The following is a 72,089-nucleotide window of genomic DNA, read 5'->3' on the forward strand; positions in this document are numbered from 1 at the left end:
ATGTTAAAGGGCTGTGTGGATGCAAACGCATGGTTTTTGTGTTGTTCAAGTTCTGTATTTAGGCATCTATAAATAAGATCAGTATCACAAAATTGATCTGTTCAGCCGGCTTTAGAACTTAAGGTCATGCCCTCACGGGCTCTACCTTATGTGCTTGCAATAGACTACAGTAATAGAAGTAAATATTGGAAACTGTAAAAACTACAGTGTCAGAAAGTGTATTGCTTCAGCTTAAGGAATTATATCCCGCCTGGATTTCACAGGTTTTACCTTCTTCCCGGCCCATTGCAGACCTTCAGAATGAGTACAGACTTGAGAAACTGCGGTGTAAACAAAACTGTGATTTTTCGAGTGTTTCTCAAAAATAGGTTTCTTATCAACTGCAACATGATTGGACCTTACAGCACCGGACCATACGGCACTGGACATGCGGGGCCAAACGGCCAAACGTGGCATCAAGAGGTCTTCGGGGTGACGAACCAGTGTCCAGAGAGATAAGCTAACCATTATGCAAGTCAGTCCACTATCGTCAACTTAAAAGATGACTGACATCAAATCAACGTTTGTCTTGGACCACAGTAAGACAGTGAACGGTAAGAGGGAATGTAGTTCTGCTTTTGGCCTTTGCTGATCTTCGTGATATAATAATAAAATTATGTACTATGCTCTTGGGGCCATAGTGTGGAATACAAGTTCAAATCCATAACATTATTGTGATGTTTTCTTCCCTTCTTTCGTGTCTGTTAAGTTTGAAACGAGAAATAAACCATGAGAAAAAAAAACTGACACACGAAGAAAAGAGGAAACGCACGCTTTAGACGGGATTAACATTTGATGTCAAAATATATCTTTCATCGCTAACTAACACACGAAAAATCATGAATAAATACAAGTGAGATTTTGATCAAAATCTACACAATCTGGCCAACGTTTTTTCCTTTAGTACTGGTAAACGGAAAAAAAGCAATCGATATTTTTTTTTCACCATAGAAACTGAAATTTATTGCATGTATCTCTTTTTCAGTCCGACTGACACCTCAAAATGATGATGTTCTGTCTCATGTGCGCCCTGATGCCTCTGGCTCTGGCCGGAGAGAAACGTTTTCTTCTTGACAGTAAGCTGGACATTTTCTTCCTTTTTACATTTAGTCAAGTTTTGACCAAATGTTTTAACGTAGAGGGGGGAATCGAGACGAGGGTCGAGGTGTATGTGTGTGTGTCTGTGTGTGTGTGTAGAGCGATTCAGAGAAAACTACTGGACCGATCTTCATGAAACTTGACATGAGAGATCCTGAGTATGGTATCTCCGGACATTTTTTCATTTTTTTGATAAATAGCTTTCATGACGTCATATCCGGCTTTTCGTGAAAGTTGAGACGGCACTGTCACGCTCTCATTTTTCAACAAAATTTGGTTACAATTTTGGTCAAGTAATCTTCGACAAAGCCCGGACTTTGGTATTGCATTTTAGCTTGGAGGCTTAACAATTAATTAATGAGTTTGCTCATTAAAGTTGTCATTAAAATCGATTTTTCGCAAACAGATTTAAAATTGATTGCATCGTATTCTTCATAATATTCTGAATGTAAAAATATATACATATGTCATGTTTACTCTTAAAATGTGATCACAATTATTAACGAAAATAGATTAGTTAGTCTTACGATAAAAATTTAAGAAATCGATCCAAAAATGATTTCATCTTATTCTTTATCATTTCCTAATTCCAAAAACATATAGATATGATAGGTTGTATTCAAAACAAGCTCCGAAAGTTAACAAGAATACAGAAAAGCGCGCTTTCCTGCTTAGCACAATACGCTACCGCGCTATTCTGCACGTGGAAGGAGCGCTAAGAGTAGACATTTTTCTAGAATAGCGCTATAAAAGTTTGCATTATTATTATTATTATTGTTTCCTTCTCGCGGGGATTGACAAAGCTGTACTGTCTTGGTGAAAAACTACAGTGCGTTCAGTTTCCTTCTGTGGGTTCGACAGCTTGACTAAATGTAGTAATTTCGCCTTACGCGACTTGTTTTCTTTGCCGGCCGTCAGTTTGTATACTTGTTGCATTATGAAATGTATCTTGCCGACCGTCACTGTGTCCACTTGTTGCTTTATGAAATGTATCTTGCCGACCGTCACTGTGTCCACTTGTTGCTTTATGAAATGTATCTTGCCGACCGTCACTTTGTCCACTTGTTGCTTTATGAAATGTATCTTGCCGGCCGTCAGTGTGTCCACTTGTTGCTCTATGAAATGTATCTTGCCGGCCGTCAGTTTGTCCACTTGTTGCTATATGAAATGTATCTTGCCGGCCGTCAGTGTGTCTACGTGTTGCTTTATGAAATGTATCTTGCCGGCCGTCACTTTGTCCACTTGTTGCTTTATGAAATGTATCTTGTCGGCCGTCAGTTTGTGTACTTGTTGCTTTATGAAATGTATCTTGCCGGCCGTCACTTTGTGTACTTGTTGCTTTATGAAATGTATCTTGCCGGCCGTCAGTGTGTCCACTTGTTGCTCTATGAAATGTATCTTGCCGGCCGTCAGTTTGTCCACTTGTTGCTATATGAAATGTATTTTGCCGGCCGTCAGTGTGTCTACGTGTTGCTTTATGAAATGTATCTTGCCGGCCGTCACTTTGTCCACTTGTTGCTTTATGAAATGTATCTTGCCGGCCGTCACTTTGTCCACTTGTTGCTTTATGAAATGTATCTTGCCGGCCGTCAGTTTGTCCACTTGTTGCTCTATGAAATGTATCTTGCCGGCCGTCACTTTGTCCACTTGTTGCTCTATGAACTGTATCTTGCTGGCCGTCACTTTGTCCACTTGTTGCTCTATGAAATGTATCTTGCCGGCCGTCACTTTGGATTTGTCTCCTGATTATATTAAGATACCCCAACCCTTTCCCCCTCAACTCCGAAACTTGAAAAAAGATATATCAAAAGCATTCTAACAATTAAGATATCAGTTTTGATATCGACGACCTCTTTATTGCTTCCCCACTTCAAAGACAAAGACACCTAAATTAAAAAAAATATATATTTATATGAAAATGTAATTATCCCAGAATATAGTTGAGCAAGTGACTAATTACTTTTGAAAGACAAAACATTTGGAAATACTGGAAAGTACAAGAAAAGAGTGAACAAAAAGAAATAATAATCAGAGGGAGGGATATGCAACAGCCAAAACGGAGACAAATACTTTTGTAATTTCTTTACAGTGAATACAAAATGTCCAGAGAAATAGCAATTTAGCTAACATTGACGGACTGTGTGATGATATCTTCTGGTATTGGTCTGTTTCGACAGTAATATCAAAATATAGACCTCCGGTCTCGATTTTGATCTCACTGTCTCAACAGACCATAGCAGTCCATCAATATTGGGTAATGCTACCCCTTGGTCTTCGTGTCTCTTAAGTTTGATACGAGAAATAAATCACGAGAAAAAAACCCAACTCCATAGGATCTCATTATTCTACGATTTGTGTTGTTGTGTATCCAAAATGTAATCCGTATACCTGTATCAGCATGCCGACCACCACCAATGATCTCACACGAGAAGAAAGTGAAAACGAATGTTCTGTGAATCCACAGATATATTGACCTGGTCAGGGGCGTGACGTCAATGCTTTTATTTTGTTTATTCTGTTTATCCTTATTATGTGCATGCTGATCTCACAAGAACAGAAAAAGAAAAGCCGGTACATTTTGAGTGTATTACTATCCGCAGATGCTGACCTGGCCAAGTACGTCGACCTGATCGCGGACCATGTTGGGTCTGACGCCACAGAGCAGCAGTGTGAGACAGCCTGCGTTGAGGTCATGCACAGTGACCTTCTGGACACCGGTTGTCCTTTCATCTGCACCTCGTGAGTGAAAAAAACGAAGTAATTCTCCCTAAGTGTTTTGCGTTATCCACTTATCGTTTTTTGAAATGCAAATAAAAGACATAGCCCATTCACTTGCACTTCGCAAGTGAAACAGAAACCAGGTTCAAAATATGACCAACAATTTTGTTTGGCCTCGAATGTAACGCTCAAGAGTAAGGATTACTTCTATTTATTTTTTTCTTTCGTATCCTTTTTCAACTGCGGATTCCAGTTTTGACCTTCATCACATCACTAACTATTTTGTCTACAAAATTAAATGAAGGTTGCTTGACTAGCTATTATCCTTTATATGACTGTTATTCTCTCAAGTGTAAAGTGTTTGGATTTGCAAAGTTCTCACTTTCTCTCGTTGTCGTCAATATTTAAAGCGCTAATGTACACCGTACGTATCTTTGTTTCGTGGATAATTCATCTACATTTGGTGAGTGTTGACAGATATTCCGATTTCAAATTTCACTTTGTATTTATTGGAACAAAGTGCTGGTCAAATGTTGATGCAAAAACCAATTTGAGTGCAAATCTTAGTGTGGAAGGAAATTCAAATCAACCGTTCTGATTGTTCAGCTTCCAGACACTGGTGCAGAAGTTCCACAGGCACAGCCCTGCCCAGCCTGCCAAGAGATTCATTCTTGACAGTGAGTTTCAATTCGTTCCCTCTGGGTGACTGGAAACAATACAGTCAACGTTGCGTGTGATTCTGCTGTTTGCGTGCTATTCCTACTGTACTTCACATGGTTGTAATAAAAGTGTATGACTTATATGTCCTATGTCTTCTTGGCATGCTGGTATTCAACGATCCAATACAAAGAAAACTCAAAGGCCAATGACTTTCTGTGCATCAACAGGCCTGAACCTGAACAACGTGATCAACATGTTCAGCAATGCTGACCTGGCCAAGGACGTCGACCTGATCGTGCAGCGGGTGGGATCTGACGCCACAGAGCAGCAGTGCGAGACAGCCTGTCTTGAGGTCATGCACAGTGCTAGTGACCATCTGAACACTGGATGTCCTTTCATCTGCACCTCGTGAGTGAAGAAATGGTGTTATTCTCATTCAGTGTTTTGCGTTACATACGTATAGTTGTCCAGATGCAGACACAGCCGAGGTCAATTTACTTGGACCTTGAAAATTAAATGGAAACCAGGTTCAAAATATGACTGGTTGTTATATGTCCGTACATGTAAATTTCAGTAGTGTGGATCCCTGTAAACATTTTGTTTCAGATATTCCACTCCCCTTTTTATCTGCAGATATTCCAATTTTGACCTTCTTTGCTTAGCCAAATAATTCGTCCACAAAAATAGCTTGAAAGTTGCTTCATCATTTCAATGCAAGGAGATTTGTTCCACAATATTCCTACTTTTCTTTTTGTCGTCTAAATTTGGAGTGCTTATTTCTCATTGTTTTATAGATATTCCATCTACATTTCATCCTCGGTGTTTAAAGATATTCCGACTTCCACATTTTAGTGTAGAACAAAGTGCAGCTCAATCTTTAGTGTGGAACACAATTCAGTGTTAATTGTAGTGTGGAAGAATATTCTGACAACTTTTTTGCTTTGTTTTAGATTCCAGACACTGGTGCAGAAGTTCCATATCCCTGCCCAGCCTGCCAAGAGATCCATTCTTCATTGACAGTGAGTTGAAATGTGTTCCCTCTGGGTTACTGCAAACAAAACTGTCAACGTTGCGTGTGCTTGTTTTTGGCATGCTTTAAACTAGTGTAATGCACATGGTTGTAGTAAAGGAGTATGTCTTATGTTTTCTGGTGGGTACGCATTGGTCGAAGCAGACAAAATCGTTGGATTTAAGAGGTATTCAAATATGTAATCTAGATTCCTACAAAAACGTGTGAAATACAGGGGCGAAAGTAGGACGGAAATCAAAACAAAGCGGAAAAAAGCAGAGCAGACAAATCCAAGTCACGGAACTCTACCTAAACACAGCCGTTTTAGATTTGAATAACGTAGAGCCTAAACGCTTCTGGTTGACCTGCGTCAAATTGTAAGGTAACAGCGGGGTCATGTTTGGGTTGTAAGACCTTAACATTGAGGTTTTCTCGGATGTTTTTGAAGCTAAAGGTTTGAAACTTTGCACAGTGGGGTCGCTTTGGGGTCATATTGTGGAACATTATCAATGCCTTGACCGTCTTTTGAAACTAGAGCTTTGAAACTGTACACACTTTTTGGGTTGGATGATCTCCCAACATGACCTAAGTCTGGTTGACCCTGATTAGTTTTTGCAGGAAGGACTGTGCCCTGTCATCATTTCCTCGTCTTTTTCAGGTTCCAGTTTCTGGTGAAGATGCTCCACACCACCGGAGCCCAGAGGGCCGCACCTGTTGCATAAAGAGTCATTAGTGTACTATATATTTTCTGACTGTGGGGACGGGAATTCCATTACGATGTCACACTCTTTATGTGTCGTGGTTAAGGTTGTAATGTGAACACTTATCCGTGTTGCTTGTTTGTTAAAAAAAGGACGTAAAAATGACTGGAGAAATACAAAACAAAATAAACATTAAAAAAAAAAGAAAAAAAAGGAAGAACTGACACTTTTTTCTCTTCATTTTGTCACCGTTTTTGTTTGTGTTTTTTTGCTTGTTTTTTAAATCAATACATCTACGTTCGTGGTTAAAGGCCAAATCCGCTCTCTCTCTCTCTCTCTCTCTCTCTCTCTCTCTCTCTCTCTCTCTCTCTCTCTCTCTCTCTCTCTCTCTCTCTCTCTCTCTGTCTCTCTCTCTCTCTGTCTCTCTCTGTCTCTCTCTCTCTCTCTCTCTCTCTCTCTCTCTCTCTCTCTCTCTCTCTCTCTCTCTCCTGCTCTCACCTCTCTGTCTGTTTCTCTTCAATACCCTCTCATTGTATTTCTTTGCCTCTCTTTTTCTATAAACCCAGTTCAAAGACTACGGTCTCTGAATTGAAACGGGCACATACGATAAAAGCGGAGAAGAAATCCGGATGACATAATGTGCATTACAAAACATTGAGGTCGAGAACTGAAATTTAGAGAAATGTCACGCATTTCCCGATTACTAGTTTCCATTCACTTGTCGATAAGGCATATTTTCAGGATCAATTTACTGGATTATACGTTGAACCCTTCAATGTCCTGAACGATCTCATAGTAACCTGCGTACATGCGCGTTTGATCCTGAACAGACGAAGCTCGAAGATACCCTTCACTGACCCACACGCATGCACGAAAACAAATAAGCATGCTCGCAGACACACACAGTCATAGACACAGAGAAGCAGACACGCAGACAGACAGAAAGGCGAATATACAGAAAGATACACACACATACAATCATACAGTCTGACAGACAGACAGACAGACAGACAGACAGACACATGCACACCCACACACGCACGTACGCACACACGCACGAACGCACGCCGAACGCACGCACACAGACACAGACACAGACTGACACAGACACAGACACACAGACACACAGACAGACACACACACACACACACACACGCACACACACACACACACACACACACACACACACGGAGTCTGACGCCCAATGAGACAAGTCAACCAACTGAGTTACCCCGACCCTCCACATAACATACTTTGGTACGGAAAACAAAGGGAAAAGTGCATTTCCACGCAAGACTCTCTTACTCTCTCTTTGTCTCCGTTTGTCTGTCTGTCTGTCTGTCTGTCTGTCTGTCCCCCCCCCTCCTGTCTCTCTCTGTCTCTCTGTATCTGTCTCTCTCACTGCACAATAACAGTGGACTGTCTAAGCGTACGCTGGGAATAAAAGAAAATTACAAGTTACTGACGATGTTCGTAACAAGGGAAATAACCACTTACACAAGTTGCCAGGTACTCTGCTGTATTAGCTCCCTTGTATATGCTCCATCTCACTAGTGCTCTCTCTCTCTCTCTCTCTCTCTCTCTCTCTCTCTCTCTCTCTCTCTCTCCCTCTCTCTTATCTGTCTCTCACGCACACCCACAAACACACACACATACACGTACATGCACGCACGCACGTACGTATGCACGTACATATGCACGCACGCACGCACGCACGCACGCCCGCACGCACGCCCGCACGCGTCATCATTACATTTTCACACTTCTAAGATTCCACGACTGACCGGCTCATCGTTTTGTTGGAAGTGCAAGCTACAACTGTTCCCCAGAACGTTCGCATGTGGTAGTGACAGCCACCACTGACTTATGTCGTATGTATGACTGACCAGTCACTTTAATCATTTGGTAAAAGCATCACGTTAATTACACTACTGACCGGACAATTTCATCGTTTTGTTAGAAGTAAAAGGTTCTATGACATTTCGTAAAACGTCTAACATTGTGTTTGTGACTGACCATACAACCCCATTTTGTTAGACGTCTAACACTGTGTTTGTGACTGACCATACAACCCCATTTTGTTAGACGTCTAACACTGTGTTTGTGACTGACCATACAACCCCATTTTGTTAGACGTCTAACACTGTGTCTGTGACTGACCATACAACCCCATTAGACGCCTAACACTGTGTCTGTGACTAACCATACAACCCCATTTTGTTAGACGTCTAACACTGTGTTTGTGACTGACCATACAACCCCATTTTGTTAGACGTCTAACACTGTGTTTGTGACTGACCATACAACCCCATTTTGTTAGACGTCTAACACTGTGTCTGTGACTAACCATACAACCCCATTAGACGTCTAACACTGTGTCTGTGACTGACCATACAACCTCATTTTTTAGACGTCTAACACTGTGTTTGTGACTGAACATACAACCCCATTTTGTTAGACGTCTAACACTGTGTCTGTGACTGACCATACAACCCCATTTTGTTAGACGTCTAACACTGTGTTTGTGACTGACCATACAACCCCATTTTGTTAGACGTCTAACACTGTGTTTGTGACTGACCATACAACCCCATTTTGTTAGACGTCTAACACTGTGTCTGTGACTGACCATACAACCCCATTTTGTTAGACGTCTAACACTGTGTCTGTGACTGACCATACAACCCCATTAGACGCCTAACACTGTGTCTGTGACTAACCATACAACCCCATTTTGTTAGACGTCTAACACTGTGTTTGTGACTGACCATACAACCCCATTTTGTTAGACGTCTAACACTGTGTTTGTGACTGACCATACAACCCCATTTTGTTTGACGTCTAACACTGTGTCTGTGACTGACCATACAACCCCATTAGACGTCTAACACTGTGTCTGTGACTGACCATACAACCTCATTTTTTAGACGTCTAACACTGTGTTTGTGACTGAACATACAACCCCATTTTGTTAGACGTCTAACACTGTGTCTGTGACTGACCATACAACCCCATTTTGTTAGACGTCTAACACTGTGTCTGTGACCGACCAAACAACCCCATTTTGTTAGACGTCTAACACTGTGTTTGTGTTTGACCATACAACCCCATTTCGTCAGACGTCTAACACTGTGTTTGTGACTGACCATACAACCCCATTTTGTTAGACGTCTAACACTGTGTCTGTGACTGACCATACAACCCCATTTTGTTAGACGTCTAACACTGTGTCTGTGACTGACCATACAACCCCATTTTGCTATCTAGACGTCTAAAAGTATGAATGACCGTTCAAATTTATCATCAATAAAACGGGGACATTTTAGACGTCTAATTTAGTCTACAAACTCAACGGTCAGTCCTCGTGTAAGCGAACATGTACACCAATACAGATGTGTCTGCAGGCTTTATCACGGGATTAGTACATCCTCCAACGTAAACATGTGACAACATTGAACAGGGTGGCTGCCATCTGGGCAGGATGGGAATGCATTTTGTTGTTGAATTGAGTTTGCAGCTTGACCTAGATGTCACAAAAATATTATTTCAAAAGTATTATTAATTTTCACTCTGCAAAAAAAGCCGCCACGATGTAATCTTGTATTTTATTTGTCTTAGGTGAAGAACGATGGTATCCGATATAAGAGCCTGGACAGATCTGTGTTGGTTCACACAGTATTGGCGTTAACCGGTAATTACCGGTATTTTACCGGTTGGCATGAGAAAATACTGGAACAAAATTGGCTGCTGGTATGACCTACCGGTTGATTTTTAGAGCTACCGGGTTTTTTTCGCTGGTAAAACAACAAAACCAGTCCTCTGAGTTGGACTCTTACTGGTTCCATTGACCAGCCTACCGGTTTTTTCTGGACAGTTTGCATCAGACTTTAAGTCTCCGTGTTTGTGAATGAGTGTATGTGCGCCTTGAGTCGCCTGTTGGTGAGATATGTGCGCCTTATAAATATTCGTATTATTATTATTATTATTATTACCAGAAAAGTTTGCGTACCAGTTTGAAAAAAATACTAGCGCCAGCATTGTTCACATAATCGTTAACACGAGAAGGGGTGTGCGTTTAAAATATGGGAAGACTTTCAATGTATACCTGCAAGACAGGATTGACAGACATGCGGCTCCTTAATCCCCTCGTTACCGATATCAATAACACAGCAGGCAGATGTCCCTAAACCATGCACTGTCCGTGTGACGGGAGGGTCGTCCTGGGCCAAGATTCAGCTACTTCACCCGTACGACCAACGCAAGCACGTATAAGGGCTTGACTGTCTGCCATGTTCTTCTTGTACATGTGTTTGAAGACACCGCCATAAGCCGTAGGGTGGTTGTTGTTTTCACCTTATGTCGATGTACATTTTCTGAACATGTAAAATATTGTTTAAACCAACCACTTAAAAGTGTTTTTGTTGTGTTTTTTTTCACGTAAAATTAGTTCGATTGCGACCAAGCCGGTGTATGGACACTGGTTTAATCTGAAGTGAAAAACGAGGTGTTGCACATAAGGGTGAACACCTGGCCGGCTGCCATATCCATTTAGCGGATATAAACAGTGACGAACAACGCAGCAATTGAGTGCTCCATCGCGGAAAAAACAAATGTGTGAATACGGACTTAACCTAAAGTTTAGCACTGTGCGTTGTACGCGAGGTTAAGTATGGCTATCATGTCCATCTAACGGTACTTCATCTCGACCACCAATGCAGCGTTCATCCGCAGAGAAACAGTCGTTCGGACAATTTTAATATTGGCTTAGCAAGTGTATGGACACTTACTTGATCTAAAATTAAAAACTACGCGTTGCACGAAAGGCTGAGTATGGCTCCTATATGTCTTTGTATGGCCACCTCACTTCGGCTGTCACCACAGTTAGCCTATTATCCTCTGGAAGAGCCCGTTTAGCCGAAACACTTGTACTTTATTCGGGCGTGTGTCAATCGACCATGCTTTAATAACTGAACTCTTTCGGTTTTAGGCGTTTAGAAACATAAGCCTATTTTTTTTTAAGTCGCACAAAGAATATACTCTGAGTTTGAGAGTTTTGTAGAGAGAATTAAGACAAACATTCACTCGGAAACGTTATTCCTTCTAGTTAAAATGCAGGCACCCCAAGCACAAGTTACATTACCATAACATTTAGTTTTTCAAAACACTAATTCATATGTAAGTTTTTTTTAAACACATGTGTAAGTTTCCAAATCAAACACTTCCTGATAGCCGTTTAACATTCTGCGGGCAACACCACTGTTATATGAGGCAAAAAACAAATAAAAAAAACAACAACAACTTCTTTCATAATTCTGAGGTTAAAAAAACAACAACAACCAGCGAGTTAGACGCAAGGGTGAGATCGGCGAGCTTGGCGTCTGATAATACCTGTGCGAGGTTCCTAAACTGAGGGAAAATCTGCGCGTGATACCAAATGGCGAGTACGGCGCCCTTTGCCCTTTGCCCTTTGCCCTTTTGCACCTGAAAAGGGTGCATAAATCAGGGCTCCCCATGGCGCGCGTCCCTGCGTCCTATACGCACTAGAAGCCGAAAACACGTACTAGAAACATATGGAGGGGGTTCCTGGACGCACTAGATTTGAAAAGAGCGGGTCCTAGGACGCACTAAATGTCCTTTATCGTGCGTACCGTAGGTACCATTTTCAGACTGCAATCGACACTTCGCAGTACACTATACTGACCACAATGTTTTATAAGTACACTGGGACTTTTCGGCTTTGGGACCCTTGGGACCCTCTAAAATACTGCAGTGGGGGTCCATGGACCCTCTAAAATTTAAAAGTGGGGTTCCCGGGACGCACTAAGAGGGGCGTCCGTGGGGAGCCCTGATGAATATAGGTAAATGCTGCCCGTTGTCCATTTGGCAAGGTCCCATGATATAATAACTGAGCGGAGTGCACACTACATTTTCTAAGGGTGAGTTTGTCACCCTTTTCCCATTAAGCAAGGTCCGATACATCAGAGAGAGGTGCATACATTAGAGAGAGGTGCATACATTAGAGAGAGGTGCATACACTAAAGACAAAGCTGCGCGTTGCACACCAGAGTGAATGCGGCGCCATTGCCCATTCATAACAAGAAATTCCTCCGAGGTAGGAAAAACACCCCCGTCAAAGGGAAATAACCTTCTCAGTTGGTGGCAGTGAGAATGGTTATTTCCCTTTGACCATTAATATGTGCCTCTATAAGTCCTTGTATAATTTTAATCCACCAATAACTCCCTAACCGTGTGTTTGACTGGTCCCAATTTTTGTAAGGACCGTCTCAGGAATGTATAGAACCTGTTCACCAAGTTTGGTGACGATCGGTCCGTTCATTCTTGAGATCTATATGCGAACACACACACACAAACACACAAACACATCGAGCGAAACCTATACACACCCCTATACCGGGGGTGTAACGAGGTCTGATATTATCTGGGTGGGACGAAGTCAGCTATTCTCTTCGTTGCTCGGATCCCTACCGTCTTGCCGCGGCTGTGCCGTACGCACGGCAAGGATTATCTCAGAGACAAAAGGCAAACACAGGATGGTAATAAACAGCCATTGATTTCTGGCGGGGAATATGCGAGCCATTCACAAGACGAGGCCAGGAATGAACGTTGCTGGTTGACCATCTAAAGGAATAGAGGTCCGGAAGTACTCGCTCTCAGTTTTTGAACACAGTCATGTGTTTGCAGTTTCAGACTTCATTTTGTTTGTTTAGGTCAAACACATTTTGTGACTTCAAAATATATTATAAGTAAATACATGCTCCAGTGCTTCTCAACATGACCGGTGTCAAGATGACATGACTAGATTTTATTTGAAGCCGGTGTCACAAACTGAAAACTCTGCTGAACAATCCCTCTCAATGCGGCCAATGCGCATGTGCCAATCTTGGACTTAAAAAATGCGACCCTTTGACCGAACGAACCATGGTTTAGGGTTAGGGTTAGAGTTAGGATTCGGGTTAGTGTTAGGGCAAGGGTTAGGGTTAGGTTGTTCACGACCTGATTAATCTCCCCATGTTAGCGCATGCGCATTGACCGCATTGCGAGGGATTGTTCAGGCAGAGTTTTCAGTTCGTTACACCGGCTTCAAATACAATCTAGTCTTCCAGTAGAGACGGGGTGTGAATGGGAATGTCAGGAAAGAATCGGGAGGATTTTTGTGCAAGATGTTTCACGTAATTAATTTACCAATAAGACCCTGCAGAGTAAAAAAAAAAAAAATCCAATGAGGTCAAAAGACAACATACAGTGAAACTTTACTCATCTGCTTCTCATCCCGAGGATCATTAAATAAAATCAATTAGCCCGGGAGGGGGTGAGGAAGAAGGGGAATCGGAGGAGAGTAAGGAAAGGGGTGTATTATTTTGCAAGATGTAGATTTAGTTTGTGTTTTGATTGAGAGAAAACCTTTGCTTTCGTTCTGAAATGTTTCGTACTTTAGGTACAGAATAAAAAAACAACAATCAGAAATGAAAAATATAATGGAACGTTAATTCTTTTATCAAAACAAGTCATTCACATGTACATCGACTCGATGGTCTTTAGGTGCAGGCAAGATTTCATACTTTATTGAATGGTTTTTAAAAATACAATTCAACGCTCCTTTGATGATAACCTTTACTTGCACATTATCTCAGGCACGTGTTCCAGGATACTAGCTCCACAAAGCTCTCGTCTACTGTTTAAAAAAAAAAAGTTTTATTTTTTTATTTGAATTTACCTAGCACATCATGTGGGGCGTTTAATAAATACCAATGATTGTTACAATATTCCTTATAAACTGTTATCAATGTGTTTGAGCTACAATGGATATTAACATTTTCATGTACAATACCTCTTTTATTTTTTACTTTTTTTAAAATTTGTTAATCTCCTTTAAATGTGTATGTGTTGTTGGAATATGTTTTGGTGAGACATACTTATGTATGCGTATCACCCGTCGCGATATAACCTTGAACGGTTGAAAACGACGTTAAACACCAAATAAAGAAAGAAAGAATGCGTATCACCATCAAACAAAAGATATAATGGCTAACATTTTCATAAAATATGTTTGTCTGACATCTAAACATAATAACATCACATACACCGGTACACTTCAATAAATCTATATGTAGGCCTACTGTTATCTTATAACATCCTGATCGTATTGAATTTTAGAACACCCGGCATCGTTTCTTTACAAACTCTCGTCTACTGTTGTGAGCTCTCTTTTCCCTTGTTTTTTTAATCTTCTGCTAAGCAATCTGCTTATTAGATAACTTGCTTAAAATCACCGTGTTTTTTGGGAACGACACCCTCCCCCCCCCCACCCCCTTCCGAATAACGTCTGGTTAAAGCTTTCTGGTCAATCTATACACAACAGCTATCAACATTTATTCTTCGAAACAACACGAGCAACTTCAGTTTACGTCATCGGGACATGGCATACAACCATCTGTTGAGCTCTGCCAACTTAATTACCACTTAGTGCTCTGAGGTGGCGTCGGACAATATTCCGGCCATTACTTGCTTTCACACTGTCAATATTAGTATCTTTCAGTAAAACTCTGTTTCCAGTAAAAATGTACTCTTATTTTTCAAACGACAGTTCATGACTGCCACATAAGAAGGCTTTCTCGACAGGTTTCACTGTACATGTCACTAGTCTGCGTAGATTATCTTATCTTTGGGGAGGATACGAGCGGGTTCTAAATTTAGAGTGTCCAATCTTGGGTCTTTCATTTTGTAGCCAAAATTACGGCAGTGTTGGGGCTGAAAAAGCGGTGAGATTGATTGATGATGTTTGCTCTAGGCTTAGCGTGCCTGCAGTGCAACGCAAGGTGAAAAGCAATACCTGTTGGAAGGACAGAAGTCTATAAGCACAAGTATGCAATGTCTACGGATTATCGTCGACGTCTTCAGACTTGTAATATAGACAGAAATATATGAACGATATTCTGACCCCACCCTCCAGCAACCTGTATATTAACCCGGTAAGGTCCAGATTAATAAAAATAATAAAATAATCTCACATGCTGGTGTGTTTTATAAACAAAGACTCCGCTGAGTTTGGTTCGACTCGTTTTAGCCAAAGTGCATGCGGCGTAGAGTTAATGATTTTCTTACTTTTTTTTTTATAGTCTTCCGGAAGCAAAACTAACTGTTGGACTCAGTGAAAGAAAGGTATTCGTTAATGCTGATTCTTGTGATGGTTAAGTGGATAAACGACGTGTACACAACGTTGGAGTAAGCTGGAATAAAGGGTCAGAATTCAAATCGCAGAAGCAGCACTAGAAGCAGGAACAGCAGCAGCAGCAGTTGCAGCAGCATCAACAACAACAACAACAACAACAACAACAACAACAACAACAACAACAACAACACCAACACCAACAACAACAACAACACCAACAACAACAACAACAACAACTAGAACAACAGCATTAAGAACTATAGCAACTCAACAACAACATAACTGGTCATGTAGTATATAAACATTACTTATGCCTCACAAGGCAAGAAGCAAGTCTATTATTTCAAAAATGTCAAAAGACCTCATTTTGGTTATCTTGCCGCGCTGTAATTTCAAAGCTCACAATCCAGTGTTATTATTGCGTTGTATCTGACGGAAGTCACTTCTAGCAATGCAAAGAATGACTCGAGTGACATATCGATTGACGGAATGAGCACTAACAGTGGGTTTTTTTTCCACCTAAGCCACATGTAAATGAAAGGCATCTTTTCAGATCATTCAGTAACGCAAGGAATTTCTTTGCTTTGAAAGCCAAGGTATGCAGATTGGGAGGTTTAAGTGCATCAGAAGATGTTCCCTACATTCACTGAAAAACGTAACAACGCGCACTTGAATTAGCTACAGTCAAGCGTACGCTTGAGACCACCTCGCATTAACGACCTCCTTCCCATAACGACCACCCCAAGGGATCCTCAACGATTTTGTTGCTAGATAATACACTTTCCATAGCGACTTCCTGTCTATTACGACCACTTCCGGTTACTCCCTAGAGTGGTCGTTATATAGACTCTACCGACCTTCCAAAGAGAACACTCATGTAAATCATCACTGAGCTGTCCGGGCTTTTACAAGAGATAAATGCACCCATTCCCTAGGAAATACCTGACAAATCAACACACTGGCTTGTTCATGTGCAGAGTGACCATTTCGCTGTTTGAACTGATTTTGTAAATTTGACTAATGCGTGTAAGTTGCAAACTTTGTGTGTGTGTGGGTGTGCACATCATTGTGGGGCTTTTAATCAAAAACATGCACCCGTCTACAATGTATCATCATTCAGCCTTCAACATTTATATTAAATATGTAAATGGCAAGTATACAAGACATATATTAACAACATTAGTACATAACAGACAGAAAACAAATTCCACTCCGCTGCTGACTTGATTTGTGAATGAAGAAAGTAAGTCAAACGTCGAATCAAAGCCAGAAAGCAGAATAAAAACTGAAAAAGAAAAACAAAAACAATACTTGTCATCAATAGCAGACTGATAGCAGTATTTCCGACATGTAGAAGGCTAAAAACAGATAGAAGGAATATATCACTGATACTGAGTGTTGTCATGTTTTATTCAGAGTTGGACGTATGGGAAAAAATCAAAAGCAGTATACTCAAACAATCTACTGTCTTTAAAACAGAATGGCCTGTTGTACTATTTCAACTATGTACACACGTTTAACATCGCTCTTAACCTTTTGATGTGTGTAAGATGTCATCTGAAACACAAATCGCAATTTTCTCAAAACTAGGTTTTGTGGATATGCTGCCTCCTGCCTGTGGGGACCAGATATATTTTCAAGTGCCTGTGAAAATCGTATCAGGTAGCCATAGACCTCGCTTGCGCTGATTTGCACTTCGGAGAACTAACTGCTACTGAGACGAGCGCGCCTCCATCAGAAGTGTCGCTGAATGTCTTGGTCAACGTTTCTTCCTTTTACGACATGATTACGACATCCGGCAACAAGAAGAAGGCGCCACCAAAGCAGACGACCAACAGACCTTGTGCACCGAAATGATACGCGTCTTGCTTCTCCGGAAGAATTCACCCACTTTGCCAACGAAAGATAACTATCGTGACATAAAACAGCTTTATGAAGAGCCCGTAATGAAGGTAAGTGTAAATGACGAAAAATAAATGGGTAAGACGATTAAATTTGTAAAAGAGTTTAAGTTTTTGTTGTTGTTATATACAAGAACATTACGGAACTGTGAATGGCAAGAATTAGGCAGATAAGAACAGATACTACACTTTGATGTTAGCCAAAAGGCCGAGAATAATGCACGCATGTCCGACAGAAAAGTAATGCGAATCATTATGATAACTATACACAGTTTTCACCAATTTCAATGTTGACGAGCTACTTTTGGAGACATGCATTTTTGAACGATTTAAACATTTGTTTTTACATTCAGTCAGGTATTGGCTGGAAGTTTTAACGATGACGGAGAGGACATTTGTCTCTCGATGCGTATGTGCGTGTGCGCGTGTATCAGACGGATTTTTATGAACATTGACGCGTTCATCTTTTAGGGCATTTTCTTGTGCCGTTTTGTGGTAGAAATAGTAGATGACGTTACTTTTGCGTTTCAAACAAATGTTGAAGCGGCACTGTGGTGGCAGCATTTTAGAAGCTATTTCTTCGAAATGTTTTACAACTTAGTGTTTGTTTCGGTCCGGACTATTTGATTGCATTTCAGCTTATTACCTAAACACATGTTTATAAATTGTTCGTTCAAAGTTTAGCAATTTTTACAAAACAAAAACAAATTGGAGTTTGAGCAATGAAATATTTTTGTATTCCTTATTACTGAATCCGAAAACACCCTAGTTTTGTCGTGTTTGATTGAACATATGATTGAAATAAAAGACGCTAATTAAACATCGCACTGACATTGTCGATTTTGTTAATAAAACTGTACCTATACATTCTTTGGGGCATTCACTTAAATTGTATCACGTATCTCCGTTTTTAGATACTTTGTTTGATGACGTCATGTTTGTGTTTTACTGAAACTTAAGGCGGCACTCTCACTGTTACAATGTTGAAGCTATTTCTTCTAAGATATTCACCAAGGAATCTTTGGCTCGGTCCAAACTATGGAATTGCGTTTTAGCTTGGTTACTTAAAAATGTAATAATGAAGTTGTTATTCAAAGCTTCGCCCTTGTATTTTCTTTATTTCTAAAACGAAAGACTCATAAAATCGATACCCATGTATTACTTATCATTGTCTGATCCCAAGAATATACAGTTTAACTGTGTTTGACGTTAACAATTTGAACAAAATGAAGAAATCCGTTGAGTGAAAAACCCGCTTTATATTTATTGTCAACTACAGTACTGTTGCAGACCACCTAAACTTCTAGGAACGTTACTTCCAGTTTTGAACACAGAAACCGGACGGGGCATATCAGTACATTTGATTGACTGACTGGTAAATAACGCTTCAGCGTTCTTGTTTTAATTGCAATCGTAACGTACTCTTATGTAACGTGATTGTTATTTAAAATGGACTATTTTCTATATATACTCGGGTGACTATGACCTTGCATATCAATCGCTGTTAAAGGTTTGCACTGTTGTGAAGAAAATCGGTAACATTAGTTACTTAAAGCAAGTTGCACACTTGTTCTGTAGGAAAACATGAAAATCCGAACTCGTAATGGTATTTGTACTCAACTCAACTTGTGCTTTCACCTCTGTGTGTGTGTGTGTGTGTGTGTGTGTGTGTGTGTGTGTGTGTGTGTGTGTGTGTGTGTGTGTGTGTGTGTGTGTGTATATATATATTTATATATATATCTATATGTGTGTGTGTGTGTGTGTGTGTGTGTGTGTGTGTGTGTGTATATATATATTTATATATATATCTATATGTGTGTGTGTGTGTGTGTGTGTGTGTGTGTGTATATAATAATTATATATATATATATATATGTGTGTGTGTGTGTGTGTGTGTGTGTGTATATATTTATATATATATATATATATATATGTGTGTGTGTGTGTGTGTGTGTGTGTGTGTGTGTGTGTCTGTGTCTGTGTGTCTGTGTGTGTGTGTCTGTGTCTGTGTGTCTGTGTGTCTGTGTCTGTGTGTAAGTGAGTGTGTGTATGCAGTTCTGTTAGCACTCTGTTTGGTTGTTGTGTCTGAATGTACTATGCATTGAATGAACTCAAACCAAAATATATTCCTGTGTAATGCACCTGGTTGAAATAAAATCTTATGTATGTATGTCTTATGTATGTCTTATGTATGTCATAGAAATTATGATTTATCTTTTGACCATGATTTGTTCAAGTAATCAGATATTTGACAATACATACTTTAACTTTTTCATGCTCTCCTTTATCATTCTAACACATTTCGTTTTGCACTTACATTACTGTACCGGTTTACAACTGTTCTAGTTTTGTTCATGTTACACCAGTAGCACAGTTTATGGCTCAAAACCCACGTTCTCGCACGTTACGTTAAAAGGGCGCAGTACATCAATTATATACGAATAATGCATTTATATTACTGTACTTATGTGTAAGATTTACTAGTTGTCGCGTTGAACCAGCAGCAGCAGCAATTACAGTACATAAAGCCACGTGCGCGCACATTATTGGAAAGGGGCGCAATTACACAGTGGAAGGCGGCTGGACAAACACACCTCTAAATCAGTGGCCTACACAACTTTTCTTTAAAGGTGCCAAGCCTTCTAATCTGACCTTTGAGTCAAAGAGTTGGCCCGGCAGTCCCAATGAAGAATATCACCAAGTACTTGAAAGGGTTCTGGGTTATTGGGGTTATCGAACCACCCAAATCTTACTTTAGCAATAACAGAAGTTTAGTATAATTATAGACTAGGTGCACCGCCGATTCTTATCTCAGGTAGGCAAAATTAGAAATGCAGATTAACAGAGTAGTCCGAAGAGCAATCGACATCGTGTGATTTTTTTTATTATTAATTTATTTTGATATGTCTTTTATTTTGTTATTCTTTATTTCTGTACTGCAGAAAGTCAATAACTACCTAGGGTTCTATATTATAGTGTCCACGCTTCTCTGAATCATTCAGAATCATTTGTATTATCTTGTTACGATTCAAAACACACTTTTGAATAGTTCTCATTGGTAATTTTAGCATACCATTAAGTCAATAAAATAAAATAAAAAGATTGAATTTATGTAATTATCGTTACTTTTATTTCACATTCTAGGTGTTTCACACTTTTTTTTGTTATTTTTGTGCTTAATTTTCAGTGATAGAATAATCACTCAGAAGAGCAGGACACAAAACATTTGCACTCGGCTTTTGTCCAGAAAACAATCGTACGGTCAGAACGTAATCTTAAGAGGATCGGGGAGTTTCCCTAAAAATCAGGACACCCCTTGGTTACACTGAACCTAGCAACCTTAAAGGCAGAATATACCTGCGCAGAGTCAGCGGCACAGACGACGCACTGCATATTATTTATGCCGCGATAGGGATTATGACGAGTACTTGGCCTGTTTTCCTTTCATGCAACGTGTAGCGGGCTGGGGTAATCTGCAGTGCGTTGTCGGTCCTACTGAAGTTACATATGTGAGCGGAGCCCCTTATGGGCAGAATATACCTGCGCAGTTTTAGCGGCACAGACGACGCACTGCAAATTATTTATGCCGCGATAGGGATTATGACGAGTACTTGGCCTGTTTTCCTTACCTGTCTCTATGGCATTTCCGATATAGATCTTCTATGGCTCCAAGATAAACAATGCAAACACATATTCCGGTTTTACCGTGCGTGATCAGTATGCCCTGTCATTCATATCAACTGCACAAATAGAATATATAGAAAATGTTTGTGTCTTTTGCGATGTGAAACTAAAGATTATGTTGATCTCGCTGCGTTCAGTGGTCCTTCTGAATTAAAGGGGCGTTAGCCACCATCTTAAATGACCCCAGTGTTGTACCCCCTCCCCCCCCTCCCACCCATTCCTCGAATGTTCTTCCTGGTTTATAATTGTCATGTGTCACGTAATAAAAAGTTTAACTTATGTTCGTGCCGTAGTTGTTAATTGTTTTATGTTATGTATTTTGAATAACAAGTTGTGTTTAAACCAAATGGCCCCAAGGGGGCACACAGTCGATTTTGGGTTTGGAATAATGCCCCTTCGCCTGTTCAAGGTTATATTTGCCAGACAATGTGTTTAAAAGGATGTAGTGGGCGGACAAGCTTCAAAACTGAAAAAACACACACACAAAACACAAGGGAAATTTAGTCTTCAAAATTAAACTTGAGTTTAAAAACCACGAATGAAATAAACTATTTAAAATTGAGTGACAGTTTTAAAAAGAACGGATCGTCGAGAAGATTTTGACAAGCAAAGAAGTCTTTAAACGGAGTTTTTTTAAAATTGACCCCGATGTTTCATCTTTATCAAATTACATTGAAGAGAAGCAAATTCAATAAGTTTTTTGTTTTCAAAAGCGATATGAGACTAATGAAAAGCTTTGGTCGGGGAATAGCAAGCGCGGGAAATGGTCAGCAAGGTAAGCACTATTTTGTCAAACAACTAAACTATTCAGAAAGATCTATTTAGATCTGTGTTGCAAACTTTTCTGTCTCCACGAATCAATTTAAGATCAATTCTTTCTGTGCTTCAATTTTCCCAACGGCACTCAGGTATTTCTTTCTGAGGCCTCGTCTACGGTGAATGTTTTCCCCGTTTCTTTTCTACCTCTATCTCTACTGCCAAATGGCGTGATTATCTTGTGCGGGGACCGTTCCTTTTCGTCTTATCAGTACAGTGGATGGTGACAATGAACAAACAATTGTGACCCTCCACCACGGAATGAGTCGCATGTCACCTTTGCAGGATTTTGATATTTTTACATTTTCCTAAAGAGTTTTTTTATGCTCTATCCAGTGGTGGAAACCGTTTTAGAAAAGAGCAAAAACTGTTTGAGTTATAAGCCTGTGACTAAGGTGACCCTCACACTGTTACCAGACGCTCCCCGGACTTATATTAATGCCTAGCGCAGAACCGCGCGAGGTGACATGCAACTCATTTTGTGGTGGAGGGTCACAATTTGTGATCGGAATCCTCACTCTTTCAGGGTCAAACCGAACCAAACTCAATCACTAACGCGTGTGGTCAGTTTCACTGTGTGGTTTCTGCAACACGTTTTGAACACTTTGTTACATAGTACACATATCTACTCGCAAAAGAGGCACACATGATTAACAGCTATTGTGTTTTCGGCGTAGCAATAGGGTCCGATATTTAGACGAGACAAGTATAATGCCGACGAAAGCTATAGATACGAATGCAGTCAAAATACCAGACTTGAGATCACAGTGATGACTATTACAACTTTGCATTCAAAGGTGGGGCTATTCCCGCAAACGACCATGAGGGAAGGTTGAAGCAAACAAGATGACAGCAGACTATTGTGTGAGGTTGTACATACTGCAGAGATGAGAAACCCGTTTGGAGATATTACAAGTAAAAGTGTAAAAAGTAAGTTTGTATAAAAGGCACAGTGCGCCTCCCGTAACCCACCACAGATACTGTCAGGCGTTTACACACAGTACAAACACCCTTCCATTTGAACGCTCACCAAACGGGAACATCCTAGGTGCCCTACGTAAAGAGCGAGCAATTTTCAAAGAATTAATTTTGCGGATTGTCTCAGAGACCGTGGTGCGTTTTGGTGCTAGACCTAACTTTTAAAATCTAAATAATAAATTGACAGCTTGTTACACAAACATTCTTAAATCATAAAAGAATTCTTTTTTCATCAAGACAAGATCAGTACAATTCGAAGTTTTGAAAGTTTGAAAAAAGAAACGCCCGGAAGCAGGGTCACGCAAGGTCGTGGTTCTTGTAGCAGACGACGGTTTATGCCTATCGCCAGTTCCTCTGAACAGTCAAAAGCCATCGCGAGAGTTCTTGTGAACCACAGACGTTTGTTTCGTGCATAGTCAGAGGTACATAATAACGTGCTATTGCAGATAAGCTCACAGCGAGTCGCATTCAAATTACCAACTGACAACTGCATTGTGAAAAAGGGAAACTGGATCACACGGGTTCACGATGGCTCAGGGGTAAGATAAACCACGCAAAAATAAATTCTTGGAAAATTGCTCGCTCTTTACGGAGGGCACCTATGGTGAGTGTTCAAATGGAAGGGTGTTTGTACTGTGTGTAAAAGCCTGACAGTATCTGTGATGGTTTACGGGAGGCTTACTGTGCCTTTAACTATAGTAATATATCACAAAACAAGAAAGGTAGGTTGGCAGTCTTTGTTTTTGGATTTATCTTATAGTAATATATCATAATAACGATTATTATTTTGTGTGTGACTAATTTTCGGTGATTGACTTTTATTTTAACAATATGAGAAAAGTGCATGTCAGCTACTCACACTTTATGTTTGTAATTTAAGAAATGTCATTCGACTGCTTCAATTTGTCACTGTTATATGGGACGTTTTCAAAAATTGTCGCCAAATCGGTCCAACTTTGTTCGAAAAATTAAGTTATTTTGATTTTAGGTCTGGCATCTTCATTCATGTATTAGTTAAAAACTTAAGTAAGCCACCTTGATGACGAGTATTAAGAACAATGTCTTCAAAATGCGAGAGCTACTGTTGACGCGTTTCACAAAAAATGTCGTATGCGTGGAAGTTACATGATGTCTGCAATTAGCGTATATTCTGCGTATTACTTGACACTGTCTTCATTTATGTGGCTGCATGCTGCCCCTGAATGTAGTTGAATGTAAAATGTCAAATAAGCATACTTTTTCTTTTAAATGTCACCCAATATTTTCCCTGCCTAGCTCGTTAGGGGGATATTGCGCGCCCTTGAACTTGTCTCTCGAGGAACATGGGACGCATTCTTACGATACCAAAAAAAAATCGCCTTCTCCGGGATGAACGGAGAAGAAACATTCTGAAAAGACAATTGAAAGCCCGCAGATAAACTATAGAGACAGGCAAATAATTGTCTACTGCTGCCAAAGACGCTTTTATATTTGAAGCAATAACAACGTCACGAAGCTATTCTGAGTTCCGTGGTCAGCGGGAACGCTCATTCACTGATCCTGTCATAACAATAGTCAGATTCAGAAAACAAAACCAATGAACTATTTTATTCAGCTGCTAGTTGCGATTGATGTTCACGCAGCAATGTTAGGTGCTGACCAGAGAAATCAGCTCAAAATCTCGACGAAAACGAGCACTTGCGACAAAGCAAAGTCTGTTCTCTTTCATAATAGAGGATAAGCTTATAATTTATTTAACCGTCGCGCAGACAATACAATAGATCTAACACTGATCAGATTTTTTTTTAAAGTATCCACTGTGTAACCCAATTTAGTCTGGAAAATCCAAAGATGTGTCACTGAAATATGCAGTTTAAGACATGACCTATACACAAGTACGTGTTCAGTGCGCACAGTGGAAACTGGCCCCAGAATCGTAACAGTAAGGACAGTAACAGCAAGGACATTTTGGGTGTTTTTTGTGTCGCAAATTCCCGAGCGACGTCGCAGCTTGTGTGATTCTTGATCTGGATCAAAATCTCTACAAACTGTGAGATTTTCAGAGTTTGAATCGAACTCTTTTAATTTGAAAATACCGTAACAGCAAGGACAACATTTTGAGGGACATCTCACCTTAGTTGAAAGGCAGCAATATTTTGATGTTTTTCATGTCGTCTGCAACTGTATATCTGTAGTTAATCAATTAATGAAAGAGTTGTCTTTCTTTAGATCTGAGTTTGGCGATCCACATTTTTTAGTGTTATCAATTTTCTTCAGTCGGACATTTTTTGTGGGACAAAAGTTTTTTTCGTATTATGCACGCCTAAGATCATGAAAATTTTAACTTTAGCAAAAAGAAACCAATAAAGACTATAACGTGACCAAATTTTATGATTATCCGATACTGAAAAACAGAAAAAAATAGATCTGAAAGACTGGTTGGCGACCGTGAGACACTCGTTTTTCGGCACCCTTGCGTCAGATAACTCACGCTCTACAAACCATATTAACATAAAATAGTATTTTTGACAACGAACAAAATGATACAAAATGTTGTCTAGTTTGTTTTAAGACGCGACGACTGTACAGATCTGTGCAGAGCCAAAGTCCGGGGACAGCTTTCGCGACATTTTTTGAAAACGACCCATATCGTAATATTTCGACTCAAAATATGGTAATCACAGCTGTACGCCAGATATGTCCGATGTTCTTACATTGGTATATTATGCGTCTTGCTAACGATAATGATTCATTCGATTTTCATTGCGTTGACGTGTGTTTGTTAATAGCGCAGTTATATATCTTCTTCTGCATTTTGTTTGTATTTCTTAGGTGTGCAGTGACTGACAACACGATGCGAGGGTTGGACAAACGGGGATTTACCTGCAGGGGTCTCCTTCTTCAGATCGTCCTCGTCTTTGCTTTCATCTCACGAAACGTAAAACCTGACTCACATAGAAGTTTTGTGTGTGTGCTGTTTTGTGCAGAGATTAGTATCCAGTAGTAGCGGGAGCTTTACTTAGGCCTACTATCGGTTTTGCTTGACAGTCACCAACAAGTATTAACTCAATAATTTAGATTGTCCACAATTTATCTTTTTCTTTTCCATTCAAACGCATCTTCTATCCTTTCATTTTGTCGTATTATCTATCCCACACATTGTAATCTGCACGCAAAGTAGAGGTAGAAAACACACGCAATGATCCCTGTCTCATCCCCAACTGGTGTTTTGCTCAGGACAAATAAGTTTATTTCCCCCTCCTAATTGGCATCTTATGCTGATTGCTTTCTGTATCACACTTCGGATTTAGTGTTGCCCCTCTTAGCCGACAAAGATGTCTCGAAGAAATAGTCAAATTGTGTAATAATTATGTTCTATTCTGTATATATGTGTTCTTTTGTAAAAAGCCACAGGTTAGGCCCTTAAAAATGTCCAGTTATTATTAGTATTATTATAATGATATCAATCCATGAAGAAACAACAAACAAGAGTGGGCGCTTGGCGCAAATGTTTAATATGTTGCGACAACCTTAACCGATTTTGAGACAAAGCTGATCAGCACAAGCTGTAAAACACTTGAATAGGTCTCCCTAGCAACACTTTCGTTACGGCACTCATGTCCTCTTAGATCCATAATATCTTTTAGTGCCTACTTGTGCAGAGAGTCACAAGCGTGACATCCCCAGCATCACTAAGCAGACCCGCCATGAAAGAGTGCCGAGATCGCCTGGGCGTATTTCCACAGCCTCTTTTCACTCTCCATGCATGCGCAAAGTGCTTGGATTATCTGCTCCCTGATGGAACGGGAGCGTTTGAGGTCTTCAACAACCGTTTCAACGGCCTGGCCCTACTCCGATCCAACATCAGCAAAGATATCGTGTGGGCAGAGCCAAGGAATCGGACCGCTATGGGGTTGGTGTGTGACACATTGAAGAGTGAAGATTGTGTCGACTGGACTACTTGTTGTGAGGTGAGGGATATCTGCATCGCTGTACTTTCTATAGCTGTGACTTCTCTGTCTGTCTGTCTGTCTGTCTGTCTGTCTGTCTGTCTGTCTGTCTGTCTGTCTGTCTGTCTGTCTGTCTGTCTGTCTGAATAGTCAAAAACTGCAATCATAACCTCTTCAAATATTGTTCTCTTTTGAAATTTGCTTTCTCTCTCACTCAAGTCCGCCGAAGAGTGCTGTCAGAAGCAAGTCAACCTGACTTTTCTCTCTACCACAACTGCCGAAGTCGGTTGCAGTCCTAACAGTGACGACAGTAGCAACGATAGGGGTCAGTGTCCGATGACCTGGGATGGTTACAGCTGTGTAGACAAGACCCCTGCAGGACAGACCGCCGTCATTCAGTGCCCGGCATTTATCAAGAGGTTCAGCTCCGATATCAGCGGTGAGTTGAGAGGCTGTCATGAAGATGTTCGTGTGTAGATCATTCAACTTTGGTGTTAGTGGTTAGTTAAAATCAAACATTCGGCTCCAGGACACACAGCCTTGTTATGGAAGAAGGACACAGAGCCTTGTTATGGAAGAAGGACACAAAGCCTTGTTATGGAAGAAGGCCACAGAGCCTTGTTATGGAAGAAGGACACAAAGCCTTGTTATGGAAGAAGGCCACAGAGCCGTGTTATGGAAGAAGGCCACAGAGCCTTGTTATGGAAGAAGGCCACAGAGCCTTGTTATGGAAGAAGGACACAGAGCCTTGTTATGGAAGAAGGACACAAAGCCTTGTTATGGAAGAAGGACACACAGCCTTGTTATGGAAGAAGGACACAAAGCCTTGTTATGGAAGAAGGCCACAGAGCCTTGTTATGGAAGAAGGCCACAGAGCCTTGTTATGGAAGAAGGCCACAGAGCCTTGTTATGGAAGAAGGCCACAGAGCTGAATTTAGCGTCACGACATCGGATGTAGTCGGATGTAGTCCAGACAGAAAACAAGGTTGCATCTATCGCGCCTGCATACCAGCCGATGTTGGACTTTAATTAGCATTGGTAAAGATGGTCTTGTTCTGACGACAACCAAATAATGTGTGGAGGTTAGGCATTCAGCTAGGAATTCAGAGAAGTAAATCCTATGTATGTGGTCAATTCTTCAGTACTTTTCATCTCTAGAGTTACTTCCAGGGCATGTACATGGGGGTGTTAGTGAAATGAATGGAAACATTTTGGAACGCTTGTGAAAACGTGCCTGTTGTAGACAAAGAAGTTCATGCTGAGAGAAAACTGGACAGGCCCAAACCCTCTGAACAAAATCATCTCACACGATTTTACTTTTGGGTTAATAAAGGTTTGTGTTCGTTGTGCACGTGCAGGGTCGGCAAGCAGACAGTGCTGGCCCAACGCCTCCTGGTTCGTCAATGACGCGGGGCTGGAATGGACAAACTATGATTCCTGTCATAAGGTGCCACACTAAACAAATAATACAACACAGGAACAACAAACTCACAAACAAACAAACAATCACAAATAAAACAAACAAACAAATAGACAAACAAGCAAACAAACAAAAAAAACACGATCACACAAACACACAAACAAAGATACATACAAAACACACAAAATATCAAATCATCAACAAACGAAAAGGCAATTAAAAAACAACAACCGCCGGTCTTCATGCAGACTACAATTTATAGTCAACTGATAAAAGTGTTTGTTAACACAAATCTAGTTTATCTATATTAACATAGAAACATTCATTGATATGCATTGGTTTATAATCGCATATGTATGCATTGTATTGTCATCAATATTCATGTGCACTTATACACATGCATACGTTTTATATTTTCATCAGACACAACATCACTTTTCCAGTCTATTGTGTCCCGTGTTCGTCCACTTTAAAGATCAATAGATCGAGGTTCTGATGAATGTTTTGCTTTGTCTATTATAAAGCGATCCATAAACTTATATGAATTGTTTGTTTTATTCCGTGTTTCTATTGGTTCCAGACTCAGGATAACCAAACAATATTGAACTTAAAGCTGGCCTTCAAAGGTGTGAGTCTGGCGTTGCTGGTCCCCTCCATCGCAATATTTCTGATATTCAGGTAAATACAAAAAAAGGGCACATGTGGCTTCGAGATAATATGTGACCCGTTCTCAGAAAATGATAGATCAGTTGATATTAACATCCTGTGATATGTATATGCTAAGAACGTACAGCAATCCCTCTTTAAGATGATGTAAGTTGCAAGTGAGTGGTTTAAAAAAAATCACTATGTTGCATTCGTTTAAAGCTACCAACCAGCATGTCGGTCATTTTGAGAAAATCACTTTTGAAGTTGACACACTGAAACCAGGTATTTTCCCCTAGCAACCTAGGTAATACATGCTTTATAGCTCATAACATGGTGAGACATAGTATAACAGAGCATAGAAATGAGACCGGAAAGAAAAAAAACATTTTGCCGTTACAACCGTTATGATTTGGATTCTATGAAAGTCTTGGTGCACCAGATCAAAATCTAGTCCTTGACCTTTCCAACGATGTATAATAAGCGGGGGTTCTGCAAAAAATCACTTTGACCATTTGGCCTTGTGTGGCCTTTGTTTACAAGAAAAGGACGCTTCGGATCGATCCACGGATACGACATGACATATTTATAGCATATTTACAATCAATGACTAAATCAATGAGTACAAAACTCACAATAACAACTAGAGGTTCATCTGATCTGGTATAGCCGTCCAGTCTTGATCGAATTGTTTTCCATGACAACGCTCTATGGCCACAAGACATCCATATCAACTTTCTCTCACTTACTTGTAGCTCTTTTCCTACCCACGTATAGTGAAGGCAATAACGGTGACAACTACGGATCAAGCTGCATGTCAACTTGTTTCTGACCCCAATAATTATGACTACTCTCTTCAATGGAAGATAACGGTGGTAACAGCTACGGATCCAGATGCATACCAACTTGTTTGAACTGTCCTTAACCTTCGCCGCATATCCATCACGCGTTGGACTACACAGTCCGGATGATACGACCCACACTTTCCAGAGAAGGATTCAACGTAAAAAGTATGGGTCGTACACGACCCACGCCATCCGAAAAGGGATACACATTTTGCCGCTTCTTTGCAGAGTATGGGTCGTACACGACCCACGCCATCCGAATAAGGATAAACAACGTAACATTCCTTACGTAATTCCATATGGGTCGTCCACGACCCACATCATCCGGACTGTGTAGTTCAAATTACGTCATCGTTTATTTGTTTACAAAGATAATCTTTCAAAAAATGGGCGATGGAAAGGTCGTATGGTGATTAGAGATTACATGAAGTCTCAATTAAAAACTCCATCAAGTCGATTTTGTGAGGCTCTGGGTCGTCCACGACCCACGAAGTACGGTGACGGTTAATATGACCATTCTTTTCTATGGCAGGCAGTTACGTTCACAGCTACGGGTCAAGATCCATATCAACTTGTTTCTGTCGCTGATACTGACGGCTCTCTTCTCTCTACTTTGGGAAGCCATCGTTAGCCGTGATCTGCTGCACACTGGTCAAACAGACTATTTCATTGAAACTCACCAGGTAATTAACTCGTACAATACTATTATTTGTGTTGCATCATCTACTACTTCTACGATTCAGTCATTTAAATAGTGCTTACTTCAAACGCAAGTTCAGGGAATTTCAGACTGCCTCGTCTAAATCAAAAGGTATGAGATTAGTCAAGTTGACATGTTACACGCAGCGTATTGTGCGAACTCTCACATGCCTCGGAATATTTAGCACAGAAAGGATTATTGAAACAACAACAACAACAACAACAACAACAACAACAACAACAACGACAACAACAACTACAACCTTGTAACATACGATTGTACAAACAATTGTGCAATTACTACAATCGGATGGCTAAACCCACTTTCAGAAAGCTGTTGTGAAAAGCCTTCCCAAGTAAGATTGTTACATTTAGTCAAGTTTTGACTAAATGCTTTAACATAGAGGGGGAATCGAGACGAGGGTCGTGGTGTCTGTGTGTGTGTGTGTGTGTGTCTGTGTGTGTCTGTGCGTGTGTGTGTGTAGAGCGATTCAGAGTAAACTACTGGACCGATCTTTATGAAATTTGACATGAGAGTTCCTGGGTATGATATCTCGAGATGTTTTTTTCATTTTTTTGGATAAATATCTTTGATGACGTCATATCCGGCTTTTTGTAAAAGTTGAGGCGGCACTGTCACACCTTCATTTTTTCAATCAAATTGATCGCAATTTTGGCCAAGCAATCTTCGACGAAGGCCGGACTTCGGTATTGCATTTCAGCATGGAGGCGTACAAATTAATTCATGACTTTGGTCATTAAAAATCTCAAAATTGTAATTAAAATTATTTTTTTTATAAAACGATCCAAAATTACTTTTATTTTATGTTATATTCGTATTAAAAACAAGCTTTGAAAATTAAAAATATAAAAATTATGATATAAATTAAATTTCCAAAATCGTTTTAAAAACAATTTCATCTTATTTCTTTTCGGTTCCTGATTCCAAAAAAATATAGATATGATATGTTTGGATTAAAAACACGCTCAGAAAGTTAAAACGAAGAGAGGTACAGTGAAGCGTGCTGTGCAGCCCAGCGCAACCGCTACCGCGCTAAACAGGCTCGTAACTTTCACTGCCTTTTGCACTGGCGGCGGACTACGGTCATTGTGAAAAAATGCAGTGCGTTCAGTTTCATTCTGTGAGTTTCACAGCTTGACTAAATGTAGTAATTTCGCCTTACGCGACTTGTTTTTGGTTCTGCTTAAGCCTTATTGGTGGATGACATTCAATGTATTCGTCGGTCAGGTCGAATCGTGATTTTACTTACACTTGTTTGCAATTCCCTCGTGCTGTTTAGAGTCCACGGTTCTCGTTTACATCTCCCCAACGTCAATATATCTTGCAGGCTGCTTGCAAGTTTCTGAACATCACGTCCCGATGGCTGCTGATGGCGACGTTCTTCTGGATGTTCTGCGAGGGGTTCTACCTGACCTGGCTCATGCTGCAGTCCTTCAAGCACCTCTCCTCCATGCTGGGGTTCTGCCTCTTCGGATGGGGTGAGCTGTCGAGGACATTGTGTGTGTAAATGAAGTGAAATTGAGGCTCCGATATTTTGGCGATGCATACATTCTGCTATCTTCTCAATACTTGCTCCGAAAAACGCTTGCTCATCATTATCATTATCATCATCATCATCATCATCATCATCATCATCATCATCACATCATCATCATCAGCAGCAGCAGCAGCATCGTCGTTGCCACCGTCATTGTACTCCTCCTCCTGCAGTGGTTTCATGTCTTTGTGTGTGTTGTTTTGTAAAAGGCAGTTCTGCCAAAAGTAGCTGGTCAAGAGACAAAAATAAATGTATGTTCAACGGTGAACAGATACTCAAACAAGAGTAACGATGCTCGATTATCACATTTATATCCATGTGTCTGCAGCTTTGATGTAGTTCCGCATAAAAAGTGCTTACACAATACGTCTGTTGTCAAAACAAAATTCGGTCGCCTTTCGTTAAGCTTTTGAATGTCAAGTATTTGTGTTAAGTTTTTGCGCGTGTTGTTTTTCTTCTAATGTTCTGTAGTATAATGTTTTATTTGGTAGTGTTGCCTTCAGGAGCCTTGCCTGACTAAAACATGCTTTGTTTCAGGTGTTCCCGTCATTTTCTGCATAATTTACATCATTGTGCGAGTCACCGTTGACGAGGATGGGTAAGTCACGGTTATAACGACAGACAAACAGACCGACAAACAGACCGACAAACAGACAGACAAACAGACAGACAAAAAAACGTTCGCAGACACAGACACAGACAATTATTACAAAAGAATATACATATTGCTATTAACAGAAGTAGGAACCAACGCAAACAAGAAAACTTACTACTTTTGAATGGACAGTATATCTAATAAAAAAGGATACAAACTAACTTTAATAAAGAACAAAAGAAAAAGAGCAAGTAATGTTAAGACAGAGTTTGTGTGATTCCTTCTGTTCAGACAGTGCTGGTTGACAAGTGCCGGACATCTAGAGTGGATCATTGACGGACCCACGGTCGCCTGTATTGGGGTCAGTGCATCCGACGCTTTGAGAATTAAAGATGCAGTGCCCAAGTCACAGCATGGAGAGCAAAGATTTGTCGTTTTGTCACAGATTACAATATAAACAGCCAGGAGTTACCCACAACTATCTCACATACCTGTTTCGTAAAGCCTTTGCTTAGCCTGAGTAGACTCTCCACAACTCTATTCTGTTTTGGAACTCTCTACCCTGTATGTGCTTTATGGTCTATTTGTCAATGGTATCTTTGTGTGTGCGCGTGCGTGTGTGCGTGTGTGTGTGTGTGTGTGTGTGTGTGTGTGTTTACTTTTAACATTGTACGCTAAGTTTTGCTTAGTGCTTGGGATCTTGGTGTTATGTCTCAGTTAAATGTATGCTTTGTATGCTTGTTGATTTGTGCTAGTTTATTCTATAATGAATTTGTAAAGCGCCTGGAGCCAATTGATGGGACTCGCGCTATAGAAAAGTTATTTATTATTATTATTATTATTATATGCCTACACATACCTTTGGTGTTGCCAGCCAAACGAAACTTCATGCGGTTTGTCAGTTCGCATCTCCCGCCAAAATGAATAGTAATTAACATTTTCCGTGAACAGATTCTGAGGCTAAAGGCTGTAATTCGTAAAAAATGTGCAGTTTTTGACTCCTTGCGTGAAAGTCAAAGGAACTTGGTATTTTTTCAAACGGATATCTCCCTGAGGCATGAATGAAATCCCAAGGGGATCTGTGCACCTGAAGTTGACAGGTCCAGTAACTTTAATATCTGTCCAAATACCTCGTTGTCAAATCAAAAATACCTTCCTTCCAGTAGAAATGGCCATGTTAAAATAAGGCCTGGTCCAGCTATATTGTCCTGCTCAGCAATGGTGTGTGTGTGTGTGTGTGTGTGTGTGTGTGTGTGTGTGTGTGTGTGTGTGTGTGTGTGTGTGTGTGTGTGTGTGTGTGTGTGAGTGTGTGTATAAAATGTGTGTGTATATGTGTGTGTGTGTGTCTGTGTGTATGTGCGTGCGTGTGTGTGTGTGTATATGTGTGCGTGTGTGTGTTTTGTGTGTGTGTGTGTGTGTGTGTATGTGTGTGTATGTGTGTGTGTATATGTGTGCGTGTGTGTGTATGGGCGTGCGTATGTGTGTGTGTGTGTGTGCTTGCGTGCGTGCTTCCGTGCGTGCGTGTGTGTGTGTGTGTGTGTGTGTGTGTGTGTGTGTGTGGGCGTGTGCGCGTTTGCATGGGTGTGTCTGCCTACGTGTATTTTTGGTATTGATTTTACTTTTCAAACGTGCTCAGTTTTCTATGCCTAACATGCACGTTGACGCTAAGCTAAACCAACCGACCCCACATCGAGTATTTCTACGTCTGTGTGCAGATGAATCTCCTGTTCCTGGTGGCCATCATGCGGGTGATGGTACGCCAGCTGCAGTCACACAATGAAGAGCAGTCGGTGGTACGTCGCAGTCTGCGAGCTCTCGTCATCCTTATCCCTCTGTTTGGTCTTCAGCAGTTCTGCATTCTCTACAGACCCGACCCGTCCCATTCAGGTTTTTATGTCTACGAGGTGGCTAGCGCTGCGATCATCAACCTCCAGGTAAGACATAAGACATGAGACGAACGATTGTTTTTTTAGTCATGTGCAGTACACTAGAAATATTGCTAAGCTTGAGCACATTCAAAACATTCAAACACACCAGAATAAAAAAAACATTGAAAAAAACAGGAATTGTAGGGTATTGGAACGTTTGAATATTTTATTTCATCCATGTGCAGGAATATTGCTAGGATAAGGACATTCAACAATTCAATCACACCAGAATAAAAATTTAAAAAAAAACAAGAATTGTAGGTTATTGGAACGTTTAACTATTGACAAAACAAAACGTGACATTTACGGTACGTCGACCCACTGGTCTTTGAAGCAGACAGAGAGACAAACACTTGTGGTACAACTAATGAACTTATCTCAAAATCGTCGATGTGCTCACCGAATTTATTACACACAACGCGGAATGATATAATACATATCATGCCTCAGCAATGTCAACCTAGTGAATATACTGCGTGTCTAATTATCAGGAGGTTGGTTCCTTTAACTTTGACGCTGATTGGCTATGGACCCTCGGCGGGACTCTTTCTGTATGAAGTCTGCTAAGTCAGGTGTTCAGACTTGTGTGCATGCAAAGAGGGCCTATTCTGTAACATGAAAGTAAAATTTATGGAAAACAAGCAAGCAAGCAACTAACCAACCGAACAAGAAATAAACCGAACAGCAATTTTGCTGTCTAGCACGCAAGATCACAAAAGCTTACCTAGAATTGTTCATTAAACGTTGAGGCCGCTTTGGGTAAATCAGAATAAATGCTCTACAAGCCGGACAACAACTTTAACTTCTGCACATCTCCTACCCATCCCTCTTCTTTTATTCATCTTCTTTCCCTCCTTCCTTCCTTTACTGTCTTTCTTTATCATCATTATGCAACGTTCATTACGTTATTAATAGATTTGGTTTATTGAGACAAATTTTTCAGCCGTTACCGCCTTATGTTGTACTGTCATGCAGGAACACCACTATAAGCTTCTAGCTTGTTGCTGTTTCTGTGAACTTTCTATACATGTCATGATTGTAACCTTTGTTAAAATAAACTTATGTTTAAACCAATTGTTCATCTTTGCATCCCCGTGTCTGGCAAAATAATCACAGGACCTGGTTACAACAACGTCGTTCTAAGGAAGGCGCGAGAACCAAGATGAAAAATGGTAAAGAAACAGACGTAAAACGATGTTAAATTCAAGTAACTCGCCATAACTGATGATAGCCTGGCAATCAGCGTGTGTATATTTCTAGTCTAAAACTAAAAGCATTGCTGTATTGCTTTAAAGCTTTGTACAGTGTCTGCAGCAATTTCATGATGGGATCCATCTTCAGAATCTTCATGTTTTCTTTGTTTTGCAGGGTGCTGTCGTGGCTCTGATTTTCTGCTTCTTCAACGGAGAGGTATGTTTTAGCGAAGGAAAAATAAATAGAGGTGGTACCCAATCAAGTGTACACCTAACAATGTAATGTCAAAGCGTGATTTTGCACTATCGTAACGTTCTGAAACGAAACGCACACACTACCCCATTGCGGTGATAGCTAGATAAGATATAACCAGGTCTATTCACGCCAGAATATATCAGACGTTCTTTTTCCTGATAATCCAAATGGTTCTGGTGGTTTGAGCAAGGTTACCATAAAGGCGTGTATAGACGTCCATTAGATGGATAGGCTTTACTCGGTTTAAGCATGACTGTAAATTCATTGCGTCCATATCCAGAAGACAAGGCGGCACAGCCGATCAGTCCTGATCACGATAACAATCGACATGCCTGTGCAGGTACAAGGCCATCTGAAGGACGTGTACAGGCGTCTGCAGTACAAACTAGGAGTGCGACGTCATCAGTCACGTCAGAGCATGTCGGTGACGTCATCAATCCAGCCACGTCTTTCTCGACCTTCCCTGGCGTCCATAGACACGGTGGCCTCCGTCGTTCTTGCGCCCGTCCACCTAACCACCACCTCCAGCAACAGCAATGGCGCCAGCGACGGGAGAGATGAGAGCAGTGATGGTGGAAGCTGGCGAATTCGTATTGCCACACTGCAGGACAGTATCGCTGAACACGAACGAGAATCGGACGAGACTTCCAGCATGAACAACAGCGACATGAACGCTTCTTCCGTAACCGATGAAATTGTCAGTCCTTCTGAGACACATCTATCAGTTCAAAACGATTGTGTGCCTGATTCCAAATGCACCGTCGACTCATTTCGGTCAGGAAAGGAAGCCGCACACGTAGGTGATGAAACTGAACCTGGAACTAAAGACGGTAAATGTTGTGGTGGGCAAATGACAACAAAAAAGAAACAGTGGTCAGTCTTTTCCAAAGTATTGTGCAAAGCATCAAAGTTTAACAGTAGAAAAACAAAAGACAGGACATTCGAAGGTGGCAGTATTTCCAAGGTTGGCAGCGCACACAGCGCAACGTGCAATCCTGATATCGTGGTTTCAAAGGATGGTGAGGTGATGTCACATCATGCCTTGCCTCAGTACAAAGCAAACACTTCTTCGGATATCCTCAAGGGTGTTCTTCATCACAACAAAAATACGAGAGTCTGCCTTCAAATTCAAGGTACTGATAACACCGACAATTTCTCTGAGAACGACAATTCTTCATTTGCTTCTGCGGACGATCGCTCGAGCTCTAAGGGCAGCGTTGACGGAGACGACGCTGACACTTCAAATCTTGTGCAAACTACATTCAGTAACGCTGACGGAGATACAGACGTCATGTTGCGTCACAGCAGCAACAGCAATCGGGCGCATGACGTACATCATAAATCTGGACATCACTCTTTCGCCGTCTCATTGAGGCCCGTTCACGATAGCCATAAACGAGTGCATCACACTACGTCATCAGCGAATGACGACACCCGACAACTATGTGATGCAAGCTCTCTGCAAGCAAGCAGTTCAACAGCTTCGTTTTCATCGAGCAATACTGTTGCTCCGTCTGAATCTGAGAGAAGCATTATGACGGAGACAGAGGATTCTGGGAGTGTGTCTGTTCCTGTCGGAGAGGATATGACTTCACAACATTGTGAACGCAAACAAGGCCGGCATGGGTTTTATTTTGTGAACCACGCTTTCAAAGCGAATTGACCGAGCAAGAAACGTTCATAGACTGCAGGCAATGTCGCTGGATTCTGTACTTGACTAAATGACTTTGCTGGCTTTGCAGCATTACATAACATAGGTCACTGATAAAGGTCTTGTATCACTGTTTATAAGACACATTTTTTCTCCATTTTTCTCTCTCCATTTTATACTTATTTATGTGCTGTTGTTTTTGCATTGAGTTCATGATAATTTATTAATGAATTAACTATTGTGTTTGTTAAGAACACTTTTAAATGTAATTCTCGGTCTGTTTGTTATTCTTCATTTACCAACGTAGTGCATAGGTCGTACACAAGTTATTTTTAGGCATACCCGGATTTCGTAGAAAAGACACACATGTCTCCAACATACTAATGTATTTGTGAAAGACATGAACAAAATAATCGGCATTTCTAACAAGGGCAACTTGCTGCGCTTTTTTTTCTTCATCTGTGACTGTGCGCTGTTTAAAGTGTAACTAAACAGACATTTTGAAGTGTCAGCTTTACTGAATTGCTTTATGTTTTGTCCAAGTATAGACCTGTAGAAGCGATACTGGACGATTTTTCCAACGTTTACTGTGTTTTCTGATTTACTACGATTTTTTAAAAGTGTTGAACCCATTTCAGATTTACCTGCTTATCTGTTCTTGATTTGATACTTCCAAAGAACAAGTGGTACTTTGAGTTCCGGTTTTATGTTTTAACCAATCAGAATTTGGTTCCAAAATAAAATCGTCTGCTGCCTGTCCCAGCAGAGTCGGCAACAAGCACTGCTTGCCACATGTGTGATGTTACCAACAAAAATAGCCATAAATTGGGCAAGGTAGCAATGTAAATGAATTGGATCTAACTAATGTGCTTGTACTGCATCTCTGGCCTTTGAATTCACTCCAAATGTACTGGCTCAGCGTGAGGCAACATCCTGTCGAAGTCGTAAGCACGAGGCTGACTGGGAGATTATTATTCGAAGAGCATGCTGAAACGGATTGTAAGTACAATATTTTACATGTTCTCGACATTTCTGTTGATCTTTCCTTAACTTTAATTGTTTCCTTGATTTAAAACCCTAGGGCTTGTATTTTCAGTTGTGATACTTAGCACGTATCTTTACCACAGTATCTGATCACTTCACACTTGAATTTTGGAATGATGAAGTGGAATTATTTCTGGATCTAATTTATTCCTTGTTCCCCCCCTCTCGATTCCTTTTTTCGCCACATATGTATTGTCGTGTAAGGGGGTAGATGCGTGTACTGGCTGATTTTTTTAATTTTTTTTACTTCGGTCAGATACAGATGATTGGAAAAAAAACTTGTCAAGGATTTCAGAATTTAATAGATCTGTTCGAAGTTTTTACGGGATGGGTCCTGTTACAATACAGACTGAATGTGCGCAAGATGAACTTTTGATTAAACCATAGATATCCCTTGACATCTATGGATTAAACATACACACACAAATGACTCTCTTGATTTTGTTATACGGCGAATGTCCAGTTTCCACCACCACGTCTGTGGTATGTTTTTATACTGTTTGATTGAATAGACTGACGTGCATTCTCTCGCAAATGTGCGCGCGTGTGTGTTTGTCTGTGCCTCAGACTTATTAATCAAAGATGATGTTGCACATTGCAGATCTATGCGGCAGGAGCAAGTGGACAAGACAGCTACATTTGTCTGAGCGAAGATCCAACGGTAAGCTCTTTTAGCCGAAGACAGCGAGCCTGGGTGCATGCATGCAAGCTTCTATCATGTTCGTGTGAGTGCTGCAGGGCTATTAGACGACTTTTCATTATTCTTGATTTGGAGATCCATGCAGGGTATTAGAAAGTGCAGAATATACACGTTTGAACAAATACGATGTGTGTAACTGTTTGCTCTGAAAAAAAGAAAATACGCAACAAACAAACATTGTATTTGTTTAAAGTATCACAAATATTTATTACCTGTATCTGCATGTTTTGATAATGACGAAGGGTAAATTACTTTGACGTGTGCTTTTTTTTTTAACCACACTGATAACGAATGATAGAAGCACAGACACACTTAATAACATATCCACAAAAATTGTAACAATAAATGTAAGCTGAACAATGCCTGCAACACATTTCAGGCCTCAGAAGGAAGTAATTATGAAATTCAGACAGAGAGAGAAAGCCCAACACGAAACCAGTTGTGACATTTTTTATTTCATTATGTAATATTAAAAACACGACAACAACGTATTTCCTGTATTTAGTTTCGTGCAATTATGGATTGCAAAGTATGTCTAATTGAGTGGCATAAAGAGGCACAGTTGCATGAAAAACCAACTCGGATCTTGACTAGGATCAGGATTTTACATGGACACAATCTAGAATTTAACATTCTGGGGGGAGGGGGGTACTGCGCCTTTCACATCAAGATGTAAAGATCTATTTTAAATAATACTTATTAGAAGGGAACAAAATCAAACAAACTACAACAATCGTTCTGAGGGGAGAGAATTACCTCTTCCGAAGAAATTACCTCCCTTGCTTTTCTTGTCGTGACTTATGTAGAGTAAAGTGAATAGAAAGTGAATCAGTCAGTAACAAAAAAAACCAAAACATTTCTTAAGATCAATGAGGAGTCTTGAAGTATTTGTCAATGTTAATCTTGTATGCATAACAAACAATATATTACGGATTGATAATTAAAGAAAATCGTCTCTTCTACAGGGTTGACCCCCCTAAAAAGGACACCCACAACCATGCAAATTACTTCTGCATCTGTTGAACCAATTATTCTATATATGGTATTCATTAACTTCAGTTTATGTTCTGCCTTTCCAGTAAGTGGCAATTTTGTAAATTGAATGGTCTGACTTTTGTGCAATTTTAATTTTTTTCTTCAAATTCGGGGGTCGACTAAACAGAACGAGTTTTGACATTGAGCGGTAGCCATTTTTACCTAATTTAAACCCTTCAGGTTTTTACCTTTTTGATTATTTTTAATGTCTGAGTATGTAAAAACATCCCCTTCAACCCCCAGGCTATCGATGACCTGAAGAAAGCATGCAGTTACAGCTAGGTTCAGGGCAATCCTCAGACACGAAAGCCTTGGTGTCATTGGTGATGCAAAAGTTAGATAATTTAACCTACAAATTTGTCACTTTGTGAACTGCACATGCATAAAATCAAGTTTAAGTATGCTGAATATGAAGTTATCCAGTCAATTGGTGTAGAAGTTATAGCATTTCTGTCAGTTAACAGTATTTAAAATCTCTAAAGTAAAATCTGACATATTCGAAAGTTTTGCATAAACACCCAGACAATTTTTACGATATTCTCCTAAGCTTCTCCACTTCTCAGCCCTGTCTTGGAAATGAATTCGAATAAGGCAGTCAAAATAACTTAGTTTGGAGCACCCATCAATCAGAATAAGCATTAACTTTTGACACAGGAAATATCTTCTACGGAAAGCTCTCCTGGTTTTATTCTACATTTTTCCTGCATAATGGTAACAAATTTAAGGATAAATCTAAACAACGAAGTGACTGTGGTAAGATGAACAAAGTTAAAAACAAAGGATTACTGTAAATGGTTTACGAATCGAAATCTAAACAAGTTTTAATGATAAGTAAAATGATAAAAATAAAAAAATAAAAAAAAGCTAACGTCCTCGCATTTGTCCAGAATTATTCCATGTTTAACATGGGAACAGAGGGATAATTGGTCTAAAGAATTTTTAAAAAGGAGGGTTAGGGTAACCCTAACACTCTTTGGACTATCTGTATGCAATGCCCGCTATAGGTGAAAGACTTTTGTGGAAGCCATGGAAGAATGCATCGCTGTTGTGCTGGTTCAGCTTGAGGTCCTGTCCTAGCGAATATCCTGCACACACAAAAACACGACTTTTTAAGCCACTTATGTTGCATTCCGTGACATAGCTTTGTTAAAACCGTGTGCCTGATAATAATGACAGATTTTGTTGATATACATTTTTTTTAAGACACCCCATATAATATTGTTTGACAATCTCTTTCAACATAGTTTACGAATCACCAATGTGTATACAAACGCAAATAACCCACAGGTCAATAAATTACTTTCCAGAGAGAGAGAGAGAGAGAGAGAGAGAGAGAGAGAGAGAGAGAGAGAGAGAGAGAGAGAGAGAGAGAGAGAGAGAGAGAGAGAGAGAGAGAGAGAGAGAGAGAGAGAGAGAGAGAGAGAGAGAGAGAGAGAGAGAGAGAGAGAGAGAGAGAGAGAGAGAGAGAGAGAGAGATTAAACCTAGAAAATGTGTGCTATGTAAAACAAGGATAATCACTGTCAAATCTTTGCTTGTACCTGCATGGTGTTTACTGCGCTATATACACAACCTGTTTTATTTCATTTAATTATTTATTCATTTTTTTTTTTGGGGGGGGAGGATGTTTTGTGATGAGGGTTTTTTCAAAGCCTTTACTGCTTTAGTCATTGAATCTACCCGACTTCGATTTATTGTTCAGTGATGGGTAATTGTGTGACCAACTATGTAAGTTAGTGATTGTTCTGGCTTCATACAATGACATTGCATTAATTTTATAAGTGTATGTGTGTGTGTGTTTCAGGCAAAAGCTGATATTACAGTCCTATTTGTATGCAGTACCTCTGCTTCTTCGTTCAGGAATCAAAGTATACAATCTAAACCGATTATTTTGTTCAATAATGTTCAGCTTACCATCCCGAAGAAGGCAGTAACGTGCCGAGATATTGATTATAGATATTAACGTACCTAACCTGGTTACTGGTGTGTTTTCTTTTTATTTCAATAATGTAAATGTGTGACAACTTGCAGGGTACTTGATGTTCAGAGCAATTTTTCTGGCAAAAGACCTTTTATGGATCAAAGAAAACTTTTGTCGTGGTGCACAAGTCAATCAATTTGGTTGATAAATAATTTGTGCTGCATTTTCCCTGGTTCCAAAACGTAGTATGTATTACCACATGTCCTTACCTGTCATTGGCATCACATGATTCTCTGCAAGCAGTCTTTTGTGGAAATACGTCATTTAACACTTGCACTTATAGTAGGGCTGATAGGGTCTATGTCGACCAAAAGAGTGGGATTCTCTGTAGGTCGAGTTCCTGTAGGTGGATTCCCTGTATACCTAAGACTTTAAAATTGGCAATCTAGCATACAGGGAATCCCACAGGGTGCAGTTTTTCAATAAAACTTGCAAACCATACTCGAATTTCTAAGAAATATCAAAAAAAGATCGAAAAACATCAAATTCTAACGATGTCGCTAAGCATCACGTGACTTTCATTGATATTAGCAAAACGCTACAGGAACTACACCCTGTGGTATTCCCTGTATACAAGATTGCCAATTTTAAAGTCTTAGGTATACAGAGAATCCACCTACAGGAACTCGACCTACAGTGAATCCCATTCTTTTGGTCGACATAGACCCCATCAGCTATAGTAGGTGGCTGTGGAACGGTAGACATGCAACGACAACGAACAAAAAAAGACAAAGTGTGGAGTACACTCATTTTTCTTAACATACGCTAAGTTTCTTTGAGAATGCTCCAAGTGAAAATCAGGGGTTCCTAGGCCTGATATCACAATTAAACAGCTTCTTCTCAGAATCAGGAGGGAAAAAACGAGATGTCGTGACAAGAACAGACAGCAGCAGCAGCAACAACAACATTGCTAAATCGTCGCTTTAACAAAATTTCATGTTTAGTATCGCAGACAAAGCACGGCTACTGATCCGACCAAATTAAACCACACTTCATGCACGATGGGCACATTGTTATGGCCAGCTTGTTAACGTGAGCATTGTGTATGTTTTACATAGAATTGAATGTGTTTGTCGTTGTGTCTGTCATCTATCCTAGTCGTTTGATTTAGAATGAAGCAAACTTATTACAATGACGATTTTCTTCGGTTTTTGATGAAGGATTGGCATCAAGACGTTTCCTATTTTCCAACTCTGCCACCATACACTGGCCGTTCAGGTCTGCATGTCGACCACATGGTGTGTGATCAGATTTTTCGGACATGTTCACAATGCTTACATGACCACCAAATGGAAAATCAGTTGGTATTTGTTATGTTTTTGTGTAAGCACACTCTTCATACAAGTAAACAGAAACAGTTTTGTTGCAAACAGAGCCTTCATAAGAAAAAATGCTTCTAAGTCAAAATACATACCCCCTTTTTCGTATTGCGTAAAATATACCCATAAATTCTGGACATCATATTTTTATTTTTTTTCACAACAATGAAACCAAACTTTGGCATATGTTTTAGCAATATATTCACAATAAAACCTATAAGTTTGAAGGCTGCATCTTGTTTTGTTTATTTTTGAGAATTTTTTTGCAAACCCATGCAAATGGCCAGTTTCTGGGGAGAGACTGGGGAGATAATGGCCAGTATACAGGGCCGGACCAAATGAGTTGTAAGGGGGGGGTTCCTCCTTTTTGGGGGGGGCTTTGCAGGCGCGTGAACTAGGGGGGTCTGGGGGCATGCTCCCCCGGAAAATTTTTGAAAAACGGTTAAAATCTGTGCAATCTGGTGCATTCTGGGCCTTGTTTTGAGGGGGGGGGGGGGGGGGTACCTTTTTCTCATCGGATTTCACATTGAATAAAATTTGTTAGAGACACACACAAAATTTATTTAAAACAAAAAACAAAAACAAAAACACACTCAAAGCAAGGTACATGCTTTTTCCAGGGGTGGGGTTCCGGAACCCCTGGAACCCCCCCCTGGGTCCGGCCCTGGTATAGAAAGAGTTAATAAGTAAACTAATGTCAGAAGTAGGTATTTACCTTGTTTGCCTTCGCGTTCTTGATAGCCCGCTGCAGCATTTGTATCACTTCCCTTGACATTCAAAACGCCAATGTATTTCTGAAAGGAAAATAAAGATATTGACCGAAACATCACACAAGTGGTATATCATGCTAGGTTTTGTTTACAGTGCCTGTTCTACGACCACATCTGATTGTAATTTAAATAAAGACAAGAAGGGCAAAGCCCATACGACTCACATGCTTGACCTCGACCTTTAGGGTAACTAAACCTAGCAATGACATCATACACTAAGAACTGCTTTACACATTTTTCCTACCAAAATACATGTGACCTTGACCCAAGGTCAAGGTCATCCAAGGTCATGCAACACAAAGCTGTTAATTCAAGACATAGGAAGTACAATGGTGCTTATTGGCTCTTTCTACCATGAGATATGGTCACTTTTAGTGGTTCACTACCTTATTTTGGTCACATTTCATAAGGGTCAAAGTGACCTTGACCTTGATCATATGTGACCAAATGTGTCTCATGATGAAAGCATAACATGTGCCCCACATAATTTTTAAGTTTGAAACAGTTATCTTCCATAGTTCAGGGTCAAGGTCACTTCAAAATATGTATACAATCCAACTATGAAGAGCTCCTGTGACCTTGACCTTGAAGCAAGGTAAACCAAACTGGTATCAAAAGATGGGGCTTACTTTGCCCTATATATCATATGTAGGTGAGGTATTCAATCTCAAAAACTTCAGAGAAAATGGGAAAAATGTGAAAAATAGCTGTTTTTTAGGCAACATTTATGGCCCCTGCGACCTTGACCTTGAAGCAAGGTCAAGATGCTATGTATGTTTTTTGGGGCCTTGTCATCATACACCATCTTGCCAAATTTGGTACTGATAGACTGAATAGTGTCCAAGAAATATCCAACGTTAAAGTTTTCCGGACGTCCGGACGACTCGGGTGAGTACATAGACTCACTTTTGCTTCGCATGTGAGTCAAAAAACTGTATCCATTTATTACTTCTCTATTTGTGTGTGTTTGTGTGTGTGCAGGGGCGGATCACATCATTTTTAAGGGGGAGTTTCCAAATTTCTTTTAGGGACAATTTGACGACGCGAAGCGTTTAGTTGAAGACGCGAAGCGTTCAACCTCCTTGGGGGAGGGGGGGGGGGGCGGGGGGGGGGGGGGGGGGGGGGGGGGTGGTGTCCGACAAATGTTGATAAAAACAAGGAAAATGGATCAATCTGAGCCAAGAAACATCCCCTAGTACACCTTCCAAAAAAGTAAATATATTAAGAAGAAATATTTGAATCACAACAAGGACAATTGATCGAACTGGCGCAACCTGAGCAAACTAATTAGCCAACTTCTTTCCAAAATCGTCACTTAGAATACAAAGGCCGGCTCCTAAGTGGTCCGGAAACCCCGGAACCCCCCTCCGGATCCGCCCAGTGTGTGTGTGTGTGTGTGTGTGTGTGTGTGTGTGTGTGTGTGTGACCAATGACCTTCTCTAAATTTTAATCGTTGCGTTTGCATGGTAATAAAGTTTTAATACTGGATCTGCCCATGAAAAAATATCATTTCTTGTTCATGTCATTGTGTGTGTGTGGCCAGGACCGTGACTTCTGCTTGCCTCGACGTCTTCAGAAAAGACACAAAATGCCAGCAGGCGTATGTTCTTGGAGCACTCAGTATGCCGTCATCTGCAAACAAATAAATACAAATTATTCAATTGTGTAAATAAAGAACAATCATTTTAATATTACAACAAAAAATGCATATAACTGTAGTCTTCACCAGAGACATCCACTACACTATCTTTAAATAAAACTGCCGTAAAAAATTGAAATACTATAAAACTTACCCCCACTCAGATCTATTTGGGATTATTCAAGTTTCAACCATGAAACGATGCCGGTTTGGACAGATCTGCTAGTTTGCCGCTGAAACTGAAATCAAAGGCGATCTTCAGAACTATTTCTAATCTTGTATTTGTGATTAATATAAAATACTGATCTTCCCAATAGAAGCTGATGTGTATACACATGACCAGGACAAGGTATTTTGTTACAGGGCATTTACGCAGACGTCGCAGTTCAAAATATCGTTTTAGATCTGATTTTGTACAGCAGCCTGTGTGATTCAGAATCGTCTGCCCTTTTTCGGTTTAACATTTTATGGACGATTCCTATGAGACTGCTCAATCATAACTGATGACAAATTCAGAAACAGATGATGGTTTCAAGTAGGCTACAGTAATGATTCGTTAAAAATGTCAAGCCACTCGTCGATCATTCACACTCAAAGAACCCAAGCCAAATCTGCTCTGGTTCCGAGCAGCTTTTTCCAACTGAGACCCTAATTGTTACGCATCTGCCGCGAAAAGATAGACCACAAACAAGCGGCACTGTACCATGCTTTCGTTTATGTTGCTAAACAGATTAAATGTGCATTGTAAATGTGCTTACAGCAAAGAAATGCATCCTTACTTACCACAAAAATACTGGTACCACATTCATCGCACTTGTGTCTTCTTACCAAAACCTATCGATATGTTTGTTTACGATATATTGGTAATTACTAACCGTTAACTATTTTTCAAAAATCTGAAATGACTTTTAAGAATCAAAGAAAGATTCGCTAAAACAGTTGACTTCAGAAAATAAGCAATATTTTTCTGAACCATGAAATAAAAATCGAAAACTCCGTTTGATCTTTTATTTTGGTAGATTGATGACAACAGCCGGAACTGAAAGTACCAGAACCAAAAATTAAGGGCATTAATCAGGTAAACTAAGAAGATTGTCGTTCCTGGCGCGCACTTCACATGTCCGTCAAACAGTGTCCGAGTGAGAGAAAAAAATTTTTTTTTTCGCAGTTCGACAGTATATGAGGCCCTTCTTCATATCAAAGTGTAAAGGTTGCTGAACGATGTTTTTCCTTTTTGCTTGTTTAGTTACACTTTAAGGACCTTCCTGCAAAAGTAGTACTTTGTATTTACAATGTTTTGCTTATTTAAGTAGAAGCGGAGATTTGACAAATACAATGTTGCAAAACGGAGATGGGTGTTAACCCGTGATTTGTAAAAATGTAAAAACATTTTACAAATTACGTCGAACCTAAATACTGCGATTTGTAACAATGTACAAAATGTAAAAATATCGCATTCCACAAAGTAATACATGCCTTTTATTAGTATTAATATTTGTTGTTTAGAGCCTCTATGCTGGGTGGTCGGGGGTGGTTAGGGCCCGATAGATAAAATATTACGTTTTTTAGCATAACAAAGAAAACAATCCCGAATTTCCCAGCGATGGGACAATAAAGTAATGGAAAAAAAGAAGAAAAAATCTAATAGATCCCTTGACTTTAGGGTAGCGCGACTCTGTTGCAGATAGCTTTCCACTGGGAGGAAGCGACCCGAATTTCCCAGCGATGGGACAATAAAGTAATGAACAAAAATAATCTTATAGATCCCTTGACTTTGGAGATGACAAGAAAATATTGGGCGCATTTACGTGATTTGTAAAATGTTTTATATTTTTATAAACCGCGGGTTAACTTCTTCTTCTTCTTCTGCGTTCGTGGGCTGAAACTCCCACGTACACTCGTGTTTTTGCACGAGTGGAATTTTACGTGTATGACCGTTTTTACCCCGCCATTAAGGCAGCCATACGCCGTTTTCGGAGGAAGCATGCTGGGTATTTTTGTGTTTCTATAACCCACCGAACTCTGACATGGATTACAGGATCTTTTCCGTGCGCACTTGGTCTTGTGCTTGCGTGTACACACGAAGGGGGATAAGCCACTAGCAGGTCTGCACATAAGTTGACCTGGGAGATCGGAAAAATCTCCACACTTAACCCACCAGGCGGCCGCGGCCGGGATTCGAACCATCGACCTTCCGATTAAGAGGCCGACGTCTTACCACCCCGCCACAGCGCCCGTCACCGCGGGTTAACAATATTGGCGACCTGCGTGTTGCACAGCACGCTAAAAATAGACACTGCACGTTTTAGTATATATGTAAATATAACACATATTGCACCTACCATCCAATTTCTGCTGCGGAATCCAGGCCGTTGTGCTAACTGGGGTCTGTCTTTGTTCTCATTATTTCGTTGGGAATGTTAGCACCTTAACTGCGCCCATTTACACGGAGAGATAATTTGGACGATGAAGATCAACGTTCTGCCAGTCTAACGCTTCGGAGGCCCGCCGAGTGCCTGCTGCCGGGGAAGTGTCTGTAACTGCACTTGTATGGGGAAGTTTATTACAAAATTAATCTTCATAGTGGGAAAAACGTATTCAAATTTAGAAACAGAGGGATCAGTTTGCTCAAGAGAATTTGAGGGAAGATCTTCTTTCCATTTACACCAGAACCTCAACTCTGATACTTGTTTGGCCAGAGAGACATGTACAGCTTTGTCTTTGTTGCGGTGTGCTCGGATATCGTCATAAACGGCGTTGCACTTTCTGTTTAGTGTCTTTAGTGTTGTCAACTGTATTCCGCCCAAAACGGTACGCTGCATCATTGATACCGCTACAGAGACTGTCACTAAAACACAGACTGTGAGTGCCATTTATTTCAATAAGTTCAAAACTAGTGCTGCTTTTTGTAGAATAACGGTGTAAGTTTCAGTTTGTGTACGATGCTTATTGTACTTGAAAGGTAGTGATTATATTTTGCACTTCGTAGACATTTGGTTGAGGTGATATTAGCATTGACTGGCCGTGGCCCGACGGCAACGTGCTAAATTAACAAAGAGGTTGGATATTCAGACTTTGCTAAAATATGTATGTGTGTATAACTCACTGTAAATAACTTCTAGAATGACTAGATGTGATGACTTCATGCCTGAATGGCACACGACACGATCAAACACAACTCCAAATGTAGGTTCCCTCCACTGTATTATTCAGCTATGACAACACACACACACACACACACACACACACACACACACACACACACACACACACATACACACACACACACACACATACACACACACACACGCACGCACACACACGCGCGCACACACACACATACACACACACACACACACACACACACACATTTATATTGACGCAAGCATGCACTCGGATGTTTTGTTTTATTAATGAAATAATACAAGTAGGCAGAAACTGAATTTCAACCTGTGTTGTATCAGTAAAAGTGAAATGTCTAAAATCGCCACGTTAGAATCGAGTTTATTTTGACATTTTCTACTTTAAAAATGATTGTTCTCAGTACTTAGACACACCTTATTCTGTGCATATTTTGTTGGGGTTCACCTCCAAATGAGGCTGAAATTGGCAGGGCTATTGAGGAAGCAGCCGGGCCGTTGTTTGTGTGATATGTGCCCACGCGGAGGGGTGGCTTTACCTCTTGTAAAACATGGCCTGATCTGAGATGGCAAGCAGAACGGTTTCGATTGGAAGCACTGCGACTATGAAGAAATTAAATGCGCTGATGCTGAAACTCGGTGCCGGTGCCGTTGATTGTAAATCTTTGATTACAAGGCACAGACCTGGGCTGTGATTAAGAGTCGCTAGGGCAACATCTGATCGATCCTTTTTTAATCCCTACCATGTAACTCTGCTATCTCTTTACCCGAGGGTTGCCGGGTTGCGTATATGGGCTGCTTTCTTACAAAAAAGGGGGACATTCAGTAAGGAAGGAGGGGGTAGGGGTGTGTGTTAATGGCAGGATGCGACTGGGGGGGGAGGGGGAGGGGGGGGGAGGGGTATTCATTCTTACTCACAACGTGGTAACCTACATCCATTAGCTAATGTGTAACGGAGGACCACTTTGGCTTCTTGGGTCGACAATGTGTCTCCTAAGTAAACCTATTCAAGGAGATCTTGTACGTGTTAACCCGTGATTTGTAAAAATGTAAAAAATGTAAAAACATCGCATTCCAAAAAATAATACATGCCTTTTATTATTTAAGTTATTGAGACATTCCAGTGCTCTAAGGGATTTATAGAGCAAATCGAGAAAATTCATTATTGAACGAAGCGCATAGCGCTGAGTTCAATAATTATTTTCGAGATTTGCTCTATAAATCCCTTAGTGCACTGGGATTGTTTCAATAACGATATTGTCAGTACCGCCAGAGAAAAAAGAAGATTCAAAACGCACATTTTGCAACGCGCATTTGGATAGGCGTAACTGTGTGGTCAGGTTTGTGTCACTGGATCTACTTTTGTGTGGGCTGTCTCAAGTGTGTCGTGCTTTCGTCACACGCAAACTCTTGTTTTAATTTCTGTTGGTAAATTCCAGTGTAGCGTTAAGCTAAAAAGTGATGATCTTTCATAGAGACCTCATTTAAACTCGGAGAAAGGACTGTGCTCTCAGTTATTTGCGATTCGAAACCTTCATCGAGCTTCGACAGATTGACTGTGCAGAGTGTTGCCCCTTGAATTGACTCCGGCCAAGGCCACGGTTAGCAGATTCGGATTTTCAAAGTAAATGTGGTATGTTTCTCGTGTTGTATCTTCACTCATCGGGGAGACTGGTACTATTATATATGAACCGTAAGAATGCTGTGAACCCTACTCGTATTATGTCCCCATCGTTTGTTTGTTCACATTTGCCCAACATGCTAATTTGCTGCGAGGTTTATGTCGTCTGCTAGGGCGGCTAGGGCAAGCGAACCACGGCACAGCACTGCAGTCTCATTAATTTTCAAAAACAACAATTGCTCGTCTGCACGCATGAGGCCGGCTGGTAATACGTTTTATACATGGTAAGAACGTTCTTAACCCTACACGTTTTCGATTCCGATTGTTGTTGCCTTGAAATAATAATTCGGAAACCATTCATTTACTGAACTGATGCAGTCGTATTTCAGTGTAATCTAGTCTGCTACGTATATATTCCAAATGCTGATCTAGTTCAGTGGTACGTTATCGGAATAACACTTGTGTTTTCTCTTAGTTGCTGGGAATTGTATACTAACTCATCATTTGGTAATGTGGATAATAAGCTATGGCATAATTATGAGAAGATTCTTAGCAAGTCGAAACTGAAAAATAGACACAACGGGTTCTATTTTTAGATCAGTAGCAACTGTGGCACAGGCACATGCAATCTGTCAGAAAAAAACCACTTCTGCTTTAATTGAGAAGCAGGAAATTTATGGTATTTTGGTATTGTGGAGAATATAAGCTGCATGTAATTAATTAATTCTGAGGATGAGAGCACAGTCTCGCTTAGGCAAAGGGCGGAAGAATACGCCCTGTGGAAAAGTTAGCGCACTCCAAGAGTGCGCTAACAGTTTTAGCGCATCGCCATTAGCCAATCAACTGGTTCACATCAGTCATGTGACACCAGTACTTACTGACAATTATTAATATTTGTTGTTTAGAGCTTCTATGCTAGGTGGTCGGGGGTGGTTTGGGCCGGATAGGTAAAATATTACGATTTTTAGCACAAAAAAACCAAAACAAATCCAGCCTGCAAGTTGTGGGTCCCCCTGTCTAATTCTCTATCTCTTTTTCACGATTGCTTTCCTTCTCTTAGGCACCTGTATTCGACAAAATGGAGAGAAAAACTCACATGCAAAGGTCCATAATCATTTTCCTCAAGTAGGTATATAGTCAACTACAGTCAAATATTAACTGAATGTAAAAACAGCGATAGGTTTATGTATACCCTTACATATCTTGACTTTTATGTAAAAAGCAGAAAGTGATTTGATTACGCTACACAACAGAACAAAACCAGTTTGGCACTTTTCTTGTTGTTCGGCGTAGGGACAAACAAACAGCTAAAAGCACAAACAAGCAAGCACCGAATAATTGCGTCCGAGATAGCATAACGATAAATGAGTGACATACACGAGATGGTACCTTGAACATCGGCATCCTTGACAGAAAGCCACAACAAACATACTGTAGCAATTCCTTGCACTCTAATAACCCGCAGTGTTCACACCAAAACGAGGATGGCCTGATGTGCTTTCAGAATCAAGAAACGGAAAGCCAAACGGACATGACGTGCTGACACCAGTGCAAGCTTTTTTTAGACGGACATTGGCTAATTCGCGGACAACACGGAACAAAGAAAAGATGCAAACAGACAGACGAGTCAGCAATGATTAATCTCCATACACACAAATTAAAGCTGTTGTTGTACCTGCGGGCTAATTTATAACATACCTGGCTTTTACGGCGTGGGTTTTCACAGTGCCGCCATATTGATGAACGTTCCTGGGACTTCATCAGTAAATCCATTTGCGACTTGAAAGCTAAAAGGTATTACCCAAAGAGTACGAATACTTTCATTAGCTTCTGGTTACATGTGGGGGGTGGGGGTGGGGGTGGGGGGGGGGGTTGTCTGCGTGAGCGGGCGTGCAATCCAAGATGCCTTTAATTTTAGCACAAACACTGTCACGATGTTTGTGTCTAATCACTTGTCCGCGTAGACCTTTCTTGTCTTGGCGTGGGGGGAATGCGCATGTTCGGGAAATGAACCATGCAATATTTGTTGTCCATACCTGTACTTTGCTTGATTGTTGGTTGTGGGGTGTGTGTGTGTGTGTGTGTGTGTGTGTGTGTGTGTGTGTGTGCGTGTGTGCATGTGTGTGCGCATGTGTGCGTGCGTGTGTGCGTGCGTGTGTGCGTGCGTGCGTGCGTGTGCGTGCGTGCGTGTGTGTGCGTGCGTGCGTGCGTGCGTACGTGCGTGTGTGTGTGTGTGTGTGTGTGTGTGTACATGCACCTAATTCCATCCTTCTATATATATATATATATATATACGACTAGTGTCTGTCTGTCTGTCTGTCTGTCTGTCTGTCTGTTCGCGATGCACGGCCAAAGTTCTCGGTGGATCTTTTTCAAATTTGGACACCATATTCAGCTACACCCCGGACACAACCTCATCGATGAGATATTTCAACACGTGCTCTCAGCGCGCAGCGCTGTGCGCGCTGAACCGATTTTTTTTTTGTTTTTTTGTCGGGATCTACTACCAGTAACTCTTCCTTATCTTCTCCAGTGTTTTCAGCCGCGATTATCTCCCTTCCTCCGTGTGGCGTCAATCCATATTCCCGTTACTACGTTACTATTTTTAGAAGGTCACTGCACGTTACTATTTTTAGAAGGTCTCCAGTGTTTTGCGCGTTTATCTCATTTCCTTCGTGCGCCGGCAAGGCCGGCGTACACCCGGCAAAGCCGGGTCCCAGGCGCAGCCTGGTATTCGGCTCTACTTCTTCCCGGCGAAGCCGGTACCCGGCGAAGCGGGTAATCATCTAGTATATATATACGACTTGTGTCTGTCTGTGTGTGTGTGCGTGTGTGTGTTCGCGATGCACGGCCAAAGTTCTCGATGGATCCGCTTCAAATTTGGTGGGCATATTCAGGTAGACCCCGGACACAACCTGGTCGATGAGAATTTTCAACACGTGCTCTCAGCGCGCAGCGCTGAACCGATTTTGGTTTTTCTGTTCATCTTCCCAGATCCATTCCCACTAACTCTTCCTTATCTTCTCCAGTGTTTTGCGTTTATCTCCCTTCCTTCGTGTGGCGTCAATCCATACTCCCGTTACTATTTTTAGAAGGTCACTGTCCACAACGCTCAATCCATATTCCCGTTACTATTTTTAGAAGGTCACTGTCCACAACGCTCCTTATCTTCTCCAGTGTTTTGCGCGTTTATCTCCCTTCCTTCGTGTGGCGTCAATCGTGTACGGTGCGCCACTCGCCGGGTACCCGGCGAAGCCGGCGTACGGTGCGCCACTCACCCCGGCGAAGGCGGGTATTCGGCTCTTCTTCTTCCCGGCGAACACATTTATCACAAGGCCTTTTGCATTTTGCAATTGCGAGACATGTAATGATCTTAGAAAGAGTATGTGTTTGTGTTATATCTGAGACAAATTATCAATGAGTTCCAGAGGATTATTGCACCTCCCATATTATTTCAGTTGTTATAGCATTTCATGTCTTCGCAGTATTTTCCCCAAAGACAGCTTGCAAGAAGAGACCCAGCCTCAACTCTTAATCTTTGTTCGGCCCCCCCACACTCTCTTTTTCTCTCTCGCTCTCTGTCTCTATCTCTCTCTGTCTCTCTCTCTCTGTCTCTCTCTCTCTGTCTCTCTCTCTCTCTGTCTCTCTGTCTGTCTGTCTGTCTGTCTGTCTGTCTCTCTCTCTCTCTCTCTCTCTCTCTCTCTCTCGCTCCCATGGGGTCGCCTTCACGCGGCGGGAGTGTTTCCACCAAGCTACCCCACCCCTTTACTTCTCTTCTTTTGTCTTATTTCTGCCTTACCAGTCCTTTCACCTATATTTCCTTCCAAAAAACTCTCCCTACTATTCCCTGCAGTTTTCTGATTCCTTTCTTGTCTTATTTCTACCTGACTGGATCCGTCACCTTTATTTCACTTCCCAAAAGTCTTCTTTTCCACATCCTTATTTCTCTGTGGTCTTCTTAAGACCCAGCGTGTTTGCCGTGCGCTGCGACCTGTACCGGTTTGGGCTGGTGACCTGATGATTGAGGGGTTTACTTAGTTGCGACTTTGTAGCGCCAACACATCATTTTGGCCCAGTCTTTATCTAAGACAGGAGGTTGAAGAAGGCTTACCCGTTTCAATCAATCGGCTGGTCAAGTCTGGGTATATGTCTTGAGCATATTGCATCGGACCTTTGGCTAAAGGAGCAAGCGGCGGTAGGAGGGGGCGGCGGTAGTCGGGACAAACACTATGCCAAGTTGTTACCTAATCCGTTTCCGCTTGGAAAGAGTTGACGAACATTATGCCAAGTTGTTACCTAACCCGTTTCCGCTTGGAAAGAGTTAAATCTCCTATTACAGATTGATACCATATGTTTCCTCTTATCGCTGCGTATATCCATCTGTATCCTTGGCGCTCTGGAGTTGGATAACCGCTCCACCTAAGCGTCCCCTTGTTGGGCTCCGTGGTGGGTGGGGATCAGATGCGACGAAGATAAAGGCCTCAAACATGGCCACCTCTTCTTTTTCTTCTTTTTTTTCAAACACCCAAAACCGAAACAAACGAAGATACTGCGTTGACTCTGACTCTGACGATGAAGTCCGAGTCAGAGCAACAAAGAACAACATCAGCGAGGCCTGGCCCCGTTTCATTGTTGTTGAGACAGCAGATGAGGCACAGCCCATCTCCAAACTTTCGCCTTTTGCGATACAGAAGGTTATTGCAGGAGTATCATCAACGATAGACAACATTAAGAGGCTTCGAAATGGTTCTCTACTGATTGAATGCCCTTCAAAAAAGGCATCAGATGGTCTTCTCCGTCTGAATGGTCAGAAATTTGTTGATAGACCGGTCAAGGTCAGTCCTCACAGAGGCCTGAACACCAGCAAAGGAGTCATCCGATGCCGAGAGCTGGAGGGCCTCAGTGAGGCTGAAATAAAAGAAGGTCTAAAGGATCAAGGTGTCATTGATGTGTACCGGGTGTTGATCAGGAAGGGCGATATCAGAGTACCCACCAACACCCTTTTCGTCACTTTTTGTACACCAACCATCCCTGAGAAAATAAAAGTGGGATTTGTTCAAATAAGAGTGACTTTGTATATTCCATCACCAATGAGATGTTTCCAATGCCAAAGATTTGGACATTCAAAGGCTGGATGTAAACAGAAGGCAGTGTGCGAGAGGTGTGGCGGAGATCCTCACGAAGGTCCCTGCACATCACCACCCACCTGCACAAACTGTAAGGGAAACCATTCCCCGTCCTCCAGAGAATGTCCAAAATACAAGTTTGAACAGGCCATTCAAAAAACAAAAACGGAGAAAAAGATGTCTTTCTCAGACGCCAGGAAGGAGGTTGAAAAAACTAATGTTTTTTCCTTCCAGAAAAGTTTTGCGGCAGCAGTCAGTCAAAGACCTGCAACAAAGTCAACACCCACCCAGACCAGTATTTCATATAGGTCTGTGGGTGTCCAGGCAGGCCCGTCCATGTTGAAAAGGACAGAGCCCACAAGAAACAAAAGTATTTGTACACAGACAGATGAAAGCACAGGTGGGGCTATCCCCACTGGAGACTCTATGGGGTCTCCTGGTGAGGTTTGCTTCACCGCCCCAACTGGAGACCCTGTGGGGGCTCCTGGTGAGGTTCGCTTCACCACCCCAATTGAGGACCCTATGGGGTCTCCTGGTGAGGTTCGCTTCACCACCCCAACCCAGAAGCCCGTTCACAGGGCAACTCACACCAAGGGGGCCGTCGAGGTAGTGGAGGTAGTGGACCTTACTCAATCCACACCACGAACACCTCCGGACAAGGGAAAAGTTACTCTGCCCCAAAGATCGCCTCGCACCCCAAAAATGGAGAAAAATCCCATCACACTATACAATCATTTTGGGAGTTTATCCGACGAAGAGGGTATGGAGGCAGAAACTTCTTAAAACTAAACAAACATAGCCAATTTTATTCAATGGAATTGTAGAGGGGTCCAAGCTAACTATGAAGAATTATGTCTACTTTTATACAAATTTCATCCTGTTGCTACAGCATTACAGGAAACAATGCTGAAACCAAACAAAGATTTTAATGTATCTGGATACAATGTTTTTAGAAACCATTCAGACAATAACACGTCTGGGGGAGTTGCTCTTTTGATTAAGAAAAGTGTACTTTGTAGTGAGATCAACCTATGTACAAACATTCAAGCCGTCGCAGCACGAGTGACATTAGATAAAACCATCACTCTCTGCAGTGTATATCTGTCACCATCAAAATGTTACACGAAGCACGATCTTGAAAATCTTATTGATCAGCTTCCAGCTCCCTTTGTTTTAATGGGAGATTTTAACGCTCATTCCCCTTTATGGGGCAGCAACTCTCTAAGTACGAGAGGACGAATTCTAGAAGATTTTTTAGACAATCGTAATCTATGCGTTTTAAACGATGGAGTACCAACATATCTCCATCCAGCAACAGGATGCAAGTCCATACTAGATCTAGTTATTTGCGACACCTCTCTTGTTCTAGACTTTGAATTTAAAGTCTATGATGACACATGTGGTAGCGATCATTTCCCTATCTTGATGTCTCAAATAGATGGATTGGAAGAAGCTTCCCCCCAGAGATGGAACCTGAACAAGGCAAACTGGCTGTCTTTTACTGCCGAATGTTCTGTCCAACTCACAGAAGACACTGTCTTTGATGGAAGTGACGACCCATCATCTATTTTTACAAACACTCTACAAGACATTGCCACTGAGTACATCCCAAAAACATCTTCAAACAACCGCATTAAAGTGCCATGGTTTAATAAAGAATGCCAAGAAGCCCGATCTGAGCGAAAGAGAAGTCTACACAGGTTCTACAGATGCCCGACCCTTAGCAAGAAGTTGACTTTCTTCAGATTTCGCGCTAAGAGTCGCACTGTCATAAAACATTCTAAAAGAACATCCTGGAGGTCTTTTTGCTCAAACTTAAACTCTAAGGTATCATCAAGTAAAGTTTGGAATGCTATTCGTAAAATCAAAGGGAAAAAAGGATCTGCATCAATTAACCACCTTGTGGTAAATGGATCCCTTATAACCCAAAAGAATGAAGTAGCAAACGTTCTGGCTTCAACAATGGAAAAAAACTCATCAACAGAAAATTACTGCACAGATTTTCAAAAAATCAAAGCCACCCAAGAACGTAAACCCATAAACTTCTCATCTCAGAATGAGGAGAACTACAACAAGTTGTTCAGTATAACTGAACTCAAACAAGCCTTACAAAAATGCAACAACTCAGCAACGGGGCTGGACGGAATACATTATCAGTTCCTCACACACCTACCAGAAAGTTGTCTTCTGGTCTTGCTGAAGGTTTTTAACCACATATGGGAGAGTGGATCCTTTCCACCTTCATGGCAAGAAGCGATGATTGTCCCCATTCCAAAACCAGGTAAAGATCATACAAACCCCAGCAACTACCGTCCGATAGCCTTGACCAGCTGTCTGTGTAAAACCATGGAGCGATTGGTCAACGCTAGGATGGTGTGGTACCTAGAAAAACAAAACCTCTTAAGTGATGTGCAATGTGGCTTCCGAAAGGGACACAGCACCACTGATCATTTGGTACGTTTTGAGACCTTCGTTCGAGAGGCCTTTGCGAGATCTGAACATGTACTAGCTATATTTTTTGATCTCGAGAAGGCTTACGACACGACCTGGAAACACGGTATTTTAGCTGATTTGCATGAAATGGGTTTTCGTGGACGTCTCCCTGTTTTTGTGGAAGGATTTCTAAGTAATCGATTTTTTACAGTACGGGTCGGTCCCAACCTATCAGAGTTCTGTCAACAAGAGATGGGTGTTCCTCAAGGAAGCATTCTATCACCCATGTTGTTCAACATCAAAATCAATAACATAGTAAAGGCAGTACTGAAAGGATCCGAGTCATCCTTGTTTGTTGATGACTTTGCACTTTGTGTGCGTGGCAAATCCCTACATAGAGTGGAAAGGCAGCTTCAATTATGTATCGACAAGGTGCAAAAATGGGTAACAGAGAACGGTTTCAAATTTTCCACCAGCAAAACTGTCTGTATGCATCTTTGCAAACAAAAGGGAGCCATGCCAGAACCCTCTCTGGTCCTGAATGGTAATCCTGTCAAGGTTGTTGAAGAATTTAAATTCCTAGGACTGACCTTTGACCGTCGACTAACATTCCTTAAACATATCCAGTATCTGAGAACATCATGTCTGAAAGCTCTGGATGTATTGAAAGTGGTTTCTCATACGGACTGGGGTGCTGACCGCACAGTCCTACTCAGACTTTACCGTGCTTTAATCCGATCCAAGTTGGACTATGGTTGTGTCGTCTATGGTGGAGCCGCAAAATCCAACCTAAGGCTATTAGACACAATACACCACCAGGGTATACGTCTTTGTCTGGGAGCTTTCAGGACGTCTCCAGTACAGTCCTTATATTTTGAGGCCAAAGAACCCTCTCTGAGGCTGCGACGCCTGAAACTCACCCTAAATTATGTGTTGAAACTGAAAGCTATGCCTACAAATCCAGCCTACCAATGCGTATTTCAACCACAATGCTCTGAATTTTTTGAAAGTCACCCAAATGATCGAGCACCTCTGTCTTCTCGGATTCAGTCACATCTGGCCGAATCAAAGATAAAACTCGATCATGTTAGTGAAAATCGATGGACAGAAACACCTCCATGGACATTGCCAGATCCAGTTGTTCGACTCGATCTGACAAGGTTAAAGAAGTCAGAGACAAATGATTTGATTTTTAAACAGTGTTTTAGCCAGTTCTGTACCGAGTTTCCTTCCCATCAACGAATATACACTGATGGGTCCAAAGCTGAAAGTAAAGTGGCATCAGCTTCTGTCACTGGCCCTAAACTCGATAGGGCCTTTTCGGCCCGTCTTCCGGATGACAGTTCTGTATTTTCTGCAGAGTTGAAAGCTTTACAGCTAGCTCTGAAACAGGTATATCAGTCAAAAAAGAAAGACTTCCTGATTCTGTCGGATTCCCTATCGGCTCTTACCGCCGTGAAGAGAACTCAGCTAGATCACCCACTGTTGGTCGAAATCCAAGAGCTACATGCATCTCTGATTGAAGAAGGCAAAAGGATTGTGTTTGCATGGGTGCCATCCCATGTTGGAATTAGAGGCAACTCTGCAGCTGATCAAGCTGCTAAAGAAGCCAGAGAAAGACTCATCACTGACAAACACACAAAGCATTCAGATTTCAGAACTCGCACCAACATGTACATAAAGTACCTATGGCAGAGTGAATGGGACGAATGTGAAGAAAATAAACTTCATAAGATCGTCCCCCAGCTGTCGGACAGTCTACCCCAATGTCGCCTCAACAGGAAAGAAGAGACAGTTCTCTGTCGCTTACACATTGGGCACAGTCACATTACACATTCGTATCTGCTGAAAGGTGAAGATCCACCATACTGTTTTGGATGTGACGAACCATGGACATTAGAACATGTTCTCACAAAATGTGTAGACGTTCAAGAATTTCGAGACAAACACTACAATGCGGAAACACTGAAGGTTTTATTCCGGGATGTTCCCCCGGACAAGATTTTTAACTTTTTAAAAGAGATCAAGATTTTTTACAAGATTTAAAGTACCAGAAGTGAAAATTATTAATTTTTAGAACCTTCTTTTACAGTGATAGATTTGAATGTAAATAGTCTGAAACGTAGAACTTGCCATATGAAGGGAAAAGAAAATAACTGCATCGGTCTCGAATAGCAGCTAGCATCTGCTGAAGAGACATTAAACCCCAAAAACCAACCAACCATCTCTCTCTCTCTCTCTCTCTCTCTCTCTCTATCTCTCTCTCTCTCTCTCATTCTCTGTCTCTTTCTCTCTCTCTGTATACCCTTTTGCCAACATTGTAATCATGCCTCGCCTTACTGTCTTAAGATTCTAGGCGCTTAGTCCACCATGATTATGATGATCAAGTATATGCGCTTCTCTCTTTGGATTCAAACAGGCTCCCATTGTTTATGCCAAGCAAACAAGATAATGTCACGCCAAATGTTTTGCCCATGGTCTTGCAAGATCAGGCGAATAAAATTGTCTTTTTCGCGTAGTAAATCCTCAATTTCCTCTTTATTCGCACTGCTATTCTCAGTAATCTCGTCAATGAAGATCATGAAATCAAATAAAAAATCTCATAAACGATGGTTCATCTAATTCCTGATGGCATCCATTCTTGGTTATTTGCAAAAGCAACAAAATTACTGATTTTGTGGGTAAACAATATGAAGGTGGTCTGTAGAGTATATCCTTAGTCTTTAATTCTGTTTATATGTTATCTTGTGTTCTCACTATGGAGGCCATGCTTTACTTCAAAACCCTGTCCGTGTGTATAAAGTCAGAAACACATTTTTGATAGAACAGCAACAACAACAAATATACATGTATATAACAAAATCATGGATAAGGATAAGAAAAGCCAAACAAAGAATTTCCGGTGGCCGCCCAACTTTTCCCAGGGGCGTGTTAATATATAATCTGATAAGATTATAAAAGAAACGCGAATTATTTTTCGATATTTTGATTTGAAAAAAAACCCCAGTTAATCTGAGAGTGACAATTTTCGGGATATAGATACACTATGCAGTCATGTGTTAGAAAGCTGTTGTGTGAATTTTTTCCCATTGCTGCTGTCTCAACGCACGGGACAAGCAGTTTCCACGTGAAACACATGATGCGCGCTTACAGCACGTGCAAGCCGAGTAGGGGAAACCTCATGTGTGAGATGTGTTCACTGATGCATTAGTAATAAAAAGAGACCATGGCACGCTTACTGCCAGTCTAACTTTTGACAGAGTCAAGGTGCCAAGATTGACACCAGAACAACGCGAGAGGGCAGTGGGTCGATTATCGGCTGGTGATGACCCAGAAGCGGTAACAGTCGCGTTCAATGTGCATCTGTCAACAGTATATCGCCTTCAGCAACGTTTTGTCAACACTGGCAGCACTGCTGATGCACAACGAAGTGGAAGACCTCGCGTTACCACACAGAGACAAGATCGCCAGATCCTGCGTCATCATTTGAGAAACCGATTCCATACAGCCAATGAAACAGCCAGGAACACCGTCGGTAACCACCAGAGACCTATCAGTGGCCAGACAATACGCCGAAGACTTGCTGAGCGAGACCTCCAAAACTGCCGTCCCGCTAGAGGACCAGTCCTCACTCAGAGACATCGCATGGCGCGCCAGCAGTGGGCCCAGGATCACATCAACTGGAACTGGAGACAATGGCGAAACATTCTGTTCACCGATGAGAGCCGTTTCTGCATTAGTCATGTTGATGGGCGTGTCAGAGTGTGGCGAAGAAGAGGTGAACGCTATGCTGGTGACTGCGTCATGGAACACAATGCCCAGGGTGGACCAAACGTCATGGTCTGGGGTGGAATCGGCCTCAGCCAATCCCTGGGACCTGTGTTTTTCAACAATCTTGGTCCTGGTCGATGAAACGGCATCACAGCACAGCGTTGTATTGACCAGATCCTACAGCCTCATGTTGTGCCCTTTTTCCAGGCGCGCAGAAACTGTGTTCTGCAGCAAGACAACGCTCGCCCGCACACAGCCAGAGTCACCCAGGCCTCCCTGCAGCACAATAACATCGACATCATGGTCTGGCCCGCCCTCAGCCCAGATTTGAATCCTATTGAACATTTCTGGGACCAACTTCAAAGAAAGGTCAACCAGTTACGCCCAGGACCAAGCACTGCCGCAGAACTGCGTCAGGCCCTTATCAGTGCCTGGTGCAACATCCCGAGAGACGTCATCAACCGACTTATTCACTCCATGAGGCGCCGCTGCCAGGCCGTCATCAACGTCCATGGGGGTCACACACCGTACTGGCCATCTGCTGAGGCTACCTTTGCCCGTGGCAGCAAAAGACTATGCCATAGCCAAGAACAGTGTGCGAGGAACATACCACCGTGATTTTGATTCGTTTCGATGTTACGTTTATGAGAAATGACATTTTAAAATTGTGATCAAACCTTTTTCTGGAGAAAATTCGCGTTTCTTTTGTTGCTCAGTATATAATCGTGCCCTTGACAACATTGCTATGTCGCAGAGAAAGAGCGACCAAAAACCTTTTCTCTGTCTGACCTTTAGAATATATTGGATTTGTATCGTAACATGTCATTGTTCGACACGAATAATAATAATAATAATAATAATAAATGTCAGTAAGTCCTGGTGTCACATGACTGATGTGAACCAGTTGATTGGCTAATGGCGATGCGCTAAAACTGTTAGCGCACTCTTGGAGTGCGCTAACTTTTCCACAGAGCGTATTCTTCCCCCCTTTGCCTGAGCGAGAGTGTACTCTCATCCTCAGAATTAATTAATGACATGTAGCTTATATTCTCCACAATACCAATGAATATGACCACAAATTTCCTGCTTCTCAATTAAAGCAGAAGTGGGTTTTTTTTCTGACAGATTGCATGTGCCTGTGCCACAGTTGCCACTGATCTAAAAATAGAACCCGCTGTGTCTAATTTTTCAGTTTCGACTTGCGAAGATTCCTCTCATAATTATGCCATGTTAGTGGCATGTAGCTTATTATCCACATTACCAAATGATGAGTTAGTATACAATTCCCAGCAGCTAACAGAAAACACAAGTGTTATTCCGATAACGTAGCAGCAGAGACGGTAGCAGCTAGATCAGCACGTAGCAGACTACCTTGAAATACGACTGCATCTGTTCAGTAAATGAATGTTTTCCGAATTATTATTTCAAGGCAAGAACAATCGGAATCGAAAACGTGTAGGGTTTAGAACGTTCTTACCATATATAAGACGTATTACCAGCCTGCCTCATGCGTGCAGACTCAGTGCAACGTGACGAGCAATTTTTGTTTTTGAAATGAGACTCAGTGCAGTGGTTCGATTGCCATAACATAGCAGACGACATAAATCCCGCTCAGCAAATTAACATGTTGGGCAAATGTGAACGATAAAACGATGGGGATATAATACGTGTAGGGTTCAGAGCATTCTTACCGTTCATATTTAGTACCAGACTCCCCGATGAGTGAAGATACCACACGAGAAACATGCCACATTTATTTTGGAAATGTGCCGCTTTCCGTCGGCCTTGGCAAGGGGCAAAACTCTGCACAGTCAATCTGTCGAAGCTCGATGAAGGTTTTGAATCGCAAAGAACGAAGAGCACAGTCCTTTCTCCGAGTTTAAATGAGGTCTCTATGAAAGATCATCACTTTTTAGCTTAACGCTACACTGGAATTTACCAACAGAAATTAAAACAAGAGTTTGCGTGTGACGAAAGCACGACACACTTGAGACAGCCCACACAAAAGTAGATCCAGTGACACAAACCTGACCACACAGTTACGCCTATCCAAATGCGCGTTGCAAAATGTGCGTTTTGAATCTTCTTTTTTCTCTGGCGGTACTGACAATATCGTTATTGAAACAATCCCAGTGCACTAAGGGATTTATAGAGCAAATCTCGAAAATAATTATTGAACTCAGCGCTATGCGCTTCGTTCAATAATGAATTTTCTCGATTTGCTCTATAAATCCCTTAGTGCACTGGGATGTCTCAATAACTTAAATTGTCAGTAAGTACTGGTGTCACATGACTGATGTGAACCAGTTGATTGGCTAATGGCGATGCGCTTAAATCTGTTAGCGCACTCTTGGAGTGCGCTAACTTTTCCACAGAGCGTATTCTTACGCCCTTTGCCAAAGCGAGACTGTACTCTCATCCTCAGAATTAATTAATGACATGTTGCTTATATTCTCCACAATACCAAATGACCATAAATTCCCTGCTTCTCAATTAAAGCAGAAGTGGGTTTTTTTCTGACAGATTGCATGTGCCTGTGCCACAGTGCCACTGATCTAAAAATAGAAGCCGCTGTGTTTCATCTCATTTTCGCCGACTTGCATAGATTCTTCTCATAATATGCCGTGTTAGTGGCATGTAGCTTATCATCCACATTACCAAATGATGAGTTAGTATACAATTCCCAGCGGCTAACAGTCTAAACAGAAAACACAAGTGTTATTCCGATAACGTACACAACATTTGAAAGACTGATTCGAGTAGCAGACTACACTGAAATACGACTGCATCAGCCGGTTCAGTAAATGAATGGTTTCCGAATTATTATTTCAAGGCAAGAACACTCGTAATCGAAAACGTGTAGGGTTCAGAACGTTCTTACCATATAATTATAAGACTTATTACTAGCCTGTCTCATTCGTGCAGACTCAGTGACAGTGCAGACTGCAGTGGTTCGATTGTTCTGGCCTAGCAGACGACATAAACCCCGCTCAGCAAATTAACATGTTGGGCAAATGTGAACGAAAAAACGATGGGGATATAATACGTGTAGGGTTCAGAGCATTCTTACCGTTCATATTTAGTATCAGACTCCCCGATGAGTGAAGATACAACACAAGAAATATGCCACATTTATTTTGAAAATGTGCGAACCGTCGAGTCCTTCGTGGGGTAGTCAATTCAAGGGGAGTCACTCCGCACAGTCAATCCATCGAAGCTCGACTGAAGGTTTCGAATCGCAAATAATGAAGAGCACAGTCCTTTCTCCGAGTTCAAATGAGGTCTCTCTGAAAGATCATCACTGTTCAGCTTAACGCTACACTGGAATTTGCCAACAGAAATTGAAATGCGTGTGACGAAAGCACGACTTGAGACACCCCACACAAAAGTAGATCTTACTGTACACGACCTGACCACACAGTTATGCCTATTCAAATGCGCGTAGCAAAGTGTGCGTTTGGAATCTTCTTTTTTCTATGGCGGTACTGACAATATCGTTATTGAAACAATCCCAGTGCACTAAGGGATTTATAGAGCAAATCTCGAAAATAATTATTGAACTCAGCGCTATGCGCTTCGTTCAATAATGAATTTTCTCGATTTGCTCTATAAATCCCTTAGTGCACTGGGATGTCTCAATAACTTAAATAATAATAATAATACTAATACTAATACTACTACTAATAATAATAATAATAAGTATAATAATAATACTGAGAGCTAATATAGCGCGAACCACAGTAAACTGGGCTCTCCGCGCTTAACCTTCGCCAGAACACACATACACCCTTGCATAACCGACGATGCGGGTCGTCCATGGCCCATACTTTTTATAGAGGCCTCAAAGTGTTTATTCCTCAACCGATGGTGCGGGTCCTCCACGACCCATATTCTCCAAGAGAGTCATACACCATGTGATCATGCTTTTTTTGCGGGAAAAGTTGTGCTCCCGAGTTGCTGAGGCATGGAAGATAAAGATACACTAATTTTCTTTCTTTATTTCTGTGTTTCCTTTTCTCTGATTTCATACCTCTCTCTCTTACTTTGTCTCTGTATCACTTTCTCTGCCTCTCCATCTCTCTCTCCCTCTCTCTCTCTTTCTCTCACTCTATCTCTCTGTCACTTTCTCTGTCTGTCTGTCTGTCTCTCTCTCTCTCACTTTATCTGCCTCTCTCTTTGTGTATATGTCTGTCTGTATGTCTGTCTGTCTAGCAGTTTGTCTGTGTGCTTGTCAATCAGTTTATCTGTCTCTGTCTATCGCTCTCTATCTCTCTCTCTCTCTCTCTCTCTCTCTCTCTCTCTCTCTCTCTCTCTCTCTCTCTCTCTTCATTTTCTTTCTTTATTTCTGTGTTTCCTTTTCTCTGATTTCATACCTCTCTCTCTTACTCTATCTCTGTATCACTTTCTCTGCCTCTCTCTCTCTCTCTCTCTCTCTCTCTCTCTCTCTCTCTCTCTCTCTCTCTCTCTCACTCTATCTTTCTATCACTTTCGCCCCAGATTGATAGTCCTTGGCTGACCAGCTGCTCGCCCAAAATAAGGGATACCCTTCAATGGAAAGTTGGACTGAGAATCTGCCACCCAGAAGATTTTTATGCCATATCTATCCGGCTTGGATGGCAGGTACTGCAGAAAGCTGCAGCGTCCCCCCCCAGCCTGGGACATAAGGCCAAAAAAAATAAATTGTCTGTTTAGGGTAACATGACCAAAAAAAGTAGGGTCGGTAGGTAGGTAGGGTTTTTGTTGTTTTTGTTTTTGTTTTTTGTGTGTGTGTAAATGCTATGTTGGCTGAACATTCACTTCTTATATTTGATGAATACATGTTTCAAAACTAACGTATAAATAAAACAGAGAGAAAGGGAGAGAAAGAAACGCCAAATGTCTCTTTTTAGCATTTTTACCTCTTTTTTTTTTTTTTTTTTTTTTGAAATCAAAAAAAAGTTTTTGGGTCGGCGCCAAATCGATAGGGTCGGTCGGGTTACCCTAAACAGACAATTTTTTTTTTTTGGCCTAATGTTGGGACAAGTTCTTCATGAACTCGTCCCACATGTCACGGAACGGTGCAAATATGTCTCTCTGCCTCCTGGCAGTTCTAGTTGATTTGTCGTCAAAACGCAAATGTTTCATGAGCAGCTGGAAGCGTCTCCTGCTCATGCATGCTCTGATCATAGTGAAACCATTCACAGAGTCCAACAATGTGTCAGTGTTGACTGTTCACAAAGCCTGGTTTTCTGGTACCCAGAAAAAGAAGCATACCAATGAGACCTTCACATTCAACTGTGTCCATTGGCTCCCACTTCTCCTTCAAGATCCGGGAACCTTCAATGTTTGTAAACCGGACAATGTCACTTATCATTTGGTCATTTACAAACAGCCTGTAAGCATCACGTGGACTGTTAGCATGCTGACAACCAACAGCCTGATTGCCAGAAACCCTGAAAACATTTCTGGCAAGGGTCTTCGCCTTGTTGGGGTTTGGATTCCTGCTCCATTTTGTCCCATTCTTGGCAGTTTCACCCGTGAATGTTGTGGGAGTCTGGCCCCTTCCCCCGAAGAATCAGACTCCTCACTGGGTGTGCCACTATCTGCTGGTGCAGGCGGCTCCTCTTCACTCGTCTCGTCATCTACACTGACAAGGCCTTCTTCTGTGTCCGAGCCTGCATCTGCATCCACATCTTGCGCTGAAACAAACATTGCCAAACTGATAATGCAACAGATGAAAAGAAAACAACTGCTCAAGAAACTATTCAGAAATTCCGGACTCTCTCTCTCTCTCTCTCTCTCTCTCTCTCTCTCTCTCTCTCTCTCTCTCTCTCTCTCTCTCTCTCTCTCTGTATCACACATACAAACAAAGACACAAAAACACAGACCTCACACTCGTAAACACATTGCATGTACATGCACACAGAAAGCAATGCAAAAATTATAAAATAAAACCAGTGCAAATAAACCAGATGATCGTGCATAGTGATAAGCACACCGGCCGATATACACAACGAGAGAGAGAGAGAGAGGAGGGGGGTGTTAGTGGTTTGTAATATCATGCATTTGGGAGGGCCCCAAAGGGTTTAAAATCGTGATCGTGATTGGCGTTTTTTGACCTTTCTGTGACCGTGATTGCCGAAATTTCCATTTCTGTGATCGTGATGGGACTTTGCCCGTGATCCGTGATGACAAAAAAATCAAGTCTCGTGATCGTTATCGTCATTTGTTTTCGTGATCGTGATGGGCATTATTGCAAAGCATTTTATTTTCAACGTACATTTTTCACAGCTGTATCACTCTATGATCCTCTATTCGTCAAGGTGTTTGTGATCGTGAAAACAAAAATCAAGGTAACTGTGATCGTGAAAGCTAAAATTTCCCTTCCCGTGATCGTGATGATACCCCCCCTTTGGGGCCCTCATATGGGGGGATGGGCGGTTCTATAACTTACACAGGCCCTCATCCTCAAAAGCGCCGCCTTCTGCTACTGCCAAGGCCTCAAATATGCTTGGTCTCTCCTGCGCATCTGCAACCAAAGACACAGGCCATTAATTTCATGAACAGATTGTCTCAAGGACTGGCCTCCAAGTTTGATCGAGCAAACAAGAATAAGAAGAAGATATCGATTTTCTATTACTTTCACCATGAGACGATAAACAACATTGACTAACAATATCACGATATCACGACACCATTACATGCCTACACCACTGTGTATAAAAACAAATGGATGAAAATACAAGACCAAAGTTAAAAGAAACAGTAATAATAATGATAATAATGAATAATAATGAATTTTATTTATAATGCGCCTTTCCTCATAGAAAAACAAGCTCATTGCACATTACAGAAAACTTTTTTTTAAAGTAATAAGACAAGACTTAAAATCATTACAGACAGCAATTAGTGAGAACACAGAATAAATATGTAAAACAGTATGTACATTCAATGGCCAACCGGATAGAACAAGTTACACACACACACGCACGCACACACACACACACACACACACGCACGCACACACGCACGCACGCACACACGCACACCATTACATTGCATTACAACAACAACAACGACTCACCTTTTCTGCTCTCCATCCTTGCAGTTACAAGATGTTGCCGCTCTTTTGAAGTGAAGAATGACAAATATAATCATGCAGCCGAACAGTGGCAGTGATGCGATTGTCTAAGTGGCTCAAGGAGGCGTCCAGTTCTCGTAATTTCAAAAGTGACTGATTCTCAGAATTTCAAGACCGAAACAAAAGCGACTGATTCTCAGAATTTCAAAACCAAACCAAAGGCAACTGGTTCTCAGAATGTCAATACCAAAACGAAAGCGATTGGTTCTCAGACTTTCAAACAAAATGTGTTTATCCAGAACAAGCAGGCGTATGTTTTTTGCCAACAGTTCTTGTATAGGCCTGTATTGTCAGGAAAAGTATAAACAACACTCTGCCTAGAGCTACTTTGTACAGTATGGGTCGTGGATGACCCGCATCATCGGGAGAAGAATAATTAGCTGTCTACCTCTTTGAACATCATGGGCCCTGTGCGACCCGCGCTGTCGGTTAAGGAATAGTCACGTAGGGCACTCTTTAATATGTATGGGTCCTCCACGACCCGTATCGTCGTGAGTGTTATAATCAAATTAACACCTTAATTACCTAATGACCACTTCACCTAGATTAGCGTCCTCATGTGTGCATGTGCACAACCAGGTGATCAACAATTACATAAAGTTTCATTGATTTCTGTTCAGTAGTTTAGGAGAAATCTTTGGTTTATTGTGTCTCTGGGTCCTGGAGGACCCATGGTCAAAGGTAAAGGTTAACATATTAACTATGAATAAAAAAAAAACACTATTTAAACACCAAATACAAATACATTTTAACAAAAATAACTTAACAATAAACGCACAACAACACATTATCCCCTTTTCTAGGCACATTTTTTTTTTGCGACGCACACATTGGCTGGACATTGTCTGCACGTAAGCTTGGCTGAGCTTCGTCACAAAGGTCTAATGGCCCGAGAAGCATCTGCCATAGTCAATCAGTCTCTCTCTGTCTCTGTCTCTGTCTCTCTCTCTCCCCTCTCTTGGGGAAGACGGGATGCACCTTGGTACTTTGTTTTTCGTACCTGTTTGCAAACCTACCGTTCGGTGCCTTGTATTTTACGCTATATCTCTCTCTCTCTCTCTCTCCCCTCTCTCTCTCCCTCTCTCTCTTCCCCCTCTCTCTCTCCCTCCCTCCCTCTCTCTCTCTCTCTCTCTCTCTCTCTCTCTCTCTCTCTCTCTCTTTCTCTCTAGGCTAAATGAATCTGCAAAATGCGACAGTCCTGATTCTGATTTTGAAGTCTCTCTCTCAAAATAACATGATTTTTGTAATGACAAATGTAAACCAGACGATTTTTTTTACTATTCCAGACATGGCAGTCAATGAGGTAGGTAAGGCGCTAGACCACGCTATGCGACACCTGGTTGTCTGCAACAAACCGATCTGAAATCAGTGGTGCTGTGTTTCTTGACTTTAAAAAAGCGTATGATCTTGTTGATCATTCAATTTTATTGAAGAAATTACAGTTGTATATCAGAAACAGTTCAGTGTGTAACTTTTTTGCTTCCTATTTACAGGACAGATCTCAATATACTGCCCTAAACTGTAAAATATCTACTGGGGAGACTGTGAAATGCGGGGTGCCTCAAGGGTCAGTGCTTGGGCCGATCTTGTATTGTCTGTATATCAATGATCTGCCACTGCACATTTCTGATAGTAATGTAAGACGTGATTTTTTTGCTGACGATTCTTCTCTTCATTCAAGTGGAAAGTCTGTTCCAGCAATAGAGTCCTCTCTTCAAACAGCTTTAAACGATGTAAATAACTGGTGTAGTGCCAATGCTATGCTTGTCCATCCAATAAAAACTAAAAGTATGGTAATTGCAATCAGACAAAAACACCAGATTTCTCCACTCAAACTAAATTTTACTATTGGTACGCAATCAATTGAACAAGTTCAACAGCATCGCGTTTTAGGGGTACCCCCCGCGGGTTAGGGAAAAGAATTTACCCGATGCTCCCCAGCATGTCGTAAGAGGCGACTAACGGATTCTGTTTCTCCTTTTACCCTTATTAAGTGTTTCTTGTATAGACTATAGTCAATGTTTGTAAAGATTTTAGTCAAGCAGTATGTAAGAAATGTTAAGTCCTTTGTACTGGAAACTTGCATTCTCCCAGTAAAGTAATATATTGTACTACGCTGCAAGCCCCTGGAGCAATTTTTTGATTAGTGCTTTTGTGAACAAGAAACAATTAGCAAGTGGCTCTATCCCAGCACCCCCCCCCCCTTTCCCCGTCGCGATATAACCTTGAACGGTTGAAAACGACGTTAAACACCAAATAAAGAACGTTTTAGGGGTAATTATTGATTGTGAATTCAAGTGGCAGGCACAATTACAGCATATTTGCAAGAAAGTAGCCAAGAACGTTTTCCTCCTATCCAAGTTAAAGCAATTTACGGACAGAAGGACTCTGGAAATGTTCCACCATGCTCATATAATGCCTCACATCAATTATACTGTTCAAAAAAAGAAACGCATAGCTTGTAATATTTGGTTAATTTAGTTATATGGCTACAAGGATATCCACCAAACTGCAGAAAATGTTTATCTGGTCGTCGACCTTTCGTCCATTGCCACAAGTGAGCTCTGCACGTGACGCATGCGTTATCAGTGGCTACAATGTCAAAATTGCTCATTTGGCATGACCACTCGTCATGCTTCAGTGTAATCTCGTGAAACTCGGGGAATATTGAGCTCTCACCATGTCTTCCAAAACCCATAAAAGCGGATTGTTCGCCACAAAGAAATCAGACGACAATTCAGCGACGAAAGATGGCCCGATTGAGCAGAGAAGACCGCCAAATTGCATTGGGTCGTTTACAAGCAGGCCAAAGTCAAAGTGCAATCGCCAGGCACTTCCACGTGTCCCAGAGCACCATCAGTAGACTGTAGGTCAGGTT

General features: G+C 41.3%; 1 protein-coding gene and 1 long non-coding RNA gene across 2 annotated transcripts; one reads left to right on the top strand and one right to left on the bottom strand.

Moving 5' to 3' along the window:
- The first annotated feature begins 1,027 nt into the window (after positions 1 to 1,027).
- LOC138983270 (uncharacterized) lies at positions 1,028 to 6,397 on the top strand. Its single transcript, XM_070356699.1, has 6 exons — positions 1,028 to 1,115; positions 3,738 to 3,876; positions 4,462 to 4,532; positions 4,743 to 4,923; positions 5,466 to 5,534; positions 6,183 to 6,397. Exons 1-5 carry the CDS (start codon positions 1,043 to 1,045, stop codon positions 5,530 to 5,532), a joined length of 531 nt encoding a protein of 176 aa, XP_070212800.1. The 5' UTR covers positions 1,028 to 1,042; the 3' UTR covers positions 5,533 to 5,534; positions 6,183 to 6,397.
- Positions 6,398 to 39,694: 33,297 nt separating this feature from the next.
- Positions 39,695 to 44,438, bottom strand: LOC138981147 (uncharacterized). The gene is made up of 2 exons (XR_011460574.1): positions 44,307 to 44,438; positions 39,695 to 41,378 (listed from the first exon to the last, which is right to left on the bottom strand). It is a non-coding gene; the product is annotated as an uncharacterized lncRNA (long non-coding RNA).
- Positions 44,439 to 72,089: the final 27,651 nt, after the last annotated feature.

Source organism: Littorina saxatilis, linkage group LG12 (assembly GCF_037325665.1).
Source record: "Littorina saxatilis isolate snail1 linkage group LG12, US_GU_Lsax_2.0, whole genome shotgun sequence".
Lineage (NCBI taxonomy): Eukaryota > Metazoa > Mollusca > Gastropoda > Littorinimorpha > Littorinidae > Littorina > Littorina saxatilis.

What these genes read in the sequence shown, in the direction of transcription:
- LOC138983270 (XM_070356699.1), top strand. Translation starts at nt 1,043, where the DNA reads ATGATGATGTTCTGTCTCATGTGCGCCCTGATGCCTCTGGCTCTGGCC. An exon ending in GAAACGTTTTCTTCTTGACA is followed by an intron (nt 1,116 to 3,737) that starts GTAAGCTGGACA and finishes TACTATCCGCAG; the next exon opens with ATGCTGACCTGGCCAAGTAC. An exon ending in CAAGAGATTCATTCTTGACA is followed by an intron (nt 4,533 to 4,742) that starts GTGAGTTTCAAT and finishes GTGCATCAACAG; the next exon opens with GCCTGAACCTGAACAACGTG.